At 47.7% G+C, this 60,948-nt stretch overlaps 2 protein-coding genes and 1 long non-coding RNA gene across 5 annotated transcripts; 1 reads left to right on the top strand and 2 right to left on the bottom strand.

Annotated features, from left to right (window-relative positions):
* Window positions 1-312: 312 nt before the first annotated feature.
* On the bottom strand, window positions 313-11,032 carry LOC143442799 (uncharacterized). 2 transcript variants are annotated; one of them, XR_013111291.1, is made up of 3 exons: window positions 7,062-10,998; window positions 6,776-6,888; window positions 313-6,668 (listed from the first exon to the last, which is right to left on the bottom strand). It is a non-coding gene; the product is annotated as an uncharacterized LOC143442799 (long non-coding RNA). The 2 variants fall into 2 exon arrangements; XR_013111290.1 differs by having other exon boundaries at window positions 313-6,888; window positions 7,062-11,032.
* An 87-nt stretch (window positions 11,033-11,119) lies between these two features.
* Window positions 11,120-23,935, top strand: Sap30l (SAP30 like). Of its 2 annotated transcripts, none has more exons than XM_076936806.1 (4): window positions 11,120-11,788; window positions 15,457-15,579; window positions 17,364-17,462; window positions 21,234-23,935. In XM_076936806.1, exons 1-4 carry the CDS (start codon window positions 11,591-11,593, stop codon window positions 21,264-21,266), a joined length of 453 nt encoding a protein of 150 aa, XP_076792921.1. In that variant the 5' UTR covers window positions 11,120-11,590; the 3' UTR covers window positions 21,267-23,935. The 2 variants fall into 2 exon arrangements, with proteins under 2 accessions (XP_076792921.1, XP_034363922.1); XM_034508031.2 differs by having other exon boundaries at window positions 11,121-11,788; window positions 19,083-23,935.
* Window positions 23,936-37,657: 13,722 nt separating this feature from the next.
* Hand1 (heart and neural crest derivatives expressed 1) lies at window positions 37,658-41,048 on the bottom strand. The gene is made up of 2 exons (XM_034507598.2): window positions 40,195-41,048; window positions 37,658-38,625 (listed from the first exon to the last, which is right to left on the bottom strand). Exons 1-2 carry the CDS (start codon window positions 40,735-40,737, stop codon window positions 38,518-38,520), a joined length of 651 nt encoding a protein of 216 aa, XP_034363489.1. The 5' UTR covers window positions 40,738-41,048; the 3' UTR covers window positions 37,658-38,517.
* Between the last annotated feature and the right edge of the window lie 19,900 nt (window positions 41,049-60,948).

Here is a 60,948-nt window from a genome sequence, read left to right as displayed (position 1 = left end):
CTCTTCTCTCTTCTCTTCTCTTCTCTCTCTCTCTCTCTCTCTCTCTCTCTCTCTCTCTCTCTCTCTCTCTCTCTCTTTCTTCCTCCCTTCATCCCTCCCTCCCTTGTAACTCAAGATTGTAACTCAGTTACTTCTCTAGCATCACAGCTGCCTGCTGCCATGCTCTCTGCCATGATAATAGACTAAGCCTCTGAAACTATAAGCCAGCCCCATTTAAATGCTTTCTTTTATAAGAGTTGCCTTGTCATGGTGTTGTTGGACCTAAAGATCCAAACCAATAGACGAGCCCCAGAAACACTCACAGACAGCAGATTCGATGCAATAACATAAGGTGTATTGATGATAAGATAATAGATAACCAGTGCACTGGGGCTCCCTTACTCGCAGGTAAGAGGAACCCCGAGCTGAAGCTAAAAGCAGCTTATATACCATTTTTACAGAGTTCACAAGGACAGTTATACAATTACCTCTTAAACGATAACCACAAAGGCTAAACTCCAACAGCCGTTCCCAGCCCCTGTTTCTAGGTAACTCAGATTTGCACCTTATCTTTACGACAAAGAGGGTCAGCTCAAGTGGCTTCTGTTTACCCAGGTGTACTGTGTTAAGGGCCCATCTCCCTGACAAACTCTTACCTTGGGCCCTTCTTCCTGGAATGTTTGTTTCAGTCTTTGGAATGTGCTCCTCCCGGGTTGTGCCTGGGGGGTGGGGACAGCTAATATTTGAGTGTAAACTGAAACTCAAACTTAAGGATCTTTTAATTTTAAGTTCAAGTTGAGACCTGAAATTACATTCTTACAGTGTCTCTTCAAAGCAATAGAACAGTGACTAAAATAGCTCCACACTGGGAAACCGAGGAGAGCTCAGTGAAGGGCCTGCTCAAGAGCTGGTGTTTGATGGGGCCCAGAGAGACAGACAGACACCTCAGCAGTTAAGAGCAGCCAAATGGTGGCTCACAACCAGCTGCAACTCCAGTTCCAGGGGATTTGGTGCCCTCTTCTGGCCTCTGTAAGTACTAGGTGTGCATGCAATGTACACACAAATACACACAAAGAGGCAAAATACTCATATACATAAAAATAATAAAACTCAAAACAGTGGTTAGAGTGGACATTAATCAGCAGGTGCTGAAGATGGGGGGGGGATGAGGGTAGCAATAGCCACTGCCCAACAGTCCCTGTCCCCTGTGGTTTCTGCCTTTGGGCATCAGCTCTCCTGAACTCCCATTCAGATCCACCTGGTCAAGGGCTGGTGAGATGGCTCAGCAGGGCAAGGTTCCTGCTTTCAGGACAAGCCTTGACAACCTGAGTTTCATCCCCAGGGCTCACATGAAGAAGTGGGGGGGAAAGAACTAACTCTAAAGGTAGTCCCCAGGCCTCCAAACGGGCTCTACAACACATACATCATACACAAAAAAATGTTCAGTATTTTTCTCCCTTTGTTGTTACTGTTTTGAGGCAGGGTCTCACTATGGAGCCTTGGCTGGCCTCTAGCTACGTAGACCAGGTTGGCCTGGAACTCAGAGAGGCCCACTTGCCTCTGCCTCCAGTGTACTGGGATTAAAGACACGAATACCATACCCAGCATGAATAATTTTGTTTAAATAACTAGTCAAGATAACTATGTATAAGTGCTTGGATCAGGGCTGAGGCTCAACACTAAATCATCAGAACGCACTAGTGCAGAAAAGGAAAGATAAGTGTACAGGTGGATCCCGATGGCAGCACAGATGTTTTTATGATCATGCTGTTATCTGGTTTAAATAAAGACTGCATATGTTAATGATTGAAACACACTATAATAGCCAGACAAGGGAAGATGGAAGGAGCAGGGCTTTGTGATGGCAAAGCTGTCAGAAGCTGCTGACCTTGAGCTGTGACTCCAGATGAAAATGCTTTCTGTCAGGAGGCTAATTGCAATCCCGCTGTGGTCACACACCTCTGTAATTCCAGCTCTCAGAAGCCTCCATCTCAATAAAATGAAAAGGATGCTGCCTGCAGTGCATAGAGCGTGACCTGTGGCTCTCAGCCCCCTCAGGGCACCTCTCCTCGTGACTGGCTGATTCTCAAGGACTGACTTACAAAGCAAAGGTTAGTCGGTTTTTGTCTGTGGGTATTACAGGTTTCCAGTGACCTCTCCTGGTCTTGCTGTATCACTCCTTAGAAGTTTGCTGAGTAAGCAGATGTGGAAGGAGCCAGGGGGAGCTGAAGGCAGCAGGAGAGAAGGCCGCTCTCCCTACCAGTCTGGAAGCACCACAGGGACCCCACTATTACATTTGACACATGTATAATCTAAAAGTTCATTCTAATTGCTTTACTTTTTAAAGTTTCATTTGCAGATACTGTATTTCCATCATTTCCCCCTCCAAACGTCACAGTTTTATTCTTTAATTGATTTTTTAAAGTTAATCTACAAAACAATGCGTTTCAGGAACAAGTCTTCACAGGTGTGTCAGGGTACTTTGGCCTTGCCAGTTCCCCTCCCCCCCAGTGTCCCTCCTTGTAACACTCACCTCGTGGCTCTCTTGCTTCTTCTAGTTAGTCTCCCTTCTCCTCTTCATGTTCACTGTGTCTACTGAGGTCACAGAGGTCTGCCTGCTTCTGCCTCCAGAGTACTGAGATTGAAGGTGTACACTGACTGCCATACCCAACTATATTATTTATTTGTTTATTTTAGGACAGGTTCTCTCTATGTGGTCTTGGCTATCCTGGAATTCAACACATAGACCAGGCTTGAACTCAGAGATCCTTCTGCCTCTGCCTCCCAAGAGCTGAGATTAAAGGTGTGAGCCACCAAACCAGGCTACTAGTGTGTGTGTGTGTGTGTGTGTGTGTGTGTGTGTGTGTGTGTGTGTGTGTTTGGAGTGGTACATGGCATGAGTTGGAGCAAGGCAATTTGCAGTTTGTACCTTCTACCATATGAGTCTGAGGATTGACTCAGATAGTCAGGCGCTCAGGGGCAAGCATCTTCATCCACTGGGCTATCTTGCCAGCAGGAATTCTCAACTTTTAAAAAGAAGTATATAAACATAAATAATGTGATCATGTATGCATATATACATGTGCATGTGTGTGTATACACATATATCTTTTATTTTGTAATGCTGGATAGCAAACTCGGCCTCTCACATGCCAGGCAAGTGTTGTGCCACTGAGCTGTATCCCCGTCCTATTCCACACTGTGTGAGGTCTCCGTGAGTTAGTGCAGGCTAGCCTCATGATCCTTTTGCCTCTGCTGGGATTCCAGGTAGGTGCTACCAGCCTGGCTTAAGGCTGCTCATTTTAAGTACTAGCTTTCCTTTAAGGTTTTAAGTTCAGTTTACAAATTTTGGTACTTCGAAATTTAGTAGCTTTTCATGCAGAGATAAGAAAAATCATTTTCCTTTGTTCTTTACTAGTGTTGAATTGTTCAATTTAATAGACTTAATCCTTCTTAAATATTTGATAGAGTTACTGCCTTAATTAATCAAAGTTCCTTAGATATTTCAAAGGACAATTAAGAAGGGAATGCGCCTGACTTTTCTCAGATTTCAGTGCCTAGTAGAGCAGGCTGACAATCGGAAACAGTAAGAATCTTTCTTAGGGATTCAGTAATTGTTAAAAACAGATGACCTAGACTTGTGAGCAGGGCCTGTGACTGGATGGGTACAGCACTTGCTGTCCTTGTACCAAGCCCTGGGTTCAATCCCCAGCAGCCTGTGAATTGGGCATAGTACAGCATACTTATAATCCCATTACTCAGTATGTGGAGACAGGGGGCTGAGAAGTTCAAGGTCATCCTTGGTTACATAATGAGTTTGAGGCCAGCCTGGGCTACATGAAACACTGTCTCAAACAAAGCAACAAAAAAAACATAGAAACAAAAATACTTAAACTTGCACATGTGGCAAAGTAGACTCTCTTGGCTGTTTCAAGAACCTTCAAACCCACGAAGCAGAAAAGAGCCGCTCAGCCTTGTATCTCTGCTCCCCACTCATCCCATGTCTCGTCATCTGAATATTCCTCTCCTTGTTCTGGAGACAGAGTTGGTTCCTCCACCTCAGTCTCCGCTTGGGGCTGGGGTTGAGTGAAGCCCTCCTGAGTCTGTGAGAGTGTTTGCATAGACATTAATCCTTTCATACATTCCTAATATGATGGGATTATGGGGAGCTGGTGAAAGAGCAGGGGGTGGGGACTTTTTGGAGTTAACTAGGGGACTGTCCCCTCTCTGCCAGGCTCTGCCCCTCTCCTTGCTAGACAAGATGACTGACACCTCAAAAATCATGAGCCAAAATAGAGAGCTCTTGGCTATTTTTGTCACCGTGGCACAAAAATAACTAAACTTTATTACACACTGACCTTCAAAGCAGGGTCTTGAATGCTGGTACATAAAGAGTCACCCAGGTTTGGCAGGCTCCACAGGCAAAGGAGCTTGCTGCCAAGCCTGGCAACCTGAGTTCAAATCTCTGGAAAGTGTGTAAAAGCCAGGGATGGAGGTATACATATGTAATCCCAGCACTGGGAGGAGTGAAGACAGGACGATGATCTCTGTCTAGCAAGCCAGCCTAACCAAACCAATGAGCTTCAGTTTCTGTGACTCAGCTGGGGCTGGAGAGATGGTTAGGTAGTTAAGAGCACTCCCTGCTGGTCTTCCAGAGAAACCATGTTCAGTTCCCAGGACCCATGCTAGACATCTCATAATTCCAATTTCAGGGAGAGCCAACACCTTCTGGCCTCTTCTGGCACCTGTGCACACATACACGTAATTAAAAATAATTTTAAAAAAGAATAAAAGCTGCAAACAAGTATGGAGTGACACCCAGTGGGGACCTGGGACCTCCATATGCACATGTGTATATGCATACGTGCTCATACACGCGCACCCACCCACATGAGCAGGTATATAACACACAAAGAAAAAAACACAACACATCTGCAGATCTTTGAAAATTGTGTCAGAGAGGATTTGCCAGAAAAATGGAACCAAATTAACCAGATATCCATGTCCCTTAAATGAAAGAGATTGGAAATTTAAAAAAGGTATGGCAGAGATGGTTGGCTGTGGCCAAACACACATTCCATATCCCACCCTTATACCCTAGTCACAGGCCCTCCATGTTCACTGAGCACACAGCTCCTAAAACATCGGAGGACATTTTCTGGTACTCACTGTTCCCTGCTGTCAGGTGTGGCCAAATGCTGACCAGAGACACAAGTTGCAAATCCACCCAGAGCTCATGAGAAGTTTCCTTAAGAAGAGGTGGGATTCTTCTCTCTCCTTCTTCCTTTTAGTCAAAATGTCAAGGGAACTCCAGCAGCCATCTTGGTCAAAGTGGGAACCATGAGGTTGGAAGTCCCACCACCCTCACAATGAAGTGACAGAAAAACCGTGTTCTCTGGCCCCTGAGGAAGGCTCTCTAATTGCTCCAGAAGTCTTGAAGGTAAGAGAACATTTAATCTTCTATAAAGACTTTGTTATTTGCCAAACCCAACCATAACTGATTTAGCCACTGATAGGAACTTGGGCAAGGCACAATATTATACATAATTATATTATGTATATACACATAAATATATTATACATGACTTATTTTATCAACTAACTCGGATAATTGTCACAGTCATAGAATGTTACTATTTCATAGATGAAGAAACCGAGGCAAGACTGTGTCATTTCCCCAAGGTGCCCAGGCTGAGAGGCCAAGCCAGGATCCCAACCCAGACTGAATCCAGAGTCAGTAATCCAAGCCACAGGACTGCTCTACCTCTTGGTTACGGAGATTGGAGGTCATTGCCCTCATCCATCTGGAAGCCTTAAACCCCCAAACAACCCTGTCCCCACAGCTTCCTGCCATCCTCTCTCTGCTCCTTACAAACTCCACTGAGCAGCTCCCAGCAGCACACTAACTAGGCAGGCTTCCACTCCCGCCAATCCCCCATGCTCCCAGCCCCTCCCCAGCCCCTCTGTATTTGTTACTAATTACTGAGACAAGATGCTGGACAAAAGGAAGGGTTTATTTTAGCTCATAGCTTAAGGGTGAATTGTTCGTAGTGGTAGGGGAAAAGGCACTGCAGCAGGGGTCGCTGGTAACTGATGACATTGTATCTACAGTCAGAAAGCAGAGGGAGGGAGAGAGAGAGAAGGAGGGAGAGGGGGAGAGGGAGGGAGAGGGGGAGGGAGAGGGAGTTGCTGCTCACCATAGGCACCAACCCTGAGTCTTTTGGGCTGGGATGATATGGGATCATTGCTGTGTTGTCAGTTGATTGGATTCCCCTTCTGACATCCCACTATTGAAGTAACCTTAAATCATAGGAAAAAGTGTTATTTTGTTACCATTGTTTGGGTTTTGGGGGGATTTTGATTGGTTATTGTTATTTGTTTTTATTTTCTGAGACAGTGTCTCATTACATAGTCCTTGTTCTCCTGGAAGTCACCATATAGACCAGGTTGGCAAAGCACTCACAGAGATCCGCTTGCCTCTGCCTCCTGAGTGCTGGGATTAATAGCATGCACCATCACACCTGGTTAGGAAGTTTTGTGTTGAAAATGTTACACTGGGGTTGGAGAGGTGGTTCAGGGGTTCAAAGCACTTACTGCTCTTGCAGGGGACCTAGTACACACACCAAGTGGCTCACAAACATTTGTCAACTAGTGCCAGGAGATCCTTTGTCCTCTGGTTCCAGGCCATCCTGAGTTACAAAGACAAACACTGGGGCTGGTGAGATGGTTCAGTGGTTAAGAACACTGGCTGCTCCTACTGAAGACTTAGGTTCCCAGCACCCACAAGGCAGCTCACAATCATCAGTAACTCCAGGTCCAGGAGATCTGAAACCCTCTTCTGGCCTCCACAGGCATCAGGCACACACATGTTGCACGTACATGCATACCGGCAAAACATAAAGACAAATCCTATTCAAAAAAAATCCAAATGTAAATGGATTGGGGTAGGTAAACAGGCCAGCATTGATTAACCTTTAACACTGTACAAGGCATTGCAGTAGGCTTCTATGTGTCACTATCTCTAGCAAGCTTAAGTGAAATGAGGCTGGCTGGGGCTGTAGCTTAGCAAGCAGAGTGCTTACCTAGCAGGCATGAAGTCCTGAGTTCCATCCTCAGCACCACTGTGTGTGGTGTCATGTGTCTGTCATCCCAGTACTTGGAAGGTAAAGGCAAGAGAATCAGAGGTTTAAGGTAACTCTTGACTACATCGTGGGTTCCGGATCTGGACACTGTTCCAACAGCAAGGCCAACCAGCTAATGATGATGCTCAGTGCATAAGCTGTAGTATTGTGAAGTCAAAAACGTCAACAGCCAGAGCTACACACATAGGGAGAGGTTGTGATGAAACATCCCTGGAAGAAAGACTCCAGGATCTCTGCAAAGGATGGTCAGAGCATGAGAGCACATACTCACACACATTACTTACACACACACACACACACACACACACACACATCACAAATATGGTGCCTATACACACACATGCTCTACAAACAGACTTTATGCTTATTCTGGTCTAAAGATGAGCTTACTTTAACAGGGGACTGTACTAATAAAAAAGTTGTCAAGTAAAAGTCTCTAAAGAACACTAGGATGACAGTATCAGGAATGGCTGCTGTCCTGAGGACTGGTCTGGAGACCCCAGTTATTCCTGGAGCTAGTTACTCCTCCAGCCAAGGAAGGCTAATGGTCAAACAGTTGGGTGCTGAAATGACCTGGCAGAATGCAAGACTTCTGAAAAGCATCTCAGCATAAAAACAAAAAAACAACCAAACAAACAAACAAAAAACCAACCAACCAAACAAACAAAAAACTGACTTCAATCCCAGCACTCGGGAGGCAGAAGTAGGCTGATCTCTGTGAATTCAAGGCCAGCCTGGTCTATATCTAGAGTTTCTGGACAGCCAGGGCTATACGGAGAAACTCTGTCTTGAAAAGCAAAACAAAAAACATGTAAAGAAAAGCAGAGTTTACATCCACACCATGGATCTTCTGAACCACAGCACACTGCCTTGTGTGTACCCCCACTTCATTCTCTACTCTGAACTTTTACCTACATGGTATCCTTATCAGGACAGTGACATGCTTCTGTAGCTGCCTGTGCAAGCTACTTTTTGTTTTGTTTTGAAGATTTGTTTATTTTATGTATATGAGTATTCTATCTGCATACACACTTACATGCCAGAAGAGGGCATCAGATCACACATTCTAGATGGTTATGGGCCACCATGTGGTTGCTGGGGATTGAACTCAGGACCTCTGGAAGAGCAGACAGTGCTCTTATCCATTGAGCCATCTCTCCAGAACTTGTTCTAGAATATGCACTCTGAAGCAAGGCTCCTAGTAAATCATGTTTTTTCCATTAATATTTTATTATTATTTTTGTTATTGTAAAAGCAAACAAAAAAAAAGCTTATTAGGAAAAACAGAAAGGTAGAACAAAGTATAAAAATGTCAACCACATTTATGCTACCCCCAAATAATCACTATTTGTAATATAGAGTATTTCTTATGTGTGTTTCTGATTTTCAAAAAAATTATGACATTTATTTATTTATTTATTTATTTATTGTGGAAAGGTAGTGCATTCATACCCCAGTGAGGCTGTGGTCAGAGGCTAATTTGCATAGGCCAATTCTATCCTGCCACGTGGGTGCTGGGGATAGAACTGAGGTCAGCAGGCTTATTGGAAAATGCTTTAAGCCACTGAGCCACCTCAGTTACCACCTCCCAAATTTTTGTTATTGTTGCTGTTTGTGTTGTTTTAGTTTGTTTGGGGATGGGGTGCTAGCACACTCCCAGGGAGGCCAAATTTCCTGGAGCTGGAATTACTGGAAGTTGTAAGCTGATGTAGGTGTTTAACAGAAAGGAACTGGGGTCCTCTGGGGTCTCCCCAGCCTCCCACCCAGCATGGATTATTTATTTTAACATAAATGCACACATACTGCATTCCACAAGTCCACTTGCAATTTTATATCCTTGTTTTGTTTTTGTTTGGGACAAGGTTTTATGTAGCCCAGGCTAGCCTCAAGTTCAATAAGAACTCCCAATCCTCCTGCATGCTTCTCAAGTGTTGACCTAACAGGTGTGGGCTACCATGGAGAGCTCAGGCCACAGCTTTTACTCAGCATCGAAAGGGCATTTCTCAAGCTGCTCGTCAATCTTTGCTACATACTTGCTGGTGAATTTTAACACACTGCACCCACACACTGATGTTGAATCTACCTTAAAAATCAAGTGCACATCTTTTTCTGAAGATGTTAAATTTCGCTTCACCACTTCTCGATTGTAACTTTTGAGAGTATTTTCTATAAACAGTTTCATAACGGACATGTTTTGTTTTGTTGAGACAAGGTCTCACACAACGGAGTCTGGCTTGTGTGCTATGTAGTTAAGAATGACCTTGAGGGGCTGGAGAGATGGCTCAGTGGTTAAGAGCACTGTCTTCTCTTCCAGTGGTCCTGAGTACAATTCTCAGCAACCACTTGGTGGCTCACAACCATCTGATGCCCTCTTCTGGTGTGTCTGAAGACAGCTACAGTGTACTCATATACATAAAATAAATAAAATTCTTTAAGGAAAAAAAAAGGGAATGACCTTGAACTTCAGATCCTCCTACTAAAACATAGGGTTACAGGCTGGTGCCACCACATCCTGTTTAAGCAGTGCTGTGGAACAAATTCAGAGCCTCAAGTGTGCTGATCAACCACTCTGCCACCAAATTACAACCTCGGCCCCCACAGTGGGCTTAAACTTTTATCTGGTAGGTATATTTTCTAACATACTGCCTCCTGTGTGAAATTAATAAAATTAAACTGTACAGACTCATTTTAGACCTTTGAAGAGATTTTAAGAGCTTACCTGACACCCAGCCCATATCCATACCCCTCCCCCACACTACTGACTGTATGGCCCAACCCTCAGAAAATTCTCTGTGTCCTTGCAGGAAGGGCGAGGTGACACCCAGGTCTTGGCAGGGTGAGGTGGCCTCCTCCCTGGTTGCTCCGAGTAGCTTGAAGCAATAAAACTACAAATCTGTCCCCAACTCGTCTCTGTCGGTGGCCTAAGGGCCTTTCACCTTTTGCCTCAGCCCACAAAGCCCATCCCGAGGGATCAACCCAGGGAAGGGTTGCACTGACTATGGGCTCTCAAGTCCCCCCTTCCTAGGTTCGTGCTGTACACAAAGATTGTTATTTCCCCTGTCTGACCTCCCCGGCCTCTCAACGCCTCCTTATGCGCATATGCACCTCCACATTAGCTTTATGTCTCTCAACATGCACTCTGCATCCTGCTGCTGCGCAGGTCTTACAGCCCAGGCTTTTCCGTTTTGCCCAGTCTGCTCTCCTGACAGCGCTTTCTACCTAAGGTTCCCTTCCCATAACCTTCTCCCACGCTTGTCCCTCCGCACGTCGATGCTTCAGTCCACTGCGAACGTGATCTCTGCTGCAAGTCTGTCCCTGTTTCCCGTAGACCCCACTCAACATCCAGCCCGTTATACGAGACCTTGCGGCCTGTCAGACCTGGCTTAGCATTTCGTCCCATAACCGGCTTACCCACAACCCCACTATGGAGCCGGGCTCCTGCTCAGGATCCCACGCTGGGATTGGGAACCTACCTGCTCAACACCCCTTTCCGGAGTGGAGACCCTGCGTTCCTCCATATCCCGCTCAGCACCCCTCCCTGAAATGGGGGCCCGCATCCCTCCTGACCTAACTCAGCATCTCGCCCCAGAGCCAAAGGACCTTGCTCACCATTCCTGCCCCGGACCAGGACATCCTGCATTCTTCCAGACCCCGCTCAGCATCCCTCCTCCGAGCGAGGACCCTATTCACCATCCTAACTGGAACTAGAACATCCTGCATCCCTCCAGACCTATCTCAGCATCCCACTCCACAGCCAGGACTAAAACCTCCGGCCCGCTGTCCTCTCTAGCCTGGGTAACTCTTCCCTCTTGCACTTTCTCTACTTTGAACCCATCCCAGCAGAGTCCAGGAAGTAGCCTGGCACCGGAGACCGGCAGCGTTGGCGCCCAATGGGAACTGCCAGCGGCGACGGAGGCCCCTCCCATATAAAGAATACAGCCATTGAGCGCACGGAGGCGGGACTTCCGCTGTGCCGCGGCGGGCGGGGGAGCGCACTGTTGTGGTGCGGCGCGTCGGGCGGGCGGCGGCCGGGCGGCCCAGGGGCTGCCGCGGGGACTCGGGGCGCCGCCGAGCGGCCAGGCGCTGGGGCGGGCCGAGCACACCGCGGGGCCCGGACACGGCGGGTTCGAGGCCGGGCCCCCGCGTGGAGAGCCGCGGGGTGGAGACTTTGCCGCGCGGCGCGGAGCGGGCGGGAGCCGGCGGGGGCCTCGGGAGCCCCAGAGCGGCCGGGCCCGGATCCCGGGGGAGCCTCTGGAGCCCGGGCCGGAGCCTCGGCTTGTACATCCCCGCCGGGGCCCGGGCTGCAGGAGCACAGAGCAGCGGGGCCTCGCGGAGCTCAGAGCGCGCCTGACCCGGGGCGCACCGTGGGACCCGGGCGCGGGGCTGGCGGAGAGCTGCCCCGCGGGGCTAGCAGCCGCGGAGTAGCCTACAGGGGCCCTCCCCCGGAGGGGCCGGGCTGGGGCGGGGAGATGAACGGCTTCAGCACAGAGGAGGACAGCCGCGAAGGGCCCCCTGCCGCCCCCGCCGCCGCCCCGGGCTACGGCCAGAGCTGCTGCCTCATCGCGGACGGCGAGCGCTGCGTCCGGCCCGCGGGCAACGCCTCCTTCAGCAAGAGGGTGCAGAAAAGCATCTCGCAGAAGAAACTCAAGCTGGACATAGACAAGAGCGTGAGTCTAGGGGCGCAGCGCAGGGCCGCGGGAAGGGACCCCGGGGACGCTCCGCGCGTTGGGCCTCTCCGCGCAGTCTCTGCAAAACAGGGGACTCAGGTTCGTGGAGGCCGCTCGGTGCTCCGCGACGCTGCCCGCATCCCCGAGGGTGGGCTGGGAAACCGGGGAGGGCTTGGCACACTCTCCCTGCCTGGGAAAGCGACAGCAGTTTCCAGCTGTCAGTGTTGCGCCGAATAGTAAAGCAGAGAGAGGTGGGTTACTTTTGCAAGAATTGGGCAGAAGGGGTGACGATGGGACCCGGAGGATCTTCTCCAACTTAGTCCTCCTTCCAGGACCTTGTCGCTCTTTCAGACACTAGCAAGGTGGCTGCGACTTTCCTGTCTCCCCGCGGCCTCCATCTCTGCAGCGCAGCACAGAGCCCGCTTCGCTGGCAGCGAATGAGTTTTTCTGAGATGTGGCAGAAATAAGGCCAAGGCCGGGTCTTAAATGACTTACTGTGGATGTGGTTGGAGGGGGCGGGGAATCAGTTTTCTTGAGAGGGTTAGCATCTTTGGTAATACCGATGAAGGTGGAGAGGTGCAAATTTAAAATTGAATGGGATTGCCCTACGCCTTGTGGCTAATTATAAGAAACTTCCTGAGTGATTTCACCTACTCTGGTAACGGTTCTGAAGATGTGCCTACCGCCAACCAGTTAAGAACTTTTCAGTTTGACATCTGTTGCTGCAAGCCCTGAGTGGTAGCTTCCAGGTTAGGAATTGAGACTAAGTTAAGGAACTTTTAATATTCAGGGAGCTTGAATGATTACTGTTCAACGGTTAGGGGAAATCAGACATTGCCTGGTATCGGAAAGGGGAGCCCATCTTTACACTTCTAATGTGGCAGAAACTGAGGCTGGGGATAGGAAGCAATGGCGCCAAGAGCGCACTGCACTTAGAAGCTGGCTAATTTCCTAAACCCACTTATTACCTGGCTGGCTTCCAACCCCCACACCCAAGTTTCATTTGTCTATAATAGATATGGTCATCATCCTTTCTTCTAGACTCTTCTCTTGCACACTCAGTTTTATTTAGTCAACCAGTATAGTCCAGTTTGGAATCGTGCCGTTTTTTAAAATGATTGGGACTTTCTTTTTTACAAATGTCTGTCAATAAATAAATGAGTGAATGAATGAATGAAATTACTCTGAAGCCGGGCAGAGGTGGCGCACACCTTTAATCCCAGCACTTGGGAGGCAAAGGCAGATGGATTTCTGAGTTCGAGGCCAGCCTGGTCTACAGAGTGAGTTCCAGGACAGCCAGGGCTACACAGAGAAACCCTGTCTTGAAAAAACAAGAAGAAGAAGAAAAAAAAAAAAAAAAAGAAAAGAAATTACTCTGAGGCAAAACCTGGCTAACCACTCAGGTGTCCCCTGCTCATCACATATGGGAGTAAAAGGGAATTGGAGACTGTTGATGAATTTATCCACATGGAAACAGTGCTGGCCTCCTGTGTGGGCTGCTGGCACAGTTATCCTTGAGCAGTGCTCACATCTGGATGGCTTTGTTGTTGCAGTAAAGACTCCATTTATCCACTCACCCCATGGGGAAGCCGTGTGGAGCAGTATTCAGCATGTCACACACATGCACAGGCACATACACCATACACACATACACACACACACACACGCACACACACATCATCTGGAAGAAAGGCCCCCTCAGCCTTACAGTAGCATCCCCAGAAGCAGTGCTTGGGAAGACTTGTGGTTAGATGTGCAGCCTCAGTCCATTTCAAGGTGCTGTATAGAGTCATTATCTCTGAAAGAGTTTCTATTTCATTTCATTCCACAGACTTGGGCAGGAATTCAATCCCAAGTAAGTGCTGTGTTACAAGAATTTCTAGCTGTTGTAGCAAGTGAAATGGGGGGGGGGGGGGGAACCACAGTGAGCCTTCTCTCCCTCCATGGCCCCACCCCACCCACAAAGGCAGCTGAGCTCTGAGAGTGTTGAAAAGTGGTTTAGATTTGAACATGGTTAAGGACAGAGAGTAGCTGTCTTGTAAAAGAATCTAGCAAAAGCCCTTTTAAAATAAGATACCACTGCCGAGCAGTGGTGGTGCACGCCTTTAATCCCAGCACTTGGGAGGCAGAGGCAGGCGGATTTCTGAATTCCAGGACAGCCAGGGCTACACAGAGAAACCCTGTCTTGAAAAACAAAAAAACAAAAAAAAAAAAGATACCACAACCTTCAGGTGGACACTGGCTGCTTCTGTAATATTAGTACATAACCAACTTGTAACCGACATGTTTCTTCTTTGCTTCTGCAGAGTGCTTGAAATTGCAAATCATAAAGGAAGAAGGCTTCAGGAGCCTTGGGTTGTCCACCTCCCCACTCTGGGACTGGCATCTTCCTACCTAAGCTTTAGAAACACCCCCATTCTGCTGCTCTTCCCACTATGCTTGTGGGAAGCAGCTTTCTCTCTCAAGAGGCACTTGCTTACATTTGTCAACCCAAGTGCCAGCTGCCAGGGATGGGACAGGGGACACACATGTCCTGTAGTCTTATTTCACCCGGGTATTACTCTTTAGGATAGTGGCGTATACCATGTCCGAAAAGTTCATTGGAAAAAGTTCAATGGAATCTGGCAGAAGCCATACCAATGGCTGGCCTTGGAAGAGGTGTCTTTTACCAGAAAAGGTTGCTTTTAGATATGAGAGTGCCTACATTGGTGCATCAGCACTTATTGAGTGCCTGCTGTATGCAAGACAGCATTACAGTGTAAACTCCAAATGACTCATGATTCACCAATCCAACCACACAAAACTGATAATCACCCGATTAAAACAGTTTTCGTTATTCCATCCACGAAACAGCCTGAATTCATTGGTGGTGACTTCCTGTCAGCTTACTTTTATCTTTAAGGATTTAAGACCAACTCCAATTCAGATGTCTACCCAGAACATTTGTGCACCATCTGTCCCTACCCAGAGCCATTTACACAGTCACTGGGTCCTGCAGGATGTTAGTGGTTCCTCCAGGCGACTGTGCTACTTATGTTCTTAAATAAAAACATGTTCTTCACATCTGAGCTGCTGTTGGCACCTTTACTAATATACTCTAGTGTTTTTATTATTTTTTTTATTTTTATTTATTTTATTTTTATATATATATTTTTTTATATATATTTTTATTTATTTTAGTGTTTATTAGAAAATCAGGGTGATATCCACTCTCTTTTATGTGGTTTTCCTTTGTGAGAATTCTGTCTCTCTCTCTGCTCCTTTGTGGATCAGATGTGAATTAGTAGGAGTCAAGTTTTCCAGTGTTACAGTAAGAGTACCATCCACTGTCCTGCAGCCCTGTCTCTGCCCACTGCAAATTCATAATTTCTCCTGTACCTAAGGCCAGCCTTCTCCCAGCTGTAGCCACCATCTCTATACTGTAGAGGTTTGGGTGCTAATACACTGTGGTGGGGGGGGGGGGATCCCAAGTTGAGCAAGTATTTTCCACTGAGCTATACTACCAGCCCTCTGTGTGTCTTCTTCTGTAGCCTATAGTAATATGGTTATAAGCTGTGGCCTGCCTTTCACTCATCCATCTCTCTCTAGTACCTGGCCAAAAGAGAAAGCTCATGATTTCACAGGTTCCATGGGGTTGGTATCACTGACTTTAGGTTTCTTCCAATCAGGTAAGGCACCTGTATATCTGCGACTTCCACAAAAATTTCATCCAGAGCGTCCGAAATAAAAGGAAGAGGAAGACAAGTGATGATGGCGGAGATTCCCCTGAGCATGATGCCGACATTCCTGAGGTACAGGACAGCGCTGGTAGAGAGAGCAGGAAGAATAGATTGTGGCCAAGCCTCCCTCCAGCCAGAGAATGAGAGTAGTGGGTTCAGACTCCAGCTTTCTTTCTGGCTATTGTGTTTTCTGAACTAATCAGTCATCTTTGTCTGCTTGCCTTGCTGCGGTGTGTTTGAAAAAGAGTTCTCTAGACTTTCAGTAGCATTGACTGAAAGCTTGGTAATCAGCTGCTCTGCCTGCTTGCCCTTCACTCTCCAGACAGGCCCAGGCTCAGGTCCCAGGTGGTACTAGAGGCTCCGCTCATCTTTGTAGTAGACTGCAGGGCTTTCGCCTTTGAGCCCGACCAGTGCTTAACATGATGTTGCCTCTTTTAGCACCCTGTTCTTGCCTTTAAAGTCAATGCTCAGTTTGTGATCTAGATAGCTCCTGCTGCCTTCTCTGACCTGAGTGTAAAGGTTTATCTTGCCAGTGTCACCAGCCGGGCTAAGGCTTGTCCCAGAGACACACTGCAGTCATTTAGCATGTGCTGAAATTTGACATTTGAGGGTAAGGGCACATCATGAGTATGATAGGATCAGCAGTGCACGCGCGCACACACACACACACCCCTACCCCTGACCACTAGAGGCAATGATATCATTGTCTGAGTTGTGACAGTGCAAACATGTCCTGCACACAATGTCACATATCCTTTGGGATGTGCCCCCAAATTAAAGAGCACTGTATAAGACCATGAGCCCAGCTGCTCACCAGAAGGCTCCCACGTGTGCTAAGGAAGTCCCCAGGAAGGTTAGCTGGGTTTCCTTCCACAGTGCTCCCACTTGGGCTTTGTGAAAGAGGAGCTATGCCCAGTGTACACTGAGCAATTGATACATCGTTTTCTCACCTATGCGCACACTTCATGGTAGGCCTTAGTCTGCAGGGGTGGAGAGGCTGTGAAACTCAGCCATGTCCCCACAGCTCTCCCCGTGTCCCTCCCCAGCCTTACTTTCTGATATCTTTTGCCTGTAGCATTTCTGTTATCTCATAAAGATACATTCCGGTTTCTGGATTCCTTTGACCAAGCATTTTAGAAAAGTATTCTGAACCCTCATATTGGTAATTCTTTTTTTTTCTTCAAATGAGTTCCACTGGCCTGCATCAAGAGCCTTCCTTGGAGGCAGGTAAAGGCAACCCACGTTTCTGGACCTTCTGTATTTCATGAGTGGGTAGCTTACCCCTTCCTAGGTTAGCCAAACCAAGAGATAGGAGCCCTTCTTGTCCCTTATCCAGCTATCTGCAGAGATGCCAGCCCTGACCTGCAGGTGGACCACTGTGCAGCCTTTCAGGAAGGTGACCTCAGGCTAAGCACCTCTGTCCTCTGCTGTCTCTGTGAGCTCTGCCCAGCCACACCAGCTTATCTCCCTCAGGTGTCCCTCAGCTCGCCTTCCTAGTTACCCTGGTGTCCGTTAGCACTGGCCACAGCAGGGCTCAGCTCTGTCTGCTCACTAGAGGGCCAGTGCTGCAGCTCCCCATTCCCCTCCAGCCCAGGAAATGCCACCCCACTGCTTGCTGCCCCAGCCCCTTCTCTGCTTCAGGTGTCCACATCATCTCCCTTCACTCCTCCTCCTCACTTCCTGTCTACTGCTGCCTCTCTTGTGCCTCAGCCTCTCTCCTCCATATACACTGAGCCCTCTCCACACCTGCCTTTGGCCTCCTTGCCAGTCCTCAGTCCTTGGCGGACAGTGTCTTCCCTCCCTAGGGTGTGCCAGGCAGGGTGGGCTCAGACATGACTTTCTCTTCTCTTTTCCAGGTTGATCTGTTCCAGCTGCAAGTGAACACTCTCCGACGCTACAAACGGCACTACAAGCTGCAGACCAGACCAGGTTTCAACAAGGCCCAGCTAGCAGAGGTAGGTGGGTAAATCAGAGAGGCCCAGCTCCTGTGTTCCAGCTACCCCTCCCACTGGTCATTGAGAGCTTTGGAATAGAAAGTCCACATGGAAAGAAGAAAGTCCTATTTTCCAAAGGAAGACATGCACAGAGAGGGATGGACTTGCTTTAAAAATCACAGCAACCTGAGGACTCCTGATTCCGAGTCGTGATGTCATTTTTGCAAGGTTCTTGATAGAATCAGTCCCATAAGTGTGTCAGTGTGATATCCATTGTGTCTTTAGGTTTAGGGCTTGATTTTTCTTTGGGTAATGAAGAACAAACCCAGAATTCTTACATGACAAATCATCTACTAGTGAGCTTTCCCTTCAGCCTCCAGGTTCCCTGCTCCCCCCAACACACACCCCAACACACACACACACACACACACACACACACTTTCTTGACCTCTGATATTAATGGAAGCCTTTTCTTATATAATTAGTGGCACCCAGGAACATTTTTTCTTCGTTGAGCTTTTAACTTACTTTTCTGTCTGTGACGGCGTGTCTCCGTCAGCAACTCTCCCTTACCCTCTCTTGTGTGTCATCTAGCAGTGCTGATGGGCTCAACTGATCCTCCTGCCTCAGCTTCCCTTTTAGACACATGACACACACTTGGCTTCCTCTTCCCTCTTGATTCTCCTGCTTTTTGTTGTAAAAACATTTGAGAGATAGAGAAAGAAAAACACAGTCCAGAGATTTACTATATCCGAGTCTTTTCTTCTGCCCTGACCACCTCCATCCATGTGTACTGGAAAGCTGCCGCCTGCCAGCTTGCTGTGGCCTCTGTCTGCTGTGTCTCCGCTCTTCAGCCTTTCCCTCACCTGCGTAGAGATACAGCAGCAGCGTGCAGCTTTGCTTAATCATTGCCAGCTATAGAGAAGAGTAGGGAAGAGGGGCAGTGTGTTTCTCCGGGGCCAAGACGACAACAGCAGAATTGGGCCATGAGCAGTGAGCACCCTGCTCTATCCTGGCAAACTTTCCCAGGAGCGGCTGTCCCCACTTAGAGAAATTCTTGGGGCCAGACACATCTGTTTCAGTTGTTCATTTGACATTTGGGGTGTTTTTTTTTATTTTGTTTTGTTGCAAGTGTGTGTGTGTGTGTGTGTTTGTGTGGTCAAGGCAGCTGAGGCTGGTCTTGGACTCCTGACCTGTCTGGCCTCCTGAGCGCTGAGATCACAGGCATTTACCACCACACCCAGCTTGACACAATTTTTAAAGCCTTTTTTTTTTTTTTTTTTTTTTTTTTTTTTTTTTGGTCTACCTCCAGAGCCTGAAAGGCTTGGTGGCAATTGGCCAACCAAGGAAGTCTCAGCCTTACAGCACAGGGTAGCTGAAGTCATGCCAGGGATGGCTACATGCTACTGAAGTGCATCCACACCTTGGTGCCATCCTGGGCCACAGTGGACACCTTTGGTAGCCTGGGGAAAGCAGCTAAGCTCTGGAGCAAGGGGCCTGCTCCATCCTGAAGCTCCTTGGCAAGTCTAAGTGCCAGGCAGTCACTTCTGGAAGCAGCTCCTGTTCCCTCTTTGCAGAGTGTAAGATGTAGGGCCCGATTTGCACATAGCTTAAGGGACTGTGGTCTTTTCTCCTGTGTAGACTGTGAGCCGACACTTCAGGAACATACCAGTGAATGAGAAAGAGACGCTTGCCTATTTCATCTACATGGTGAAGAGTAACAGGAGCAGACTGGACCAGAAGTCAGAGGGCAGCAAGCAGCTTGAGTGAGGTGCAGCCACCCTGGTGAGGCAGAGGCCTTGAGAGGACAGCCATGTACTGCTTGATGACAGGTGGCCTCTGCAACATCTCAGCCAATAAGGACTGTTCATATCTACTGTAAATAAAGTTTGAATGATGGATACTGTAAATGTCTCTGTCAGGAGGATTATATTCTCACAGGTCAGCATGTGTGTAGAAAGACTTTAAGATATCTGCTCAGACTGAAGAAAAAAAAAACAGTGTTATAAAAGGGATTTTAAAACTGTGTCTGTAGTGCTCAGCAAAGCTTTAACTCAGTTCTCCTAGAAATGCTGGGTGCTCTGCATTTGACAGTCACCATGCAGTACCAGGCTGCCACGAGCAAGGCCCAGCCCTGGCAGCGTGGCTCAGTGACAGTGGAATTACAGAGTAGCCCATGTCTGGACTAACCCCTGCCCACTGGGGACAGAGGCATGCCACTTTATTGCAAGTTTTGCCATTTAGTAGCAAATCAGTCTGACAGTAGTCCCCAACTTGCCCTGTGACCTGTACACAGTGGGCGCTCAATGTGTATTGGCCAAGAGCTATCACAGCTACGCAGCTTCTGCTTCCCTCCTCCCACTGAGACCTGAGCTTTGTGTGACTCTCTGCTTAACCACTAGAGGTGGAGGACACCTGCCCCTCCACAAGGAGTCCAGACAAGCAAAGATCTCTGGATAGTTTCACATGCAAAACTGTTGGGATTCCAGAATTGACACAAAAACATCACAGGCTGGCCATGATGTTGCATGCTTTAGTCCCTCTATTCAGGAGAATGAGATAGGATAGTGAGCTCAAGGGTAACCTGGGCTAAAGACCCTATCTCAGAAACAAAACAATGAACATGGGCATGGCTCATCAGGCAAAGGCACTTGCTGCCAAGCCTGATGACCTGAGTTCAGTTCCTGGCCATGTAGCAGACTGTACACACACACACACACACACACACACACACACACTAAGTGATTTTTTTTTTAAACAAAACCATATCCTTCCATGGGGGACTTTTGCATTTTACCCAGAGTGGGTTTATAGCATGACCTGCTATGCTTCTGACAGTAAGTGCTCTGATGTACAGAAGTGGAGTGTCTGGGCTCGTGTTTCCAGTTTTCAGTATACAACCTGTAGGAGAGCTGCCAAAGTCCCCGTGATCTAGCTCCGAAGCCCAGATCTGCAAAGACAGTGTGGTTAGACTTGGCATCTTGGCCCCAGGAGGCTGGAGATCATGAGCCTGGACAAGAAAAGTCACTGCCACCTGAGTTTCAGGTGTAAAATTCAGAATCTGCCTCCTTTTGGGGAGAATGCTTGCTAAGGTCATTTTTTAAGTATTAAAGGAGGGCCCTGGTCCCACTCCACAGAAGCATGATGCTCTGCTCCATAGAGGGATTCTTCACGTGTTCCTCCGATAGCTCAATGCAGGGTTAGTTTTGGTATCTGAGATAGCACTCAGATAAGCCATCTGGGAGACATTAAAATGCCAGGCCAGGCTTCTGTTCTCCTGTTAGGGCTTAAGAAAAACTCAGAATTGAAGTGGAATAGGGAGATGAGACATTTGGCCCAATACATACAGGATGGTTGGAGATTAGGAATCTTTCTTATCCTTCTACACACCCTTTCCCCTACAAACTGACTGGAAATCCCACACAAGTCTTTGGACATGAGAGCTTTGCTTTCCCAGGGTGCTTCTGGTTCAGGCAGAACTAGATAGAAGGGTCTGATTTGAACAATGACATGTAGAAGTCATTGTTCCCTCCTACCACTGATGGAGACAACAGAGGAGCCCAGGAGAAGCTGGTGTCTGAGGGAAAATGGAACCTTTAACTTAGCTGGCCCTGTAGAAATGTCAGTGTCTTACAAGCAAGAAAATGTAGCTTTCTAATACTTAAACCAAAACTGTGGGCATGTAAGTCATGTGACTGTTTCTTTAGTATAAAGTCTAGTTTCCTGTGGAGAGGCTCACTTCTGGGCAAGATGTGGCATTAGGCTCCATCTGTTCCCATGTTTTATGTCCAGATCCAAACTGGGAATGTCTGCCCTCCAGCCTGATGCCACCTCAGAATCCTCGTCCTCTGATGCAGGCAACCTTGGAGAAGTAGAGGCCAGGGCTATCTTTTTCAACCTTTCGAAACAGATCGCCTGAGAGAAAAGGCAAAGCTATTTGAACTTACGTTTTTCTCATGTTCAGAAGTGTGCTGTGTCATTGGAGCAGCAGCCCTGGCCTTCCATCTGCTGCCCTAGCCATGGGCAAGAACCTGCTGCCTTCAAGAAGGGCCCAGGCCTGGCTTGGGGAGCAGCAGGTTTAGTGAGAGAGCAATGCTTATTTTGGCTGCCTGTATTTCCGTATCACCTGTCCATGCTTCACACACATCTGCGATGGCTCAGCATGGTCTCTCTACTTGGTGCTGCTCCTGGGCAGAGCTGAAATGTCAAGCCCAGAAGTGGAATGGCTTCCTGTCTCTGATCCAGCCTGGTGTGGTTCCCTGAAGGGGTCCTATGGAGACATCCATGGCCTGCCATTCATTTGGGGCTTGAAATTTTTTACAGCACAAATGGACAGAATGCTCATTTCATGGAAAAAAAAAAACTGTGAAAAAAGAGATGGCAAACCAAAATTCCAGGTGGGAGTTGTGACTCGAGAAACTTAGCTTCTGTGTACTGCGTGCTTCTGCCATAGGTAGCTATACTCATGATAGCCTCAGAGAGCAAACCTTAATGTTGCACATGTGTGTGTGTGCACACTTCCTGTTAACATCTTACCAAATGATTGCCTATGTGGCAGTAGGATAGCTTGTCTGCTGCAGCAGGTGGTCCCTGGCATAGTCCCAAAGAAGTTGCCTCATCAATGCCACCTGAAGGCTCTCTGTGGTACGACAGGATCCAAAAGGTTGGAAAGAGTCTTGAGTCCTCCTGTCCAGCTTCTCCATTGGTGCTGACGTTCTGCCTATACCCATCTCAGCCAAGAAGCAGCCTGCACTTGGCCACTTCCAAGGACAGAGAGCTCACTACCTCCTAGGGAAGACTGTTCTGTTGTTAGCGTCTGGCTTTTCCATGCTCTCTAATTTGAGGGGTGGGGGGGTGGGGGGCACATAGGCAGAGTCTCTCATGGGACAAAGGACCCGTCCCACACATTTTATCTTTTTTGCAGAAGGGAACAGCTGGATACAATGTATTTTCACAGCCCTTACCCCTCAGTATTGGTCTATTGGTCTTGGTTCTGTGTTGGAGATGTTGGAGAAACCCCTCAGCCTTCACTCATGCCAAAGTTGCCAACAGGGAACCAGCCTGCTAACAAGAGTCCAAGTCAATGGAGGTCTTAGTCCCGCGCTGGCCACACAAAACCTGTGGCATCTCTGAGGGGAAACTTCAGCTGGAGGGTTCTAAACAGCACATGGCTTTGCCTGGAGTTTAAGGTCTCAAGGTTGCCGAGGGCTCGTCCCTTCTGGTTCCCAGGTGGATGTCATGCCAAAATCTGAAGGTACTCAATGTCAGAGTGTGTCTCGGTGTCAGAGGCACATCAGTTCCTCAAAGTCACTCAAGGCTGCTATGCCTTTGTTTTTCTAAGTGAATGGGGGAAATAAAGTCCCAAGAGATTTGCCAAGGTCACATGTTATCGAGGGGCCTCTGTGGCCTTCAATTGCACACTCTAGTCATTTGCTTGTGACAGGTGATCTAAGGTAAGCTGCTCTGGCACGCATCGGAGCTTATCCCTGGGAGCCTCTCAAGGGCAGTTGAGCTCCGGGGACAGACTGACCTGCAGAATTGCAGGAGAATAGGGACTGCTAAGCTTAGCAAGATGACTGGCTAAGGAGCAGAACCCAGCAGGCAGGCTCACCTCAGCTCCCAGCCATCCAGGATAGCAGTGAATGTGACCCAACATAGAATCATATTTGGAGTATTATGAGATTTACCTTACAATTTTTAAAAATCAGTTGTGTTATTCTTGAGCGTGAGTCTTGTTGATAACAATTAGGCCCAGAGAAGTCAAAAGTTGGACCAACACCAGTGGGGTGTAGTGTTAGTCTGCCTTCTTTGTCCTTATAGAGTAGGCTCTGTCTCTGCCCATCTCCTGTCTTCCACCCTGTCTCTGAAACTGTGTGATGGCCCTGACTCTGGGTCCCTACTGAACTAAGCAGGGCAGTCAGACTGGAGGTGGGAGGAGCTCAGGCTCATGCCTTGGGGAGCACGGTGCCTTGGGGTGCCTTTCCATTATTTCATTGGATTACAGACTGCTTCCAGCTTATGGTCGGTAAAAGAAAAGTCACTGTGATGTTTAAAGTGGGCAGAGTGGGCCTGGAGCTTAAGGTGGAGCATTCCAGGGGGTTGTTTCCCTCTACTGGCACCCCTGAACACAAAGCCTCCCTCTGCTTACTGTCCTGCCACCCTTGCCTGCTTCCTATTACCTGTAATGCCCATTGGAGTGTATTTGGGGAGTGGGGTTTATCCGCTTTGTAACTGCCTTATTGAAAAGTAAGTGCCCTTCCATCCCAGGCCTCCAACTGTATTTGTTTTCCTGCCAAACTCGGGGGTGGGGGGAGGGAATGGGTCATTTGTATTTTGATTTTGTGCCTGTGGCTCTGTACTGTTGAAGGTCTCAATTTTCTGGACTCTGCTGAGCATGTATGTGACTCCTGTTGCAGTGTCACACAGTGTCACACAGGTGAGATGGCCTGACTCTTATTCTCAATAAACGGTCTGAATGAGCAAGAGACTAACTACTCCATGGCTCCCTTTGAATTCCTGCTCGGAACCTAGCTGCTTCTGGATCCGGGTACTGTGTGACTGGCTTAAGTGACAGCCTTAGATAACCACAGCCGTTAGTCTCAACAGAGGCAAAGGCATTCGGATCACAGTGGAGTGGACCCAAGTCCTAGTCCTCCTGTGTGGCCCCCTACTGGAGAGAGGCAATAGGTTTCCAGTCCCTTAGCTCACTGATGGCTCCCTAGAAGACTGGAGAAGGATGAAATACTACCACTAGCCGGGCGGTGGTGGCGCACATGCCTTTAATCCCAGCACTTGGGAGGCAGAGGCAGGCAGATTTCTGAGTTCGAGGCCAGCCTGGTCTACAGAGTGAGTTCCAGGACAGCCTGGGCTACACAGTGAAACCCTGTCTCTAAAAACAAAAAAAAAAATAAAAAAAAAAAAAAAGAAAAAAAGAAAGAAAGAAAAGAAAGAAAGGAAGGAAGAAAGAAAGGAAGGAAGAAAAAGGAAAAGAAAAAAAAAGAAATACTACCACTAGAATGCCCATAGGGGGCAGTCTTCGAAGAACTGTCTGGGCCCTTCCCATTACCCTTCTGTCCCTGCCCTGCGGGGACAGATTGAACAGATCTTGTGATAAGAGAACTGGAAATCCAGACCCTTCTGTAACTATCCCAATGCCAAAGTATCAAAACTTTGCGTCACCAGCTCATGGGCTGCTGTGTCTTCTCCAGCACTGACATTTGCTGTTGCCAGTCCCCAAACTAGTCACGTGCACAGACATCCCACAGTTTGAGAAGCCTGGGCTCTACGATTGAGCTTTGAGCCTGCTGGTTCCTGAGGCCCCATGGGCTAAACCCCCCTGCCCAGCCTTACAGCACTGGGGCAGGCTCAGCGTGCTGTGCCTGGCTCACACTGCTGTCTTCAGCAGAAGGCGGAGGGACCTATATGCTAGTTTTCTTTTGTTGTCTTGGGTTCTGTTTGTTTTTACTGCAGTCTGAACACATGATCCTCCTGCCTCGGCCTCCTGCGTGTTGGAATTATGGAGATGTGACATCTGACTTTCTTTTTCTTTTGGGCTGGTTTTTTTTTTTTTTTTTTTTTTTTTTTTTTTTGGAGACAAAGTCTCATTATGTAGCCCAGGCTGGACTCTTAATCCTGTTGCCCTGTTTTATCCTCTGAGTGCTGGGATTATGGAGTACACTGAGTAACTAACAAGATTGTTTTTAAGATAAATTTTAACAGTGTTTTTATTCTTCAGGAACCCTATACAACGTATCTTTTTGTTTGTTTGTTTGTTTTTGTTTTTCGAGACAGGGTTTCTCTGTATAGCCTTGGCTGTCCTGGAACTCACTCTGTAGACCAGGCTGGCCTCAAACTCAGAAATCCGCCTGCCTCTGCCTCCCAAGTGCTGGGATTAAAGGCATGCGCCACCACTGCCCAGCTATACAATGTATCTTGAACATATTCACCCCTCCCCGAACCCTCTTCTCCATCCTTCCCACTTTTCCATCCCTCCCCACCCAACTTGGAGCTTTTGTCTTTTTTCTTTCTCTAGCAAGTTCAGTTTGTGTTGCCCCTTAGGGGTGGGGCCTGCCCTGACTTGCAGTCCACCTACCAATCAGCTACTTCACTAAAACCGACTCTCCTCTCCCAGCAGCTATCAAAGGCCAACAGCTCCCCAGCCCGCCTCTGTCTCTGATGGGATTCTGTGTTAATTGCCATGTACCTAAAAGGAGAAGCCTCTCTGATGAGGCCTGAGAGATGCTCCCCTCTGTGGGTATGAGGACACATCCTTAGGAGTGGATTAATACTATGCCCATTTAGAAGAGTAATGGTGTCAGATTCTCCCTTAGGGTCTGCGACCTACCTGGCCACAGGTGTGAAGTCATTGCCCCAGCCCAAGCTCGACTGATGGAAGTTTTCAAAGTCCACTCCTCACTTGTCACCATCCATGAAGCCTCAGAATGAGAAGGCCAGCCAGATGTGGGAGGGCACAGCTGTGATGCCAGCACTTGGGAGGTGGAGGGGCTGGTCAGACAGTCAGCACCAGTCTTGGCTACCGAGCAAACTGGAGGGAAGCAGGAGAATGAAAGAGAAAAATAAGAAATGGGGGAAGGAAGGAAGGAGGGAGGGAAGGAAGGGAAGGAAGGAGCATGCATGGTTTTAAGCCTAGCACTCAGGAAGCATGGTTAGGCAGATCTCCATGAGTTCCAGGCCAGCCTGGACTACATAGTAAGTTCTAAGCCAGTCGGGCCTGAAAAGTGAGACTTTCTTAGAAAGAAACAAGAAATGAAAGAGAAAGGGAGACTGCCTGAGGCTGGAGATAAGGCTCAGGCCATGAGTGCTTGTCTAGCTGTATGAGGCCTCAGGTTTGAGTCCATCCTACACACAACATAAATGGATGTGGTCACACTCCTGTCATCCCAGCAATCAGAAAGCAGAGGCAGGAGGAATAGAAGTTCAAGGTCATCCTCTGCTACAAAATGAGTTTGAGGCCAGCCTGGGCTACATGATACACTATTGAAGAAGAGGAAGAAGAGAATGACAGAAGGAAGAGGGAAGAGGATGGTAATGAGAAGAAGAGCCACGTGCGTGGTAGCAATTTAGGAAAGCGGCATCAAAAGACCCTCCCCACCCTTCCCAGTGGGCTGCCTGGAGCCCAGTGCCTGTGGGAAGGCACTGCATGCAGGGGGCTGAGTGGTTTGTGTCTACAGTTGCCTGTAGTTTACAGGGCTCTTCCTGTGAGCTGTCAAGCACACTGTGCACAGCACACAGCATCTCCTGGGCATTCCCTTAGCTCATCTCACAATAGTCCTGTAAGCAGGATCTGTGACTAACTCCCATTTACAGGGATGTAGATACACTCAGAGAGGTTCTGGCACTTGCCCACCCTCTCACCCCTCCCCCCCCCCAAAGACAATGAGGTGTTAGAACTACTTCGGAGTGGACCCAAGGTTCATTTGGCTCCAGGAACACTTGTCACACTCACAGCGAAGAACCCGCAGTGCTGTGTTTTGAAGCTGCACCGCTGTAGGTCACCCTGGTCCTCCTCCATGGGAATTGCTCAGTTTTAATGAGGGATTCCGAGAAGTCACTCCAACTCTAGTTAGAAAATTTAATGGGGTCTAATGGAGGTTAACAAGGTACACCCAACCTTCCGGCCAGGTTTTAGCTTCCCAGGGCCCAAGAGTATTAACAGGAAAAGGACTGCAGACACCTGCAGGGTTTAATGGTGTTAATGAAGCCATCAGAGGTTGGTGAGAGGGACAGTGCAGGAGCACACTTCTGCTAAAGAGCCTGTCTGCTGGAGGTCAGTATGGATTTATTAAACGGCAGTTGCCTGCTGCTTCTTCCCCTGGACACCATGTGGAAAGACAGTCACGGATGGCCACCAGCACTATGCCAACTGGAAGAGCCCTGGTTGGTGGGTTTGGGAGTGGGCTGCTTCCTGGTGCTTTCTGGGTGTTTCTAAACTGTATAATGGTCATCAGTAATGTGTGCCCTGATTAACATTTGACCAATGGTTCTCAGCCTTCCTAAGGCTGCAACCCTTTAATACAGTTCCTCATGCTGCAGTGACACCCAACCATAAAACTATTTTCATTGCTATTTCATAACTGTAATTTTGCTACCATTATGATCAGAGTATAAATATCTGATATGCAGGATGGTCTTAGGCAATCCCTGTGAAAGGGTCGTTGGACCCCCAAGAGAGGTAGAGACCCAAAGGTTGAGAACCACTGATTTAGATAGTGTCCTAGATCAGGCTGACCTAGAAATAGCAGCTGATGACCTTAAACTTCTAATCTTCCTGCCTGTAACTCCCAAGTGCTGGGATTAGAGGCATGTACCACTGTTTCCAGTTTATAGGGTGCTGGGAATCAAGTCATAGCCCCACGCATTCTAGGCAAGTACTCTACCAATTAGGCCACATTCCCAACCTCCAAAGCCACTTTTTAAATTCTATATGTACATATATGTACATTATGTACACTTATATTTATGTTATATATACATTATGCTACCTGTGTACACACTCAGGGAAGCCAGAAGAGGGTGCCAGATGCCCTGAAGAACCAAAATCTGGCCCTCTAGAAGAATGGTCAAGGGCTCTTCACTGCTTAACTGTCTCTCCAGATCACTGCTTGTTAGTTTTATTTGTTAGGTTTTTTTTTTTTTTTTTTTTTAAGACAGGGTTTCTCTGTGTAGCCCTGGCTATCCTAGAACTCTCTCTGTAGACCAAGCTGTACTAAAACAGGCTGGCCTGGAATTCAGTGATCCCCCTGCCTCTGCCTCTGGAATGCTGGGATTAAAGGCGTGCACCACCACTGCTGGGCAACACTTGTGTCTTATAAAAGGCCATCACCCGGTTCTCTCTGTAGGTTTTCATCACGTGCTGTGGAGCCGTGGCAGTGGGGAAGAGGAAAGCAGAACTTGTCAACTGGTGATGTGTTGGGCATTATTCACTGTGTGCCAGGCTGGATGCTAAACACCTTACATGCCTTGGCAGCGAATACTGGGCAGGCCTCTGAGCAAAACTGCCACTATCTCCATTAGACCATGCCTGCTTGTAAGAGACCATCGTGGACCAGCAGAGCCTGGTGACTGTTGACACGGCAGAGTCATTGGACCCTCACCTGAGGTTCCAGCTGCCCCTCCCGACCATTTGTGTTCAATTCTACCCTAATGGCACTTGGCCTAAAGAAACTCAAAAAGAAAGCTAGGGTTTGTAGTCTGGGAGAGCTGTACTAAAGACGGGCTCCATCAATTGCAACTGTGGGGAAGCCAGCATCCCTGCTGGGTGAAGACTTTCCTATGCACCTGCCTTGGGGGTCACTCATGCTCCTTCCTGTGCAGCCTCTTAACTGTGGTCTATGAGGAAGCACAGCAGACTCCTTGCTTCCCCAGAGTGGATTGGTGAAGTCATGCTGTGGTTAGTCTCTGGGTTCTAGGAGAAACAGTAGACATCACTTATATCTCTACGAAGATAAATTCTTCCCTCTTGACCACATCAGCAAGCAATTGCCAGAGGTGAAGCCAAGGACACCCCAGAAGTGAGGGCTGAGGGAGACCATGCTGACAGGACCCTGGCCCTCCAGGGATTTGTCTAAATGACATGAGGTTGGACTTGGTTGAAATCAACTGAGTTTCTTGGCAGCCATCTCTAGCTGAGGGTGGTTTTTTTTCCCTCCAGTCGCTGATATAATATCTACATTTCTGCCTAGAAATATTTCCAAAGCTGGACATGGAATGATAGTGAGGACAGCTGTCTGTTAGATAACCTTCCAGAAGGTAGAGAGAATGGTGGAACCCTGACACAGAACGGTATTATGCTGACAGTCACACAGACTCACCAAGAGTCCAAGTCTTTTCCTGGGATTTTGTGGTGAGCCTCTTGCATGTACCATGCAACCGTCAGCACACAGAGAATGGGAAAGTTGATAGTGTCAGATGAAAGAAGTATAAGATCGTTAGTATTATGGAAAACCCACCTTGCCATCCATTAGCCCGGTACAGCAGTATAGTTACAGGAGGCAGGCCGATTACAGCGGGACTGCCAGGCTTTCAATGGGCTCTGATCATAGAAAGTATGCCCTGTATTTTGGCTTTGCAAAGCAAGGGGGTCCAGATATATTTTGTCTCTGGGTGTCTTCAGGTCAGAAAGCCTAAGTGATCTTAGACTACAGACCCTGTGTTGTCTCGGGAATTGGCATCAGGCCCAGAACTTCCGATTCAATAAGCCTGCTGGGTCTCCTCTCAATGCCCAGAATCTCCTAGACTTTTAGCATAAGGGTTCCCATCTGTGCTACTCTATCAAGAGGGGCTTTTACATTTGGGGGAACTTTTCTTCACTCACGGCGCAGAAGAGGCAGTCTGGCCACCAGGGGGCGCCCTCTCCTTGGTCGGCGGCAGCCTGGGCCACAAGGCTTTGGTTGTTACCGATGCAGGCAGGTCCTAGACAAGCAAAGCAGAAAGGGAGTTAGAGTTCGGGCCCCATGCCCTTCATTTGCAGCTGGCCAGTGATCATAGCTACACAGCCTAGTCCTCTACTCCACACGAACACACACGGGCGCGCGCGAATACACACTCAACAAACACCGCCACCACAGCCATCTCAGGCCTGTGAGTGGCCTGCCACTACCCCCACTCTGCCATGCCCTAGGGATCCTGAACAAGCCAAAGTGCTCATGGCAGCCACCACAGCAGACCAAGCAGGACTCTCTCTTGACCTCAGTGTCTGATATTCTGCTTCAAAGCACTTACTTGTATCCATTTTAGCCTGAAGCCTGAAATGAAGACAGATATGACCAGCCTTCCCCCCACCCCCACCTCCGCCCTTTTTGGAACTCGATTTGTAGACCAGGCTGGCCTTGAACTCACAGAGATTCACCAGCTTCTGCCTCCAAGTACTGGGATTAAATACATGTGCAACCACACCCCGCTTAAAGTTTTTCTTTTCTCCCCACCACCCCTGTTTTTCCAGACAGGATTTCTCTGTGTGCAGCTTTGGCTTTCCTGGAACTCACTGTGTAGACCAGGCTGGCCTCAAACTCACAAAAGATCCACCTGTAGTGCTGGGGTTAAAGGCCTGTGGCACCACTACCTGGCCCTGGTCAGCCCATCTGAGATTTTAAAGGACAAGCTACTAGAAGATGATTGGCCAGAGGGCTCCTCACTTACTAGGCTTGATCTGTAACCAGAAAGACTCTCCATGACATGCCACACCGTATGACCCAATTCCTGCCTCATCCTGGAACTCAGGTGGCTCCCACTGCAGACTGGAGAGCCAGGCTGTCTGAGCTGAACCTTAGCTCTTCAGCTTAAGAGTTATACCATTGAGGGGCTGGAGAGATGGCTCAGTGGTTAAGAGCACTGAGTGCTCTTCCAGAGGTCCTGAGTTCAATTCCCAGCAAAACCACATGGTGGCTCACAACCATGTGTAAATGGGGATACGATGACCTCTTCTGATGTGTCTGAAGACACATACATGAAATAAAAGTTACACCATTGAATAAACAGTCAAACTCTTGGCCCTGCTTGGTGACATATACCTTTAATACCAACACCAATGAGGCAGGGGCAGGAGATCTGTGTGAGTTCAAGGCCAGCCTGGTCTACATAGTGAGTTCCAGATTATCCAAGTTTACATAGTGAGACAGAGCCTCAAAAAAATAAATAAGCAAACAAAACAAAAACAACAACAAAAAAATACCTGAACTCCTAAGTCTAAAGAAGCAGGTAAGTCCAGGTAGTTTAAAAATAACACTATCTGGGGCTGGAGAGATGGCTCAGCAGTTAAGAGCACTGACTGCTGTTCCAGAGGTCCTGAGTTCAATTCCTGGCAACCACATAGTGGCTCACAACCATGTGTAATGGGATCTGATGCCCTCTTCTGTTGTATCTGAAGATAGCTACAGTGTACTCATACACATAAAATAAAACAAATCTTTAAAAAAGTAAAAATAACACTATCTGAAACACACGCAGGAGCTGGAGAGTTAGCTTGATTGGTAGAGTGCTGGCCTAGCATACATGAAGCCCTGGGTTCAGTTCTTAGCACTTCATAAACTAACTGTGATGACACACACCTGTTCCTAGCACCTAAGGGGTGGAAGGAAGTAAGATCAGAAATCAAAGTCACCCTCTCAGACACAGAGTTCAAGGCTAGCCTGGACTACTCAAGAGATCCAATCACAATCAATCAATGACAGTAAACATTCAGTTTTTTTTTTAAGTGGTGTCTTATTGACACGATCTGAAAGTCTATGTTGCTAATTGACTTTTTGGGGGGAGGGGGGGTTCGAGACAGGGTTTCTCTGTGTAGCCCTGGCTGTCCTGGAACTCACTCTGTAGACCAGGCTGGCCTCGAACTCAGAAATCCACCTGCCTCTGCCTCCCAAGTGCTGGGATTAAAGGCGTGCACCACCACTGCCCAGCATAATTGACTATTTTTATTTGCATGTGTATAAATGGTTTGAATGCATGTATTCATATGTACTGCATGTGTGCCTGGTGCCCCTGAAGACCAGAAGAGGATACCAGACCCCTGGAACTGGAATTATGCACAGTGTGAGCTACCATGTAAGTTCTGGGAACTGTGCACGGGTCTTCTACAAGGGCCACAAGTGCTCTTAATCACTTAGCCGTCTCTAGCACAAGCCTCTGTTTTTCTTCATCTCTGTCTGTCTGTCTGTCTGTCTGTCTCTCTCTCTCTCTCGATTTGCTTATTTTTGGATTTAAAAAACCAGCCTTCTTAAGTCTTTTTTAAAATAAAATTATAAAATTGTAAGAGCTGGAGAGACAGCCCAGTGGTTAACAGCACTGGTTGCTTTCAAGTGTCTGTATTTGATTCTCAAACCCCAGATGGTGGCCCACAGCCATCTGTAACTCTGGTTTCATGGGGTCTGACACCATTTTCTGGCTTCCTCAGGCACTAGGCATGCATGTGGCACACAGACATACATACAGGCAAAGCACTCAGACACATAACATTTTTTTAAAAATTTTTTTTAAAAAAACTTAAAATAATTTTTAAAATAAATTTTAATTACATATGTTTACATATGTTTAATTACATATGTTTATTTGTTGTGCGTTTTATGTACGTACATGTGTGGGGGTGGGGCACAATGCCAGGCACATATGTCCTCAGACTTGGCAGCAAGCACCTTTACCCACTGAGCCTTCTGACCAATCTATCTCTTCCTATTTTTTTTATAATTATTCATTTTATGTATGCGAGTACACTGCCACTGTCTTCAGACATACCAGAAGAGGGCATCATATCCCCATTACACATGGTTGTGAGCCACCATGTGGTTAATGGGAATTGAACTCAGGACCTCTGGAAGAGTAGTCAGTGCCCTTAACCGCTGAGCCAGTTCTCCAGCTCCCCTCTTCCTATGTGGAACACCTCTGTGGTTTGCATAGAGTTTCTATTCAACAGTGCTGCCTTAGACAGACACTTTTCTCTATTCAAATGCTATAGCCTTATGTAGGCCTCAGTTTACCTTCTGTGAGCCTTAATTTACCTTCAGTGTATGGAGTATAATGCCTTTGACCCTGGAATTCATTCTCTGGCCATGTGCCCTTGGGCAAACCCATGAAACACAAGCCTGCTAGAAATAGTCTGTGTTTTTCCTAAGTGAACAAACCTAATTAAACAGGCTGTGGGCAGGTTCAATCAAATAATGAAACCAGCTCACTACACAGAACAGCTAATGTGACCCTGTCCTTTTCTAGTTACACTGACCGGGCCCAGGGACGTTTTAGATGACTCTTCTCCTTTTGCAGATAAGGAAAATGAGGTTCAGCTGGGCTGCTGGGAAGCTGGCTCAGTGGTAGAGCGCTTACATGGTGTGTGGGAAGCCCTGGGCTCTGGCCTCAGCACCGCACGTGCACGTACACACGCAAGGGCACGCAGAGACACAGAGACAGAGAGAGACAGAGAGAGACAGAGAGAAATGGCAGGTGTCTGGGTCCAGCATTAGGAATAGAAGCTGACAGTAAACAAAAAGAGACACTCTGTACTTGAACTTGAGGAAGCTCCTTCTCTCTGTCTGTAGAGTCTCAGTTTCCCCTTCTGGGGGCTGCCTGGAGCCTTAGCCAGTCTGCACAGTGGATGCGGGCTTGTGGGCTGAGGTCTGATGCCTCTCGTTGTCCATTCTGTGGGGAATAAATGTGCATTTCTGTTGGTTTTAATAACATCTGCACGAGCTTTATATAGTGCCTGTGTCTGCTTACATTAGACGATGTGTATTAGAGTTAAGAGTCTTTCACTATTTCCCACATAAACCGTGTTTTTTATGGGGTTGGGAGAGCTCAGCTGTAAAAACTCTCAGCTGAAAAAAAAAAAAAAAGTTTTCTTTTTCACCCAAACAAATTGGGTTGAAATCAGGAGTTGGCTTCAGACACTTTAGAACACGCATATTTTTTCTCCCTAGTCACTTTTCATTTTAAGAATGAGGCTAGCTGATTTTTTTTTTTTTTTTTTTTTAAGTTTCACTTCTTTTATGAGGATTTAGTTGGGCCATAGTTTAATGGTGGGTTATGTGGAGAGAAGGTGTTCTGGCCTTTTCCAAAAGAAGCCTGAATCCTAAATAACCACAGCTGCCTTCTGCTCCTACTCCTACTGCTCTTTCCCCTGGCTCTGTGGCCCTGAGCTACTAGTGACTGCCACACTCCTCTTTCCCTGGCTGTCCCAAGGAAGCCTCATGCTTGTCTGGTTCCCTTCTAGGCTTTGGGGACTAAATTGTGCTCAAAGAGGTAGAAGCAGATCTGTCTGTGAGATGGTGCGGCAGGCTTCCACATTTGATCACCTAAGTCTGTTCCCTGGAACCCAAAGAAAGATGAACAGAGAAATGGCCTCCATGAGGTTGCCCTTTGACCTCCACCCTCACGTTCACACGCCTGCACACACTAATAATGAATATTTTTTTTTCTTAAGAGTGAAAGAACTCAAAGAAGGTAAGTGAGAATCCCATGTGTATGAACTGAGCAGCTGCTTTGTGGAATCCTGGGACAGAGGCTCCTGGGGTCAGAATGTTACCTACTGAGGAGAGATCCTAGTTGCCCTCTCCCACCAGCAGAGGGGAGTCTGGGAGGTCAGAATCCCAGATCCCTTTCACAGGCATAACCTCTTCTTTCTCTTATCTACCCTATTGCAGGGGAAGTCAGACGAAATAAACTGACTTTGGCTACATATGTAAAAACACACGCATACGCATTTACACAGAAGTGTGCAGGCACAGGGCCACAGCCAGAAGGTATTACAGGGTATAAGGGAAAGCCTGGTCTCCGATGACAGCCATTTCTTTGCCTGATCCAAGCCCTAATGGCCTTTTATTGTCTGTCTTTGTGACCTTAAATGAAATCTGTTACCTCTCTGAGCCTAAATCCTGACCTCTCTAGGGAGAGCCAGGCTTCTGAGGAGCCCCTTCATGAATTTTAGTTGCCGTGGTTTTTAAACATATGAAAAGATGTATTCACTGTTGAAGCTATAATAACTCTTTCAAGACTGATATTTGTTGGGTTATGTTGATTTCTGATCCATATTTGGACCATTTCTTATTCATTGTGTTTATACCTACAGTGCTCAGTGCATGGTAGACACTCAAAATGTGGGTTGGGTATAGCATAGAAATTGTATTGAAACTGTGCTGGTAACTGAAGGGAATGAACTTTAATGTAAAAAAGCAATATTTAGTCATTGTTAAAAAAAAGTTAAAAAAAATAGAGCAAAGCAAAAGGAAGTTAAAATATGCCTTTATTTCCTGAGGTCAGAAATAAAAGTAGGAAAAAAAAAAAAAAAAAAAAAAGGCAGGGTCTGTAATCCCAGTATTTGGGAGGATGGATGAGCAAGAGGATGAACAAGATCGAGGCCAGCCTGGGCTATGGAGTGAGACCAAAACAAAAACACGGGAAACAGAACACAAAACAGCAAAGGTGGAGGTATACATGTTTTCACGCCCTTTCTGTTTTTCCTATAAATGACATGGTTTTTTGGTTTTGTTTATAAGAAACTTTCATTCGGGTAACATGTAGTTGTCCAGGGAGGTGTCCTTCACATATCAAAGAGAATTCTCTCGGTTGTTCTAAAGGCTAAGCCATAACCACTCTACCCTAATGGATTTTTCTAAGTCAGTCTCCAGCCTGCCTGAGATCCTGGGTTGTTTTGTACTCTCTGGTACACTGTAGCTAAAATCTGCAATCCCTGTTTCTTAATGATCTATCCCTGGTGCTTATTCTTGAGTTGTCAACTATTCTACTTCAAACGTGTACTTTTGAGAGAAAATATATTTAATTAAAATAATAGCAGCATGGCTTCTGCCACCACCGGTTTGAGGTGAGCTCAGGCTCTGAAGATATTTCCCAAGGTGGGAGTCTGACAAGGGCCAGAAGCAGGAAGCTCCTGTTGTTGTGACCCTGGACAGAGATGGACGATTCTAGAGGCCCGGGACTGAGGCTGGTTTGGGGTAAAGCCGCACAGTCCCTTTCTCACGCCAGGGTTGGGCCTTACTGGGCGAAGTGTGGGTTGTGATTAAGCCTTTGGAACCCCGGGTCGGGTCTCAGGATTTTGTCCTCCATGGGCATTGCCCCCCCCCCCCCCCCCACTTGCAGGGCCTGGGAATAGGACCAGAGGCAACTGAGGTTACATTTAGGGGTCTAGCCCTCTCAGCCTAAAGAAAGGTTGGGACAGCTGAAGCCAGGTGTCCCTAAAAAATCCTGCCTGTGTAGGCTGTACCGAGGAGGTACCCAGGCTAGGTACACTCTCCACCCTGGGGCTGTAAGGAAAGAGGACGCGGGTGTACATTCTTCCCGAGCTTAGGATGCTTTGCCATGCTAAAAATAGAAATGGGAACGGGACCCCTAAGAGGGTTGGTTGGTGATCAGGACCCGAGCTCGAGTCCTGGGTTCGAGTCTAAGGAAGGTTTGTTCCCTCGCTCCATTTCCTCACGCAGGCCAGAATTTCCAAAAGGGAAAGAAAACCATAACGAGCCTCGGGTTTCCTTTCTGCGTGTCCCGGAGGGGCCTCGGAGGCCGGGGGAGGGGCGCGCCGGTCGGCTCATTACGACGAGGTGTTGGTCTAGTTAAAGCGCGGGCTTGTTTGATCTGGCGGCGGGTGGCAGAGGGAAAGAAGAAGAAAGGCTGGGGGCGCGAGCAGGGAGAAGCTCACACCTCCCCCGCCGTTTCCTAGCGCCCATAAAACACCTTTTATTAACTCCTTCGCGTCCGGAACGGCCCGCGTGGCCTCGCAGTCCCTGCCACGGTGTTTACAGCCGAGACTAATGGGGCCTCATATTCACCCCGATGTCGGATGGAGGTGTCCGCCTCGGGTCTCCATCTTCATCTTCAGCCGCAGCTCAAGACCCGGAGCGCCCTTCCCGCTTGGTCCTCAGCCGGAACAGGCCAAGATCTGAGCACGCGCACTCAGCGCCGAGTTCGGGCCCGCGGCTCCCGCCCGTGGACCTGGGAGCTGTTGCCAGACATCAGGCACTTGGTGGCGTTTATACGCAGGAAAAACGATTGCTTGCACGCGACCGTTATTCACCACCGCGGAGATGCCTATCTTAAGTGCACCCTGGTTTAGCTCCATATTTACCCGTACCCCCCAAGCAAATGAGCCAGCGGTGGACTCTCATGTGGGGACACGGAGGCCAGCTCTGGCCGCACGCGCGGGCGTCCTACAGCACACAAGTTCTCATAAGTATTTAAGTGTTCTATTACGAGAGAGAAACCTCGATATAACCATTAACATGAGGTTATTTATGTATAAAGTAATAGCAGTTACATAGGAGTGAGTCTTTTTTGCCTGCGGTGCTCGGAGTTGGGCTAAGAGGACCAGTAGTAGAGTCCCAGACTCTATAGGAGTAGCGGACACCTATGAGCTCAGCATTTCCCAACACAGAGGCGGGGCTCCTTTGTGTGGTAGCACCCCCCCCCCCCTTGTACCTCCACAAAAACTCAATCCATACACCAGTGTGCGAGCTGGTCTAGGAATTCCCAATCAAGTAAGTCTCTGTGTCTGATTGCTTTCTCCGGCTTCTTCCCTCCCATTTCCACGAGTGACTCCCGCTTGCTGCTCTCTTCTGAAAACTTGACACTACTTTCCCCATTTAAATTCTTTGCCTCCCTCTTTCTTGCAGTTTCGTTTGGTATTTATCAAAGGAGAAAGGGAGAGGCTACGGGGCGGGAGCAGTACCACACAAGCCTGTGAGATTCTCTGAAAACGTTTTTATTAAGTCAAGAGCATAGATACTGCTTTGGCAAAGGGTGGGGCTGCGAGTGGTCACACTGATTTGAGGTAGAAAGAGGGTGGGGGTAGGGAGATGTATACCTGAGCGCAACAGGCATGGTAGGTAGTTTAAATACGTTACAAATTCGGCAACGAATGGGAACGCTTTTATTTAGAGAAAAAAAAAGGAAAGAAATGAAGAAGAAAGAAGGAAGGGAAGAGGGGGTATGAGGACAGGGAAAGGAAGAGGAGATGGGAGGAAAGGGAAGGAAAAGGAAGGGAAACATTTCCCTTGGAAAGCAGAGGTGCTGCAGAAGGAAGCAACGCCTTCCCTCTAGGTAGGACGTGTAGCGACAAGAAGGAAAACCACCGCTGTTCGGGAGAGATCAACCCAGGCAGCGTCTGTCTTCCTGGTTGGAAACTACCAATTATTCTTATTGCATTTTAACTTGAGAAGAAGGCGTTTTGACGCAGAGCCAAGAGGGGAACAAGAGAGCAAGCCAGAGGGCGCGACCATGGCCTTTGGGGTTGAGTTCCACCCAGATGGGTTGGAAGGGTGTGTCTTTGGGGGCTTGGGCTTCTCCAGTCCCTACTTGAGCCGAGCCTCCAAAAGAGCCGCCGCCCTCGGCGGGAAGTGAACATATATATAAATTTCTCTTTCTCTTATGTATTAACAAATTCAAATGACATTGCACGTGCGATCCTAGTGGGTAGTTGCAACTGCCGACCCGCTGGCGCTCCGAAGAGACTGAGCGAGACGTGCGCGGGCACCCGGAGACCGGCCGTGGCCGCTGCGTCCTTCCCTCTCCTGTCCGGATAGCCAGGTGGGCCAGCCTCGGCCGGGTCTTCGGCGCCGGCCTGGTCTCACTGGTTTAGCTCCAGCGCCCAGACTTGCTGAGGCCAGCCGGTGCGCCCTTTAATCCTCTTCTCGCCTGGCCCCGGGGCAGGAGGAAAGCTTTCGTGTTGCTGAGGCTGCCAACCGACACAAATAAACAAACAAAGGCGAGAAAGTCAGGTTTAAGTTATTCAGTTCTGTCTCCCTGGCTTGCAGGGGAGTTGGGCAACGGGTCGGGAACAGTAACTGAGCGTCTTTAACTAAGTGACAGATGTCTGTTTGTTGAAACACACAATCAAGATTATAAATCTGCCTTTATGCTCTTAGTTCCTGGGATCCAGGATGGTCTGACCAGCTTGGGAAGGTTTGAGAATTCGACAAGTCTGGAGAAACTGACCCTATCTTGAAGGCGTCTTGGGCAGAGGAAACCAGCCAGCATCATCGCAGAGGCCTGGTGTGGGAAGGGTGGGAATAGTAATCCACTCGGTATATAACTGTTCCAGGTTATCAGCCTGGCATAAGATCTTGGCTTGGATGCAAGTTGGGTGCTGGCTAGTACCAGCGCTGGGAGCCTCCCTCACTACCTAGGGAGGAAAGAATTGGCCTGGCCTCCACAGTCCTGCTCAGCTCTAGTAGCAGGAACCCAGTGTGGTGTTACTTACTAGTCATGCCCTACCAGGGTCAGGATTGGCCCTATAACTGCTTCCTACAAGGTGCTCCTCCTCCCGCCCCGCATCCCCAGCCCAGCCGCATCCCCAGCCCAGGCCTCAGGCGGTTGAGGCTAGAAGTCTGTCTTTCCGGTGGCTCCAGGTAAGCCAGCCCTACTTTGCCACAGGCCCCGGGGGTCAGATAAAAGCCACCAAGCTCCCCAGTCCACACTGCTGTGCCTAGGCCTAAGCCTACCAGACAAGGGGTACTCAGGCGGCCAGAAATCCCACCACCCTGAGGAGGAAGATCACTCAAACTGGAGAAGACCCAGAAAGGCTGTCTTGGCTAGCTCAAAGGCCAAAGCCCTTCTTCCTGTTTGTTCCATACAAAGCCTTGAGATTGTCTAGGCCATCACCCGTCCCAGACTAGACCCAGACTAAGAGCAGACTAGATCTAGCGTTGAGCTGACTTCCCACCCCACTTTTCCCTCCAGTGGGCTTCTGCTTTTCCAATTCGTATGTTAATTGAGGTAGATAATCCTTTCCAATAAGCCCCATGGAAAGCAGGTAATTCAGATATTCATAATTAAGCAAATTAAAGTATGAAGCCCCGACTTGTATTCATTTTTGTTTTGTTCTGTTTGTTTGTTTGGGGTTTTTTGTTTTGCTTTTAAAAAATGTTTTGGGAGAACGTCATATGTTAGTCCAGGATTTACGTCATTTCCTACTTTCATTCTCATCCTGGCTTCCAGGAGGGCCCAGGGAAGACTCAGAACACCTTCAAATTTAAAACAAACTATAGCATAAAGTATAGCCCCTTCTTGGAAGCCCAAGGTTTTCAGTTCATCTTATAAGGCCCTAAGATCACTTTCAAAAAGCAAAATTCTATGTTCATTCAGTAATGACTGTGCATTCAATGGCAGACTGTGTCAATCTCAGAACCCTCCCTAGCCTTTCAGAATTCCACCAAGAACAACACAGCTCTGCTTGTTTTCAGGCCTACTCTTACTTACCCCAGCCCGCACCCTTAGCTGGAACTTATAAGCCCCTGGGACTCACCAGCTCCCTTTTCCGCTTGCTTTCGCGACCGCCATCCGTCTTTTTGAGTTCAGCCTTGAAGGCCTCGGGGTCACCTGCTTGTGCATCCTTGGCCAGCACGTCCATCAAGTAGGCGATGTAGCTGGTGGCCAGGCGCAGAGTCTTGATCTTGGAGAGCTTGGTGTCTGCGGGCACATTGGGGATGCACTCACGCAGCTCCGCGAACGCGCTGTTAATGCTCTCTGTGCGCCTCCGCTCCTTCTTGGGTCCCGAGCCTTTTCGCTTGGGCAGGCGGCTTCCAAGAGCCTCCAGCCGACCTGGGCTCTGACTCGGCCTGGCATCGGGACCATAGGCAGCCGCTGCTACTGCGGTGGTAGGTGGTGGCCCGCCGGCAGGGAAATCTGGGGCAGCATCAGCCGGGCTCAGCAGCCAGCTCTGGAAGTAAGGCCGCTCCTGGTGGCAACGCGAGGCCGCACCAAAGAGGAAGGGTTCGTGGAGCATGGGGTGCGGCGGGTGTGAGTGGTGGTGGTGGTGATGATGTGCGTAGCTGCCCACGAGGTTCATGTTGGAGAGGCTCCTGGCCTGAGCTGCCAGCCCAATTAGCACCGCCCCATGCGCCCCACAGAAAGGGGTCACCGTGGGCTTCCGAGGCAGCGAACTGGCTGGGTTTTGGAGGAGTCCTGAGCAAGGCTGGAGATGACACGAGAGACCTGACGACTTCTCGAAGGTTTCTGTAGGCAGTGAGGGAGAAGGGTCCAGATTTCCAAAGACCGGGTTTAACCCTTCTGCGGACTTGCCACCAGGATCCTGCTTATATAAGGCCTCAGCTTTGATGTCAACCTCTAGCTGGAGCCAATGGCAGGAGGAGGGAAGGGGGTGGCGGTCCCAAGTTTTATGCTCAGCAAGCGCCACACAATTCTAGGCTGACCACAGGGACTGAAAACCGGCCCCGCCTATGTCCCTCCCCTCTCCCAGTTCCCCTCCTGGGAGGGCGGGGGCTACGAACTTGAGGCCAGGCCTGCTCACTCCCTGTACTGAACCTACCACCCTTTCTTCATGGATCCAAGGAAAGGATTCTAGAATCATCCCTTGAAAACAGACAGAGCCTCATCTAGGCGCGCGCGCGCGCCCACACACACACACACACACACACACACAAACACACACACAATTTCAGGTAGGGAAACTGAGGACCATAGCAAAACTGGCTATTGTTTTTAGGCCTGAAGTTCAGAATAGGACATCTAGCATTCCCGAACTCTAAGGTCGCTGCTCACCGTGGGAGCCTGAAGGCCATCGGGCTCAGCAGGGAAGTAGGCTAGGCCCTAACACCTACAGCCCCGCCTTTAGGTCCCCTGCTTCAGTCTGGAGCTGGAGCTACTGCCCAACAAGGTGGTTCTCAGAGACCCAATTCTTGCCCAGCTGCCGACTCCCAGAAGAGCCTTCAGAGGCCGAGGTGGAAGTGGGCGGGAAAGAGAGCCGGCTTCCAGCTCTTGGGCACTGACCGGTTTGTTCCGGGCTTGGGGGTTGGGGGTGGAGACGGTGCCTGATCTCTGCTCCTCTAGCCTCTCAGGCGCCTGATTCGGTGTAAACGCCGGCAGGCTGAGATGGTGGCGAGGCAGCCTGGCGGCGCCTTGGCCCCAAGGCATCTCTGTGGCAGGACTCCCCAGTGTCTTCGGAAGATTCGCACGTACGGCTAGGAGCCGGCGACTGCTGGGCTACTTACTCCATCTGGCTCACCACCTGCATGAAAATCTTTGATCCTATAAAGATACTTCCACTAAAGCTCTCACTGGAAGAAACTAGCCCACCCCCATCCCTGATATCCACGGAGAAATCAGCCCCGGCGCTTCACACCCACCCTACAAGGCAGGGTCTAGCTGTACAGCCCTGTGCTGCTCCCCTTCAGCCTAGAGCACTTCTCCAAGGCGGGATTCTATAAAGAGATGGCTTTTCACGAGTTGATAAGAACTTGGGAGACCAGGATATAGGCTTTAAACCTGGGACTCTGTGTCTTCTTCATCTTTCCAGTAAGGTCCCTGTCCCTAGGACCCCTCCAAACCTCACCAACCTATCTGGTCTCACTCCTTCCCTAGGTGGGCTGCGGGGGAAATGTGCCTTTCTGTCAAATGTCGGTTAAGGGGGGAATGAGATGACATCAAATTCTTTTTAATTCGCTTTTGATCCAGCTACTCGAAAGTTGCTTACTGAGGCCTATCTTGTGAATAAGACAATTAACGGGCAGGGACAGTGGGAGAAAGGCCACCGTGTGTGCAGACGGGATGTGAGGCCCAGTAGCAAGTGGGTAAGTGAAAACGAATGTGGAGCAGGTCGTGGGCTCAGCAGATGACAGTCCCTGTGTGTGAAATCCTAGGAATGTATGTGAGTTGAGATTCTGCGTGTCTGTGCAAACGTGGACTTCTGTGAGAGTAGACTCACTTTGAGGCGTGGATGGAAGCTCAGTCGCTGAAGTCTGAGAGCCAAGATTCCACCTGTGGAGACTGTCGGTGGAGGAGGTTGTGAGCAGCGGTAGAAAGAGGTCCCAGGACCTCACTTCCCTGCCCCAGGCAAGCTGGAAACCCGCCGCTTTTGCAGGCGCCTGGCGCCCGCAGCGCTAGGGTTGGGCTCAGCCAGGGGCCTGGAGAAGGCTCCCCGGGAAGGCGCCGGTTCCGCAGCTGCTCCGCGGGTTCTTGGGCCCTGAGGGCTGGGAGTCACTCTCAGAATAAGGGAATCTGAGTGGAAAGGAATAACTCCTGGAGAAGGGCCTGGATTCTTACTCAGCATAGTTCTGACTCCAGCAATCTTTATCCTGGGCTCTGTGACAGATCCATACTCACAGGCTCGTCCCTTCGCTGGCACACACACAAACACCCGCGTAGTGTTCTTACAGATGGCTTCCACCTTAGCAATAATACAGTGACATGGCATGCGTACACTAATGCAAGAGTCACACATTCCTAGGATTTCCCCCCCCACACACACACACAGGATGTCTGTCATCCTCTGGGTGGGTTAAACATAGGAGCTTCCAATTCGGGGGTACTCAGGGATACAAGAAGGTCAGTTTTACAGAGGCATACACCTCTAAACACTGGATGTAGGGGTGCACTCGTGTCCTCACAGTATTTTTTATTACACTGAATTATTTGTGCAGAGCACATGGGCGCTGTAATGTACATGTGGAGGTCACTTCTCTCTTTGCAGTACCTAAATCCTTGGGATTAAACTGAGATGGCTAGCCTTGGTGACAAGCACCTTTACCCACTGAGCCATCTTGTCAGACCACAAGCATTTATTTTTATTTTAACTAGTCTCACCTAGTCTAGTCTGATCCTCCTGCCTCACTGCGTGTTCTGGGATTTCAGGCAAGAGGTCACCACCACACCCAGTTTCCCTTTGTATCTTTTTACAAATTCTTCAGAATTATATCCATAACACAAACTCTCGAAAGCCCCAAATTTACCAGCGGGGCACAGTAGTCCAAGTACCCTGAGGTAACTTAGGAGGTTGAAGCAGGAAAGTGGAGTTGATCTAAGAGTAACCTTTATTTGATCTGTAGATGAAAGTTAGGAGAGAGGATCTAATGCTAATTGGTTTCCTGGTTTTAATTCTGTTGTGGATTTTTTTTTTGGGGGGGGGCCTTGGTGGTGGATAAGTGCATAAAATAGGCTTGATACTGAAAGTATCACATTTTAATGTGAAGTGCTGCAGTTTCTATTCCAAATGCCTGTTCTGTTTAGAAGTTCACCCAGTTATGCAGATGTTGGGTGTGGTTATTTTGGGTGTGAGGGTTTTTTTTTAATTTATTTGTATATTTTTAAAAGATTTATTTATTTTTATTTAAATGAGTACACTGTAGCTGTCTTCAGACACACACCAGAAGACTACATCAGATCCCATTGCAGATGGTTGTGAGCCACCATGTGGTTGCTGGGAATTGAGCTCAGGACCTCTGGAAGCGCAGTCAATGTTCTTAACTGCTAAGCCATCTCTCCAGTCCTATTTGTACATTTTTAAAATAATAACATTTGTTTTTTTTTTAAATTAAACATCAGATTGGGCAGGACTGAAAGCCAGTCTCAAAACTAATAATAGCATCAGCCTTCCTCCAAACACACACACACACACACACACACACACACAAAACCCACTAGACAACATACATATAGATCTGCAATAGTTCACATATAGACATTCTCATAGGTTGGCAGGCTCCATAGATCCACGGCATCACACAAAGTCTACATATTCAATTTGACCTGCATATGCCTGCTGCATGATTTCCAAACACCATGTATATTTAGGTTTTGCACGTATTTACAGCCTTAGATAATAGTCACACTGACAAAATGAAATTGGACACCAGTGCTCATATTATCAGGTCATGCACAAGGACAATGGACACTCACAGGGTCGCACTAGCATCCATATAAAAAGGCATAGCTTTCCCCCCCCCCCCAGCAGTGGGAGGCCCACTTTCTTGACATTACACAGATCACTTAGGCCTGCATATCTGGCCTAGATGTTGCAGTAGAGAATGAATTCAAGTAAAGGTAAGACTCATCCCTCACACCCCACAATCCCAAAGGCTCTCTAAAGGCTCCCAAGTCACCTGCTTCCCAATGAGTGTTTAAAAAGCAGGATGCCCCCCACCCCAGACAGTGACTCAGGATTTGATTCAAAAGGGCCTTGTATAAGATCTGCTGGGATTTGGAGTAGGACACACAAAATTATGAATATCAAGGAGAGAGAACAAGGTTTCTAGACTCCAGGCCCAGCCTTCCTAAGTTCCTTGAATGATACCTGGGGCTCAGATGAGCCAGAGATGGGGAGGCGAGAGTGTGGGGGGGCAGTCTCCCGTGGTTTCTCTTTCTTGCCTCAGGCTGCGAAATAAAGTGGAGGTTTGCATGAGTCTGAGCAAAAGATGAGGCTTCCAGTTGTTTGTTTGTGGAGTAGTTTGGTTGTTTGGTCTTTAAGTCCCCTGATGCCCAGGCTATAGCTCATGTGGGACTTAAGCTCCTGATCCTGCTGCCTCTGTCTCCCGGGTGCTTGTGACTTTAAGTGCACCACCCCATCCCACCCTATCAAATTCTGGCATCCTCTGGTGACTTACAGTTTCTTTTCCTCTCCAAGCCTCAGTTTCTCCATTTGTGGAGAAGGGGATAGGGCTAGCCAATTGAGTTTGTAATTTCTGCCTCTTCAGGATTGGTTGCATAGATCCAAAAGAGGTCCCAAAAGGAAAGTGGTCTACTCTCGGTCTCGGTCAGCCTACCTCTGCAGATCAAGCCCTGGGAGCCAAAGCACTCCGGGGAGTCTCCTGTCAGCCCCACGAAGCCTTCAGTGTGCCTTAAGTTGATCTGATACTCATAGAGGCTGGCTTCCCAGATCTGTCCCCAGTGATACCAGTGACATGGGGTAAGTAGTCTTTCCCAGTTCACCGACAGGAGAATACAATCCTCTGAGGGTAAATAAATGGTGTCCAGGAGAAGCAGGCAATAGCGGAATGGAGGCCAGCCGAGTTGAAATTGTCGGCTCTGCTCCCTCTCTGAATCTGGGCAATTGTCAGTTTCCTCTGCCTGCCACGGAGATCCAACAGAAGCCTGAGGGAGGTTTGATAGGGCTGGGGCGTTGGTTGATGTGCCATGGCACCGCATAAAATAAGGACGAACTCAACTCACAATAGTCCTGAGTTTTGGTCTGATGCTGGGGGGTGAGGAAAAGCTGCCCCCCCCCCCTTGACTAGACAGCACAATCTTGTGAAGGGCAGCCTGCCAGACCACCGAATTCTACTGACACTGGCCTCTGCTGGTGGGGTTCGCTCCTCTCCTTGTCCTACTGGTCCTATAGAACTCAGCTCGCCATCGCACAGGATAAAGATTGAGTCCAGGGGAACCTGAATCCCAGTCCCATACCTTCGCCTGGTTTTATGTGCTAATGCCCCGTGTATGGGGTGGGGTCTGCTACTTCCAAGGCCTTAGCTTCCCGGATGGTTCTGGGATGCCCCGGAGAGAGGCCAGCCTCCTTTCTGCTCACCCCACTGCAGCCTGCAAGCTCCTGAGAGCGCGCACCCAGGCGCCCACAACAAATCCCCGCGCAAACCCCGCGATCCGCTGAGTCCAGTGACCTTGACGCCACGGGCAATCCCCGCACCGGACCCCTTATCTAAATAGGGCAGTAAATCAAGGACCTGTCAGGGTCCGGGTAATTACAGGAACTCCATAAAAAGGACCGGGCCGGCCGCCTGTTTATATTAGCGCGGTGTAAAATATTCTCGCTGTCTTAGGGAATCGCGTCGCGCAGGAACGCGCCATAAATCAGCCCTCGGGCCATTTGCTGCAGCAGCCTGAGCGCGCAAATCCCTTAAACATTTTTTGGTCGCATCTAAAGAGGGTCTTGGGTTTTCCAATCTGGCCTGACTTGCTCCTCTGAGCAGAGAGAGATTGGCAGGGAAGGGGGCTGGTGTCTCCAGTACGCTGTTAGAAAGTGAAGCCTCCTCGCTTTGGAGTGGGGGACTTGCAGAGATACTGTGAGGACCCACTTCTAGCTTTCCAAGGAAAATGAGACCAGAGAGGGGAAGGAATTTCCCTAAGGGCAAGCAGACTGCTAGGTAGAGGTTAGACCTTGTGAGCCCGGAGAAGATACCTCTCTCTCCCTGTGACACCCTTTCTTGAGATGAGCAGTGGTCTGGTCAGAAAAAAGTCTAAACCAGAAATGACTTTTATCTAACGTTAAATTCATAATTTCATGAGAGTGCTCTTGTGTGCTCCAGGGCTTCTGAGTCTTTGATCCACTCCCTCTTTTTTGACAGGTGGCAACAGAGACCCAGAATAAAGAAAAGGTACCTGTGAAAGGATGCAGCCACACATAGGTCCTCTAGGGCTGGGTGAAAAAAAAAAATCCACCTTGGTTTACACACACACACACACACACACACACACACACACACACACACACACACGGTGGGGGGAGAGATTGTATAAACCTTATCCATTCTTACATTTTTAACAACCTCAAAAAATTCAAAATCTATTTAAGGTAAACCTGCCACTCCTGCCTTTTTCTAATGAGTAACATAAATCAAGCCTACGGAAAAAGAATATTAAATTTTCCGTGTCCTCTCTCCAGGCTGAGACCAGAGGATTCTGAGAGAATTAAACATGGATGTTTTTCTCCACCCCTCCCTTTTCTGTCCCCCCCCCCCAATTCGCTTTCTCTCTTCCGAAGTCTGTAAATGACAACGTGTTTACACAAGTTTTTATGTTGTCTGAGCTTCGTCCCGGCTCCGTTCCCTCCTGTGTGTATTTTCCGCACTGAGAGATGTCTGCTTCGGGAAGCCGGGAAGCCTTCAACCTAAACAGAACCCAGTCTGATTGGAAAGTGTATTTATTTGAAAAATCGTAACTCACGGTTTTGGTGAAAACGGCCCCCAAATTTATGGGATGGCTCAGGGTGCGGTGGTCATAAATCAAGAAAAAAACGACACCTTCTGCCCTGCCCCCCCCCATGCCCCCAGCACCGGGGTGGGTTCTAAGGGGAGTCCCTGTCTTCTCAGCCCCCCTCAGCTCTTCAGTCCCTGATACAGCTCTACAGCACTCAGTGGACCAGAAGGCAGGTGGATTTCTCTCACCAGGGTGGTGGCATCTAGGGCGCTTTCATCTGGAGTGATCAGCTAACCATGCTGTGTATTTGGGGTATATTAGTTTTGTTGTGTTAGATTTGGAGTTCTGGTAGTTGCTCTCAAGGCTATCATCTGCCCAGCCATTTTATACTTAGAGGGTTATCCCGGCTCGGCTGGCTCTGCGCGCTGGGAAGGTCCCTAGGCAGCTATGTTTAATCCCCAGAACTGCATGAAGTCCTAGCCAAGACCAAACCAACACATTTTACCTAGCTCCCTCAGTCTTGACCAGGGCTGGGGCTGGGTGTGTGCGCAGCTAGAGACCACACTGATCACAAAGGCTGCTGACGGTCATGATGGGTTGGACTTTTATATAAGACCTTTACGTTCTCCTCCCCTTTCTGCAATTTATTTATTTATTTGTTTATTTATTTATTTTGCTGTGCTGGAGAGCAAGCCTAAGTCTTGCCTGCATATTAGGCAAGCCTCCCCCACTGAACCACGGCACCCCTAGGACCAGCCTCTTTCTTTTGACATGGTCTCATTTTGAAGTCCTTTGGCTTGAATGTCATTGACAATAGCTGAGGTTGATCTTGAACTCCCGATCTTCCTGCCTCCATCTCCCAAGTGGATGGCAGGCATGTGCTACCATGCCTCATTTTTTACACTTGTATTTCTTACCCAGCCTTGGTGCTCAGTGCTTTTCACTTGCAAGACCCCCATAGGAGCCAGGAACCTCTAGGTTTGCCCAGCTAAATGAACCTACCTTGAGGAGAAAATTTGAGGCTCTAAATTCCATTACCTTCCCCCCTCCCCCAGAAGGCAAAAGAATATATAAGAATGGAAACCACAGGCTGTGTGGCAGGCAATCTTCTGAAACCCTAAGGTTGCCAGCCTCCAAAAGCCCTTTGGTTGGGTTTGCCACTGAGACAGAAATAACCAATTCACAGTAGCATTTAGTTGAAAGAAATGCATACATTTCAATGGAGAAAACATTGTCTGTGGTTGGAAATCAGAAACTGGTATAAAAACAGCTTGTGTTACAAAGGGTGGGACAGAGGCCCCTCTCCCATTCCCCCTTCTCTTTAATTTGAGGCTGGAGTAGAGAAACACTAGCTCCCTCCTCTGCCCTTGGGTCTTGCTTCCCCAGACCTAAGGTGACCTTTCCCTAAGGGACCATGAGTCCCTAAATTCTCTAGTACTGCTAACAGCCTGGAACAGAAAGCTTAGAGCCACCAGGAATACAGATGTAAAACTATGGAAATGGTCTTATTAACTGAACCCCTATAGCTTGGTATAGGCGATAGATAGGCAGCAATTGGGGCATTCCAAACCCTTCCTTCACCCAACAACCCTTAGAAAGAGGCTTCACCCTGGCGGTTAGTCTGATTATTTTCAAGAGGTCAGTCATCTCTCTCTCATAGTGGTCAGCTGTAAACACACTTTAAAAGAGAAAAACAAAAAAAGGATTTAGGGTTGACAATAGGAAACCGCTTAGCTCTGGGCTCACCTGGCAGAGACACTAACTTCAGTGTTTTCCATATTTCCTTCAGTGTTTTCCATATTTTCCCTGTTAAGATTTAAATCTCATGGGTCTCTTCTTTGTCTCCTTTGCTTATAGTGGGGAGGTCTTCATTAAAAAGCTAAAGAGGGTGGAAGGCCTTGCATGTGGAGTGGAGAAGCATCCCCTTCCTGCCCCCAGCTTCACATTGTATCTCCATCCTGTTGTGCTGTCCTGGGGAGAATTTTTTGCTGAATTACAAGGGAGTGGTGGAAAAATACTGAAGAAATCAGAATCATTTTCTTCCCTGGTACTGGTACTGTGGATTGAATCGTGGGTTTTATGTGCACCAGGCAAGTGCTCCACCACAGTGAGCCATTGCCCCAGCCCTCAGAAACCCCTGAGAAGAAACCGGGTGTTTGGGGAAAGGGGAGGTTAGGATGGGTTTCCTCCCAGGAAGCCTGAGTTTGGGCATGTCTCCTCCTGGTGTGGTCTTGCTCCCTGGTCTCTTGGACAGACAACCCTATCAAGCCAGGGGACCGGAGGTTGGGTTACTTAGATTCCTATAAGCCACCCAGAGTATGACTAAAAGAACAGGCTTTCCTAGCTGTGGAGCAGGCCCCAAACCCAGCTGCTACACGTACTAAATTCATTTCCACCCATGAAACCAAAAGGTTCCAACTGTCTATTAACAAAAGGGGGTGGGGGCAGCATGGGAAGAAACAAAGGTGGCAGGGGAAGAGAATAGAAAGGAAAGTTCCAGAAAACAGAGCAGAAATTAATCTAATTGCCTATTCTCCTCTGCCATAAAATCACAGAGGAAATCAGATCTTTCATGTACATTTGTATAAAAACCAGTCAGAATCCGAGCTCACCAAAACCCATTGTGTCTCCAGCAGAGTCTCCTAATTGAGAGAAATTGAATGTACCAGGAGACCAGGCATCCACAGAGCCAAGTTTTCCCTCCCTAGGGCGTTTGCTACGGAGCAGAGAGAATAAACATGGTTGGAAGCACAGGCTAATCGACAGGTTTGAGGAGAAGGGGACCTTCTCGAAGCCCAGGGGAGAGCGGAGGCAGGGGCCAGGAGAGGGCAGATCCTTCCTTCCCTCCTGCATTAGATTGTAAGGGCATATCTCTCATAAACAGCCAAGGGTCTTTCTCAGCTTCTCACCTGACATGCTTTTTGTTGTTTAATTTCAGCTGTGACAGATGATGCTAACCGAACACCAGGGTTACAAGCACAGAGGACTGTGGGGTTGGGTAAATGGAGGGACAGAGGGCGCCTTTCTAAGAACCGGAACAGTGCTGTGATGTGTAGGCAAAGGCTGTTACACACAAGCCCTAGGCAAGAAGGAACCACAGAATCTGGCCCTCAGGGCCAAGCGTCACAGTGGTCCAGCATTACCTCCTTCTCTGGACTCTCCTGGGTACACTGATTCATTGCGCCTGCTAAAGACACACACCATGGATACAGTTAGCAGTGGCACTAGAAGAGAGTTGGAGGAGTCAGCTTTATCCCAACCAAAGGAAAGTAAATGTGTTAGTCCTCACTGTCAGCTTAGTTCATTCATTTGTATGTCCGGGACTTTTTTTTTTTTTTTTTAAATCTATTTGCTATGTGTAAGAATACCCTTCACAGTCTCTGTGGAGAGCTTATTGCACACAGCCCTTAAGGGAGGGCCTGCTCTCAGTAAGCTGAACACTAGATGAAGATTCAAGAAATTTCAAGGGGAGGGCAAGTACATCATAGCTATAGCTCAGTGGATATAGCACAGAGTGCCCTGAGGGAGGCAGCAGGTTCCAGCCCCAGCACTGGGGGTGAGTGGAGGCAAGAAGATCAGTTTTGGCCGGGTGGTGGTGGCACACGCCTTTATTCCCAGCACTTGGGAGGCAGAGACAGGCGAATTTCTGAGTTCGAGGCCAGCCTGGTCTACAGAGTGAGTTCCAGGACAGCCAGGGCTACACAGAGAAACCCTGTCTCGAAAAACCAAAAAAAAAAAAAAAAAAAAAAAAAAAAAAAAAAAAAAAAATCAGTTCTGCCTTTAAAGAAAAAAATACAGTTAACCAAGAATAAGCTATTTGCCTCAAAAGTTATTTCTCTTGTTAGCAATATGCTGTCAGGGAAGCCACTATATAAACAGTCTCTATACAAAAAGTTACTATACAAAATGTACCACTTGGAAAATAGGCATATAGGCATGTAAGAGCACAGGAGAGAGCCTAACTTTTCTTAATGGAAACAGTCTACCTTGACTGACTGTACTAGGGTTTTTGGTTTTGCTTTTGTTTTTGTTTTGTGATTTTTTGTTTTGTTTTTGTTTCTGTTTTGTTTTGTACCAAAAACCAACATATTCATAGGTACAGGATTGTCTCCACTGTCCTACCTCAGACACAGAACATGAAAGACTCCAAAACATATTTGCTGAAAGAAAGAATTGGACACATGCAGCTGTGGGATTCAATAGATTCTAAAGGCAATGCTCTAGGAATTAAAAAAAAAAAAGCATAATTGCACACAAGTGTGTCTGTCACTAGGACTCCAGGCATGCAAATGTGCATGCTTTTTCTCTAAGTCTTGTCTCTTCATCTGACAGACTCCTGCCTGCTCTATCTGATATTTTTTAGTGTTGTCTTTGCCCGCGGCAGCCCACACCATCAACAAAGGTTGCAATTGAGATGTGCCTTCCCTGCTTTGGACCAGACAGACCAGTGAGTTTAGAGGTTTTCTTCAGACTTCAGGGAAAACAAAATGTACAGAAAACACCAGAAACAGGGTAGTTGTGTATTTTCAGTTCACAAATGTGTAGTTCTTTCTCCAGACCCTTGAGACTAAGTCTTCTGTCCCTGTGTACGAAGGGTGGCAGGATCCTGTGCCACCACCCTCTCATGCATTCTTCACTTAATAGTCCATGAGTTTAAGGAAGGGCACCAGAGGACTCAGATTCAAATCCCATCTTCCCAGCAGGAGGGAGCAGAGAAGAGTAGCCACAATCTGAGGCCAGCTTGGTCTACAAAGTGAGTTCCATTCCAGCCATGGGGTAACTAGTAAGACTCTACATCAAACGCAGCAAAACAATCAACAACTAAATAACCTACTAAAAAAATCCCTAATAAAGCTATATAATATTAACCACAGCTGTTTTACATGTATGTGTGTATATTTTTGGGAGCAGTGTTGAGGACCTAAGCCAGGGCCTCAGAAATCTCAGGCTATTCCCTAACCTCATTGTTTACTGTAATTTATTTATAGTGAGTAGATTACAAGAAATATTGACAATAATTAAAGAACTTAGACCTGCCACCCAAACAATGTATCGACTCGGTTTTAGTCCTTCTTTCCCAAACACTGTGTTCTAAGAATACTTTCTGCTAATTAGACTTTATGTCTAGCTGGTTTTTCCTTTAAAAACATTTTTATTTTTTAATACTATATTGTATTACTTCTTCAAGAATTTCATGCAACATATTTTGATCAGATTCATCTCCCTACATTTGGGGGGGGGGTAAAGGGGCTTGTGATAGGGTTTCTCTGTGTTACAGCCCTGGCTATCCTGGAATTTGCTTTGTAGACCAGGTTGGCCTTGAACTCACAGGGATCTGTGCTGGGATTAAAGGTGTGTGTCTTCATGCTGGCTCACCTCCCTACTTTGTGTATATGCATGTGTGCATGCATGCGTGCATGCATGTGTGTGTGTGTGTGTGTATGTGTGTGTGTATGTGTGTGTGTATGTGTGTATGTGAAACCATGTCTAGAAAAGAAATGCACGAAACGCATACTCAGTATACAAACTGTTAATATCTTTGTAATCGTTATATTTTTTGTTAATACTTTTATTGAGCTATAATTTATACCATATATATTGTTTTGTGTGAAACTTCTTATTGCATTCATTCATTCATTCATTCATTCATTGAGACAGGGTTTCTTCGTGTAGCCTTGGCTGGCTGTTGTGGAACTAGCTCTGTAGACCAGGCTCACCATTAACTCAGATCTGCCTACCTCTGTTTCCCAGGCACTGAGATTAAAGGGGTGCATCAGCACCACCTGGCCACATTGACTTACTTTTGTCTTTGTGGTTAAGGTTGGCATGCATGTGATGTGGAAGTCAGTAGACAATTTGTAGGGGGTTTGTGCTCACCTTCTGCCATGTGAGTCCTGGAAATCAAGCTCACATTGTCAAGCTTGGTGGCAGGACCTGCTGAGCCATCTTGCTGCCCCATTTATTTGACATTATTAGTAGTAGTAGTAACAGTAGCAGCAGCCGCAATCACAGCAGTAACCGTAGTAGTCTCAAACTTGCTACATCGCAGCGAATGACCTTGACAGTTTGGATTATCAGCAGACTCTAATACGTCTAACTTATTTTATAAAAATTCTAGACAGGATGATTATCATTCTAGACAGAAAGGTGCAAAACATAACAGAGAGAGTTTCTGGTTTGTCTTCTCTCCCGCACCCCCCCCCCCCGCCCCCCGCCATCGTACACAACTGAGGTACATTTATCAAAACTAAGATGCTAACAGTGACGCATTGCAGTCCAGCCAAACGCCGGGCTTTATTTAGCTGTCGCCACTTTTTTATTTAGGTCCCTTTTCTGTGCTGGGATCCCATCCAGGAAGGGCAGTTGAGTTCTGTCTTAGTCACTTGTGAGGAGGTCAGACTGTTTCTATGGCGGCTTACCTTTGACCAGATTTTTTTTTTTTAAAGGTCCAACTTCAGGCATCCTTAAAGTCTTCACCGCATTAATACAGTGGAATTAAAACAGACGGCACAGTGGCTAGCTTCTTTGCCTGTTCCTGCAAAAGCAGACATGCTTTCTGGACTCAGCTGTAAGGAACTGAAGAGTCTTGGTGTTGTGTGTGATACGAGATCTCATCATCTCTGGGGTCCTTAGCTGTGCGTCTCCTGCTGGACTAACCTGGGACAGAATCAGACCTCAGTCTTCTGGAAAAGGTCAAGGTTTGCAGCTAGATCCAGAGTCCAAAAGTTGTACTATGTGTCTACTTCTGTGTACACTCCTAGGGTATGAAGACATCAGTATAAGCTAATGTTTCGTAAAGAATCATGACTGGGCATGGGCGGGGGCTGATGCTTTTGTTCAGAGGTACAACAGCTGAGAAGTTCTCCATGCTACAGTAAATAACCTCCTTATCCATGATCTCTCTTTCTCTCTCTCTCTCTCTCTCTCTCTCTCTCTCTCTCTCTCTCTCTCTCTCTCACACACACACACACACACACACAGAGCATGAAAGCAGGAAGGGAGGGGGCAGGGAAATGACTCAGTGGGTAAGGGTGCTTGATGCACTGCCTGACAACCCAAGTTTAATCTTCATCATTTGCTCAGTGAAAACAGAGAATCAACTCCCACTGGTTGTGCTCCAGCCTCTCTCACCGTGGCACTCCTAAGCACATACAATAAACAAACAAACATTACTAACTAGGAGGGCTTGCTGGGGGAAAGGAGTCTCTGTGGGAGAGGGATGTGAACCAGTAAGGCAGGTGACCGTGAGTGAAATCCATGCGTACCTGAGCGCCCTCTGAACCCCGGCACGTACATTCCTATATAACAGGTGCCTCTGCAAGCTAGCGCGCCTAATTGGCCCCAGGTCTACTGATTCATGTTTGCTTGAGTTGGTCTCACCTTGTTCAGAAATATAAGCATAGCTGCACTGTGATGGATTATGATTTTGATTGGCTTATTGTTTTTAATGAACAGAAGAGAAAAAACGTCAGGATGCTTTTCACAGGTGTTATCCTCTGCAACTTCTTGTTTACTTTTATTTTTAGATTGTTTCATTTCGTTTTTCAAGACAGGATTTCTCTGTGTCTCTGGCTGTCCTAGAACTAACTAACTCTCTCTCTCTCTCTCTCTCTCTCTCTCTCTCTCTCTCTCTCTCTCTCTCCCCCCCCCCCACCCCCTTGTGTGTGTGTGTGTGTGTGTGTGTGTGTGTGTGTGTGTTCTTTTGAGACAAAGGCTCCTATACACCCACATCCATGACGGCCTGGAACTCACTACATATAGCTAAGACTGTCTTCAAACTTGTCTCAATCCCCCTGCCTCAACCTTCCCACATGCTAGAATCACAGGCATATGCCACCACACCTTGTTTATGTGAAACTTTCATTTTAAGATGGTGAGCTCTGGGCCTGAGGGAACATGTCTACCTCTTGAGTTCTTATCACTGGCCCTGGCCTGACAGCCATGAGATTTTGAACTAGCACTTAGAGGTGCAGTGACCCGTTTCCTGTTTCTAATAAACTGAGGGATTCTGGGAGGGGAGGATGGAGATATCAGGAATTATCTAGTCCCCATTCCTGTCAAGGTCCAGGTGCAGAAACAAGCTCAGAGAGGATGGGACTTGCTTAAGGTCACACAGCAAAGCTAGGACTTTGGAATGAAGAATCTAAGGCTCCCTTTCTGTCTCCACTGTGAAAGTCCTTGGGGCTTAGGGGAACCACCCCGGAGGCCCACAGCCCAGGGACATGACTGTGGAATGTGTTGGAGAAGTAAGACGCCTTCGTCTGCAGGCCCGACAAGCCAACAGGCCTACGTGTGGCAAGAAGGGGCTACGGTTATCTGCCACCCGCCTCTGTTTCGTTTGGTCTGTCAAGTCCGACAGCAAAGTGCCCCAAACGTGTGAGGCTTGATAAAGGTGGAAGAGACAAGGGTGGGCATGCCAGGACATCAGGGACCCGAGCCTGAGAGATGTTGCAGAGCCTCTGTCCCTCCGGAAGCCCCTCCCTGGAGCTCTGGTGGAGACTCCCCCACATCTAGGGAACTGAGTCCTCTCCATCATAATACACAGCAGATACACTCAGACTTGTGTGTTGAATTTAGACTTTTTAAAAATTAATTTTACAAAACTAAAAAAAAAAAAAAAGAATTCTTACAGGTGTTAAGTGTTGTGTTAAAAAACATATCCCTCATTCCCCGACCCCATCTCTCCTCATCCTTCCCTTCCTTGTCCCACCCTTTGCCTGGCCCCTGCCCCCTGTCGGTCTTCCTGCATAGTTTCTCTTCTTTCATTTAATCTTTACATGTATGTTTTTTATGTGATCATATGAAACAAAGAATCACAACTGGGCGAAAACATTTGTCTTGGTTTGGTTTGGTTTGGTTTGGTTTGGTTTGGTTTGGTTTTTTGAGATGGGGGTTTCTCTGTGTAGCCCTGACTGTCCAGGAACTCATTCTAGATCAGGCTGGCCTCGAACTTCCCTTAGTGCTGATATTAAAGGCATGTGCTGCCACCACCACCCGGCCTCCTTTTAAAAACTTTTATTTAAGTATTTAAGTTGTGTGTGTGTGTGTGTGTGTGTGTGTGTGTGTCTGTGTGTCTGTGTGTGTCTGTGTGTGTACCATAGAGCCATAGAGCCTGTATGGGTTCTAGGTACCAAATTCAGATCTTCATGCTTGCCAGCTAGCGCCATTAGCTGCTGAGTTGTCTGTCCAGCCCGTATTTGTCCTTCTGTGATGCTTCCATGTGCTTGATATACTTACTTGTCTCCAGCTGCATCCCTTTTCCCAAGGACAACACGACTTCATTCTTCATTACTGGCTGTATGTATACACCACATTTTCCATCCGTTCCTCCGTTGATGGACGCCTAGCTTGGCTCCACAGCTCAGCTCTTGTGCACAGTGCTTAATAAACACAGCAGTGCAGAAACCCAAAAGGAATCGGCAACTGATTTCATAGTATACTATGAAGTCGCAGTGACAAAACACCACAGTATGGTCACCAAAACAAAAATAAAAAAAACAGACACGTGGGTCAAGGGAATGGAACAAAAAATAGACCTGTGTAGCTACAGCCACCAGAATTTTGACAAAGACGCCAAAAATATACACTGGAGAAAAGATAGCCCCTTTAACAAATAATGCTGGGGAAACTGGCTGTCTGCACGTGGAAGAGTGAGAATGGACCCTTATCTCTCTCTCTCTCTCTGTAGGAAAATCAACTCCAAATGGACCACGGGCTTTCCCACCCCCCCCCCCAATGGTTCTTAAAAGCCTTAGTCTCATAGCATCATAGGCAAGGCACCACCATGCCTATGATACCATGTCCAGCTAGAACTTTGTCATTTTCATATTTTATTACACTTATGTGTTTTGTGGAGTAGAGGTGTGTGAAGATCAGAGGACAACTAGAGAGAGTAGATTGTTTCCTTTCCACCATGTAGGAGTTAGCAGCAAGTACTGTTACCCCCCACCCCACCCCCACCAGCTAGATTTTGTAGAAGTCCATCATGTTGTTCTTCTGAGTCTCCTCCCTCCTCCTCCCTCTTTACCCCTCTTCCTCCTCCTTATTCTTCACCACCATCACTTTGTGGTACTGGGGATGGCATTCAGGACTTCCAAATGCTATGCAAGCACTTCAGCATAGCACCACACCCCGGCTGTCTATTAGTTTCCATATAGAAAGCAATACAGAATTTGGGGAATGAAACACAACACTTACACTCCTGTCTCCAGAATGGGATCACAACCTTCCCTCCTTCCTTTGCTTTTCTCAGTAACAGATCAGGAAGGGCAATAATGAGTCATAATTACTTCATATGACCTGGGCATCTGATGAAGACACAGTTATTGGTTGTCCTGAGTTTGGGTTTTGTTTGTTTGGTGTGACCATGACATTATGCGTGTGTTTTTCTTTTACCTTTTTCCCCTCTCCTGTGTGTATGTGTGGGTGAGCATGCACACATATGTGGAGGTCAGGGGCTGACATTGGATCTCTTCCTCCTCTTTTTCCCCCTCCTTCTCTTCCTCTTCCCTTTCCTCCTCCTCCTCCTCCTCTTCCTCCCCCTCTTCCTCCTTTTCCTCCTCTTCTTCTTTCTCTTCATCCTCTTCCTCCTCCTCTTCCTCCCCATCTTCCTCCTCTTCATCCCCCTCTTCCTCCTTCTCTCTCTTTTTCTCTCTCCCTGTGCCCTTGTGTGTGTACATTTGCACAGGTGGTCACAAAGGGCAGAAGAGGATATCAGGTCCCCTGGAGCTTGAGCTACAGATGATTCTGACCTGCAGGACATGGATTCTGGAAACCATACTCTGGTCCTCTGCAAGAACAACAAATACTCTTGGCCCCTGAGCCATCTACAACCCATTAATATCATTTTCTTTCTTTCTTTCTTTCTTTTTTTTTTTTTTTTGGTTTTCCGAGACAGGGTTTCTCTCTGTAGCCCTGGCTGTCCTGGAACTCACTCTATAGACCAGGCTAGCCTCGAACTCAGAAATCCACCTGCCTCTGCCTCCCAAACGCTAGGATTAAAGGCGTGCGCCACCACCGGCCGGCTTGATACCATTTTCTAATAGCAGTTTTTAATACACCATTCACAAATCCCTTTGAAGATCTAAACTATCGAGTTTCCATAATCTCAAGGGTACATAGTGCCCTGAAACTCACCAGACACTGTACTCAAGACTTGCTTGTATTTTATTATTTTTATTTATTTGCTTGTTTTGTAATAGAGGCTGGCAACAGATCACAAGTGTCAACTCTAACATGGTTTTCTTTAAGGGTTGTTATGTTTTTATAAGAATGTAGAACATTCTTGTCCTCCTCCACAGCCTTGGCTGGACTCAATCTCATTATGTAGATGAGGCTAGTTTGTAGAGATCTTCTGTCTGTCTCCTAGTGCTTGGTTACATGCATATATCACCATACCCTACCACACAACATATTTTGAATGGATAAATCCTAATTCAATCAACTGATGCCCCATTTATAGGAAATTTTTATAATAATTATTAGTGAAAAAGCCCTATTATTTATGCATATATATTATAAACATGGACTCATATATTTATTTATTTATTTATTTATTTATTTTTGGCAAGGTCTTTCTATGTAGCCCTGCCTATCCTACTGTAGGTTCTATGTAGGCTGGCCTTGAATTTGCAGAGATCCTCTGGCCTCTGTTGCCTGAGTGCTGGGATTAAAGGTGTGTACCACCACACCCAGCTTGCCTATACATTTTCTTTAGGATAGATTTTCTTCTTGTGGCTGGGCATAGACATAAGGGTGCATGCCTGTAATCCCAGTACTTGGGATGTAGAGGCAGAAGGATCAGAAGTTCAAAATCATCCTCAGATATACTGTGAATTCCAGGCCATCATGAGCTATATATGAGAGAGCCTCCGTCAGGGGAAAACAAAAGCAACAAACTTTCTCCTTAGGTGATAGAGCGAGCTGGTGGCTAGGACCTTCTAATAGTCAAATATCAAGACACCAAAATACCTTCTCAAGGGCTGAGGAAGTCAGACAGTAGGCAGACCACCAGCACCAGTCAGTAGCTGTAGTCTTCTCCTTGGTTCGCCTCCTTCTGCTTTTCCCCTTCATCCTCATGCTCCTCTCTTTTCTCTTCTCCCACTTCTTCCTTCTCTCATTGTTTTTTCTCTTCTTCCTTATCTTCTTCCTCTTCCTCTTCCTCCCCATCCCACCCCTTTCTCAGACAGGGTTTCTCTGTGTAGCCCGGGCTGCCCTGGGAACTTGCTCAGTAGACCAGGCTGGTCTCCACCAACCTTGGATAGATCTGCCTGCCTCTGCGGCTGCCCATCCAATCGATGAGAGTAAAGATGTGTAGCAATACCCAACACCTCAGGTCTTCTTTTAGACTCGCTCTTTCTACTTAGTCCAGCTGATCTGGAACTTACCCTTTACCATTTTATTTTATGTAGTTCAGGCTAGCCTTGAACTTCTGATCCTCCTGCCTCAGCTTCGTGAGTACTGGGTTGTAGGCCTGCCTCACTGGTTTTCTCTTTCAGTTGGGTTGGATTCTTAATGCCTAAAGTCCTCAGAGGGGAAGCAGCTCCATTTGGTCTGGATGCAAATGGGTGTGCCTGACACTGCCACGCTTACCCTGCCCGACACTCCTGGCTCAAAAAAAATTTCATTTCTAACCTATGGCTCACGACGGGTGGGAAATCACTGTTTTGTATTTTTAACTCTATAAACATCTTGAAACTACTTCCCTGTTTCTGACTATTCTCAAATGCTTATTTTTTTTAATAAAATTTAAATTATTTTTAGAAGCATTTTCGTTACTTGTACATATGTTTGCCATCATTCATGAATGGAGATTAGAAAACTACTTTTAGGAGCTGGAGAAATCAAACCCAGGTCATCAGTCTTGGTGGTAGGTGGTAGTCTTTACTCTGGTGGCCAGCTCTTTGGTTTCAATTTTTAAAATTTGTTTTACTTTGTTTTTGTTTGGTTGGTTTGGGGGTAGGAGGAACAGATTTATTTTTATTTTGTTTTTTAGATTCTTTTTCATTTTATTTTATGTATATGAATGTTTTGCAGGAGGCTAGAGGAGAGCATTGGATCCTTAAAACAAAAATTAACAAGGTCTTTGGAAGCCGGGCAGTGGTGGCGCATGCCTTTAATCCCAGCACTCAGGAGACAGAGGCAGGCGGATTTCTGAGTTCGAGGCCAGCCTGGTCTACAGAGTGAGTTCCAGGACAGCCAGGGCTACACAGAGAAACCCTGTCTCGAAAAAAAACAAGAGAGAGAGAAAACCTGAGCCTGTACGAATGTTTTGATCTAAGTAACTGAGAGGCTGGACCTGCCACTTCCCTAGATAGGACAGAGTTCTGGGTTTCTCTGTGTAGTCCTGGCTGTCCTGGAACTCACTCTGTAGACCAGGCTGGCCTCGAACTCAGAA

The sequence above is a fragment of the Arvicanthis niloticus genome, chromosome 6 (assembly GCF_011762505.2).
Source record: "Arvicanthis niloticus isolate mArvNil1 chromosome 6, mArvNil1.pat.X, whole genome shotgun sequence".
In the NCBI taxonomy this organism is placed as follows: domain Eukaryota; kingdom Metazoa; phylum Chordata; class Mammalia; order Rodentia; family Muridae; genus Arvicanthis; species Arvicanthis niloticus.
Note: the sequence above shows the minus strand (reverse complement) of the source record. Positions and strands in the feature narration are given on the sequence as shown.

What these genes read in the sequence shown, in the direction of transcription:
- Sap30l (XM_034508031.2), top strand. Translation starts at nt 11,591, where the DNA reads ATGAACGGCTTCAGCACAGAGGAGGACAGCCGCGAAGGGCCCCCTGCC. An exon ending in AGCTGGACATAGACAAGAGC is followed by an intron (nt 11,789 to 15,456) that starts GTGAGTCTAGGG and finishes TCTTCCAATCAG; the next exon opens with GTAAGGCACCTGTATATCTG. An exon ending in ATGATGCCGACATTCCTGAG is followed by an intron (nt 15,580 to 17,363) that starts GTACAGGACAGC and finishes TCTCTTTTCCAG; the next exon opens with GTTGATCTGTTCCAGCTGCA.
- Hand1 (XM_034507598.2), bottom strand. Translation starts at nt 40,737, where the DNA reads ATGAACCTCGTGGGCAGCTACGCACATCATCACCACCACCACCACTCA. An exon ending in GCAAGCGGAAAAGGGAGCTG is followed by an intron (nt 38,626 to 40,194) that starts GTGAGTCCCAGG and finishes GTCGGTTGGCAG; the next exon opens with CCTCAGCAACACGAAAGCTT.